This window comes from Musca vetustissima, unplaced genomic scaffold (genome assembly GCF_032173495.1).
Source record: "Musca vetustissima isolate MV318-11 ecotype Yass unplaced genomic scaffold, APGP_CSIRO_Mvet_v1 utg13361, whole genome shotgun sequence".
NCBI lineage: Eukaryota > Metazoa > Arthropoda > Insecta > Diptera > Muscidae > Musca > Musca vetustissima.
In genome coordinates this window covers 7,036-67,983 of record NW_026875649.1, presented here as the reverse complement: position 1 = coordinate 67,983, position 60,948 = coordinate 7,036, and the positions used below count along the sequence as shown (strand labels likewise).

General features: G+C 35.7%; 4 protein-coding genes across 5 annotated transcripts in view; 2 read left to right on the top strand and 2 right to left on the bottom strand.

Annotated features, from left to right (window-relative positions):
• Positions 1–9,236: 9,236 nt before the first annotated feature.
• LOC133338166 (uncharacterized) lies at positions 9,237–12,987 on the bottom strand. The gene is made up of 3 exons (XM_061546348.1): positions 12,765–12,987; positions 9,445–9,577; positions 9,237–9,363 (listed from the first exon to the last, which is right to left on the bottom strand). The coding sequence occupies exons 1-3, from the start codon at positions 12,985–12,987 to the stop codon at positions 9,255–9,257; spliced, it is 465 nt and encodes a 154-aa protein (XP_061402332.1). The 3' UTR covers positions 9,237–9,254.
• Positions 12,988–39,778: 26,791 nt separating this feature from the next.
• Positions 39,779–41,455, top strand: LOC133338172 (uncharacterized protein CG1552). 2 transcript variants are annotated; one of them, XM_061546355.1, is made up of 3 exons: positions 39,779–39,900; positions 39,969–40,083; positions 41,231–41,455. In XM_061546355.1, the coding sequence occupies exons 1-3, from the start codon at positions 39,843–39,845 to the stop codon at positions 41,451–41,453; spliced, it is 396 nt and encodes a 131-aa protein (XP_061402339.1). In that variant the 5' UTR covers positions 39,779–39,842; the 3' UTR covers positions 41,454–41,455. The 2 variants fall into 2 exon arrangements, with proteins under 2 accessions (XP_061402339.1, XP_061402338.1); XM_061546354.1 differs by having other exon boundaries at positions 39,969–40,122.
• A 2,958-nt stretch (positions 41,456–44,413) lies between these two features.
• Positions 44,414–47,466, bottom strand: LOC133338165 (uncharacterized). Its single transcript, XM_061546347.1, has 3 exons — positions 47,355–47,466; positions 47,084–47,198; positions 44,414–44,588 (listed from the first exon to the last, which is right to left on the bottom strand). The coding sequence occupies exons 1-3, from the start codon at positions 47,464–47,466 to the stop codon at positions 44,414–44,416; spliced, it is 402 nt and encodes a 133-aa protein (XP_061402331.1).
• A 10,018-nt stretch (positions 47,467–57,484) lies between these two features.
• Positions 57,485–60,948, top strand: part of LOC133338164 (tenascin) — a 5,531-nt gene continuing 2,067 nt past the window's right edge. The window contains exons 1-5 of the mRNA XM_061546346.1: positions 57,485–57,595; positions 57,722–57,860; positions 60,315–60,473; positions 60,561–60,752; positions 60,831–60,891. Coding sequence (XP_061402330.1) covers positions 57,485–57,595; positions 57,722–57,860; positions 60,315–60,473; positions 60,561–60,752; positions 60,831–60,891 — 662 coding nt within the window. The remainder of the gene's footprint in view (positions 57,596–57,721; positions 57,861–60,314; positions 60,474–60,560; positions 60,753–60,830; positions 60,892–60,948) is intronic.

Sequence of the window (60,948 nt, the reverse complement as noted above, 5' to 3'; positions counted from 1 at the left end):
ATCTAAATCTGGACCGATTTTCTCCAAACTTGGCAGACATCACTCTAGGCTTAATTCAGTACGTTATGCCAAATTTCGTGCAAATCAAAAGATATATAGGGACTTTGGGGCACCATTTACATGAAATCGTACGAAACTATATATGGGAGCTATATCTAAATCTGGACCGATTTTCTCGAAACTTGGTAGACATCATTCCAGGCTCAATTCAGTACGTTATGCCAAATTTCGTGCAAATCGAAAGTTATATAGGGACTTTGAGGCACCATTTACATGAAATCGGACGAAACTATATATGGGAGCTATATCTAAATTTGGACCGATTTTCTCCAAACTTGGCAGACATCACTCTAGGCTTAATTCAGTACGTTATGCCAAATTTCGTGCAAATCGAAAGTTATATAGGGACTTTGAGGCACCATTTACATGAAATCGGACGAAACTATATATGGGAGCTATATCTAAATCTGGACCGATTTTCTCCAAACTTGGCAGACATCACTCTAGGCTTGATTCAGTACGTTATGCCAAATTTCGTGCAAATCAAAAGATATATACGGACTTTGGGGCACCATTTACATGAAATCGTACGAAACTATATATTGGAGCTAAATCTAAATCTGGACCGATTTTCTCCAAACTTGTTAGACATCATTCTAAGCTCAATTCAGTACGTTATGCCAAATTTCGCGCAAATCGAAAGATATATAGGGACTTTGGGGCACCTTTTACATGAAATCGGACGAAACTATATATGGGAGCTATATCTAAATCTGGACCGATTTTCTCCAAACTTGGCAGACATCACTCTAGGCTTAATTCAGTACGTTATACCAAATTTCGTGCAAATCAAAAGATATATAGGAACTTTGGGGCACCATATACATGAAATCGGACGAAACTATATATGGGAGCTATATCTAAATCTGGACCGATTTTCACGAAACTTGGCAGACATCATTCTAGACCTAAATGATTAAGCTGTACCAAATTTCGTGCAAATCGAAAGATATATAGGGGCCGTTTACATTAAATCGGTTAAATATATATATGGGAGCTATATCTAAATCTGAACCGATTTTTCCCAATTTCAATAGGGTTCGTCCTTGGGCCGAATAAGTGACCTATGCCAAATTTCATTCAATTCGGATCATAAATGCGACCTGTACTTTGTTTACAATTTAACATGGACAGACAGACAGACAGACAGACAGACAGACGGACAGACGGACGGACGGACGGACATGCATAAATCGACTTAGAAAGTGATTCTATGCATATTCTCAAAAGGAACCATGTGTCTATCTCGTTTCCTTTTGCCTGTTACAAACATATGCACAAAGACATAATACCCTGTACCACAGTGTGGTGAAGGGTATAAAAAATATTATAAAATATTACTCAGTAAATAAAATTAATTTTAAAAATTCCACGCCTACAGATATACTCGAAAAATGTACTTTAAAAATTCCACGCCTACAGATATACTCGAAAAATGTACTTTAAAAATTCCACGCCTACAGATATACCCGAAAAATGTATTTTAAAAATCCACGCCTAAAGATATACCCGAAAAATAAATTAAAAAAAATCCACGCCTACAGATATACCCGAAAAATGTATTTTAAAAATCCACGCCTAAAGATATACCCGAAAAATAAATTTAAAAAAATCCACGCCTAAACATATACCCGAAAAATGAATTTTAAAAAATCCACGCCTAAAGGTATACCCGAAAATTGAATTTTAAAAAAATCCACGCCTAAAGATATGCCCGAAAAATCAAAAAAATCGAAAAAAATCCAAGCCAAAGGTATACCGGAAGAATGAATTTAAAAAAAATCCACGCCTAAAGATATACCCGAAAAATGAATTTTTAAAAAATCCACGCCTAAAGATATACCCGAAAAATGAATTTTAAAAAATCCACGCCTAAAGATATACCCGAAAAATGAATTTTTAAAAAATCCACGCCTAAAGATATACCCGAAAAATGAATTTTAAAAAATCCACGCCTAAACAAATACCCGAAAAATGAATTTTAAAAAATCCACGCCTAAAGATATACCCGAAAAATGAATTTTAAAAAATCCACGCCTAAAGATATACCCGAAAAATGAATTTTAAAAAATCCACGCCTAAAGATATACCCGAAAAATGAATTTTAAAAAATCCACGCCTAAAGATATACCCGAAAAAATAATTTTTAAAAAATCCACGCCTTAAGATATACCCGAAAAATGAATTTTAAAAAATCTACGCCTAAAGATATACCCGAAAAATGAATTTTAAAAAATCCACGCCTAAAGATATACCCGAAAAATGAATTTTAAAAAATCCACGCCTAAAGATATACCCGAAAAAATAATTTTTAAAAAATCCACGCCTTAAGATATACCCGAAAAATGAATTTTAAAAAATCCACGCCTAAAGATATACCCGAAAAATGAATTTTAAAAAATCCACGCCTAAAGATATACCCGAAAAAATAATTTTTAAAAAATCCACGCCTTAAGATATACCCGAAAAATGAATTTTAAAAAATCCACGCCTAAAGATATACCCGAAAAATGAATTTTAAAAAATCCACGCCTAAAGATATACCCGAAAAATGAATTTTAAAAAATCCACGCCTAAAGATATACCCGAAAAAATAATTTTTAAAAAATCCACGCCTTAAGATATACCCGAAAAATGAATTTTAAAAAATCCACGCCTAAAGATATACCCGAAAAATGAATTTTAAAAAATCCACGCCTAAAGATATACCCGAAAAATGAATTTAAAAAAAACACGCCTAAACATATACCCGAAAAATGAATTTTAAAAAATCCACGCTTAAACATATACCCGAGAAATGAATCTTAAAAAATCCATGCCTAAAGATATACCCGAGAAATGAATTTTAAAAAATCCACGCCTAAAGATATACCCGAAAAAATGAATTGCAAAAAATCCACGCCTAAAGATATACCCGAAAAATTAATTTTAAAAAATCCACGCCAAAAGATATACCTGAAAAATGAATTTTAAAAAATCCACGCCTAAAGATATACTCGAAAAATGAATTTTAAAAAATCCACGCCTCAAGATATACCCGAAAAATGAATTTTAAAAAATCCACGCCTAAAGATATACCCGAAAATGATTTTTAAAAAATCCACGACTAAAGATATACCCGACAAAATGAATTTTAAAAAAATCCACGCCTAAAGATGTACCCGAAAAATGAATTAAAAAAAAACCACGCCTAAACATATACCCGAAAAATGAATTTTAAAAAATCCACGCTTAAACATATACCCGAGAAATGAATCTTAAAAAATCCACGCCTAAAGGTATAAACGAAAAATGAATTTAAAAAAATCCACGCCTAAAGATATGCCCGAAAAATTAATTTAAAAAAATCCACGCCTCAAGATATACCCGAAAAATGAATTTTAAAAAATCCACGCATTAGGTTAGGGGTGTACGGTTGTTAATAAGAACCGTCCACTCGGAGACTAGGTCCATTGTGATCATCCTTTTATTTTACCTGCAAAGCAAAGATAGAGTGGAGGAGCAAGGAGAAGAGATATCGAGAGAAGAAGAGCGGAAGAAAGGTTATTTTAGCCATGTCAAATTTTTGACCAAGCCTCAAATTCATATCTTCCAAACTGTTTATGTCTTCTGCTTCTGTTCAATTGTTTCTAGTTCTTCTTCGTCCTCACATAGACGACAGTAATCCACTCGACTGGAGTCCTACTTCGAAGTGAGAGATCTAATCTTGCAGTGACCTGTTATGATCCCCACAACGATTTTGATCTCCCTTTTATTGTGTGTCAGCAGCGAAGACGTTCTTTTACGAGATAATTCAGGCCAGATAGATTTCGAGATTCTGCAAGCAGGTTCTCTTAGCCATCTGTCGTCGACTACCTCGAATTAGAACGTACGTATTCTGCCATTGAAATAGCTGATGGGAGGTTTCACAGATCTCTCAATCGGAAGATTGGACGACTGTGAGCCCCAAGCTCTTCGGCTATCTCATTTCCTTCAATGTCGCTATGTCCTGGAACCCAACATTAACTAACTATCTGTTGTATATCATACAGAGCGGACTTGTAATCATGAACTGCTTTTGAGTTTATAGTATGCGACTTCACCGCTTTAAGAGCCGCCTGACCATCGACATATATAGTCACCGGTCCCGTAATGTCGGCAGTAAATGATTTTACTATCTCGGACGCTTTCGTGATTGCAAGAATTTCTGCTTGGAAAAAGCTACAAAGATTGTTGAGTTTATATGTTTCTAATTCCCTACAGTAAACGCCTGCACCAGTGCCTTTCTACATCTTTGACCCGTCTGTAAAGAATGACAGACCTGGCAGAGGTAAGGAGCCACTAGTCCTGGATTCCCTACTAGGAAACTTTACATTAATGTCATTAAAGTCCCTGTGAGAGGGAACATAGTCACTAATATTACTATTCCCCCTAAAGAGGTAACAACCTGGCGTTATGTTTAGGATGCTAGCATGACCATAGTTCAGCGATTTCAAGTCATTCGTTTCCCGGAGCATCAGGGCACACCTGGCCGCCTGGAGTTTAATCAGAATGTCCAAAGGTTGGAGATTCAAAATTGTGTTCAAGGCTGCAAGGCTTCTTAACGCTGCGGTGATCAGGATTAAGGCCGATCGCTGTACTAAGCTCAATTTTGTCAGCAGCATCATTTTGTTAACCCTCTGCCACCAAACAAGGCAACCATAAGTAAGAATGGGTATGACGATCATCATATACAGCCAGTGTATAATTTCGGGTCTTAATCCCCAGCTCTTACCTGGGGAATTCTTACATAAGTAGAGTGCCAGCAGTCCCTTTTTAGAGCGTTCCTCAACATTCCTATTCCACGTTAGTTTGCGGTCAAGGATGCTGCCAAGGTATTTTGCTTCTTCAGAAAGGGTTAAAGTCACTCCTCCCAGTGATGGCAGACGGAAACTAGGAATCTAACGTTTCCTAGTGAAGAGCACCTATTCTATCTTAGTGGGGTTTACACCAAGACCTTTGGCGCAAGGCCAGTTAGACAGGGTTGAAAGGGCACCCTCCAGGATGTCTGCGATTGTCATTGACATCATCGGCAACCTTTATCTGAAATGATTGAATTTCATAAGTATCTCATTTATTACCAGAAGCCACAAAAGGGGGGATAGTACTCCTCCCTGTGGTGTGCCTATGTTGACAGATTTCCTCACGGAACTCTCTCTCTCTCTCTCTCCTAAGGATAAGTTGATAATTCTACTTTCCAGCATTCTATCAATCCATTCCGTAAGGAGTGAGGGGATTCCAGTACTTACGAGAGCGGAATGGATGGCTTCCAGCTTCACATTGTTGAAAGCTCCCTCAATGTCGAGGAATGCTGCCAAAGTGTAGCCAGAGGACTCCATATACTTCTCGATGCACCCAACCACCGCATGCAGGGCTTTATCGACTGATCTGGCTTTGATGTATGCATGCTGGGGGTTGCTAAGTTTACTATGGCCAATAGTGTTTCTAATTTCTGAGTCTAGTAAACTTTCTAGAGTCTGGAGTGGAAAGAAAGATAAGCTAATCGGTCTATAGTCTTTTGGTAGCGTATGACTCGGCTTCCCGGCTTCGGGATGAAGGTCACTGTTACATCTTTCCATAGACTTGGTATATACGACAGAAGTAAACAAGCCCTAAAGAAACCGCTCTAGTCAGGTTTCTTCCTCGACGCTACGACCGACGCAAACGAAGCAGAGCTTTGTACAGTCGACGACTGCGTGGGTCTCTTTGCACCAGGTTGTTGTACCTCCGAGGACCTCATTCTTTTGACAGGCGTGGGCTGTGGCGGATATTTGGCACCTGGGGTTGCAACCGCTGCAGAGATATGCCCAGCGCATCCACTAGCAACTGCCCAATTGTCACAGCATTGGGTATCGGCTTGGGCAATTCGACAGATTGTGGATTGACAGAGGGTGGTTGTGTCTCATCGGTCTTCTTGGAGGCCTTTTACGGGCTCTCCTTCGGGCCGACTTCTACAGTCCCCTACCGTCCGTCTTTGGGGATGCTGGTGTCAGGTACGTCTCAGGACTCAGTTTACCCTTGGGGGGTACTGAAGGTTTAGAAGTCTCAGGCATCAACTTCCTGGATGTACAAGGGCCACAAACAGGTTTCTCCTTCTTTGAAGGGACTACCGTGGTGGTCTTAGTACAGGGTAGGGGGATCCTATCAATCAAGAAGTCTCTCACACAATACCATCAGGATAGTTCCTGGAGAACTTCCGGATAAATTTGAAGTTTCTCTTGATTAAAAGGAACTCCTTTCCAGTGATGGAGTTGCTGTCCCGTCCAGCGTATCGGTTACAGTAGTTAACTGCTCTCCGGTACATCTTCTTGGCAGCGATCGACTTGCCTAGCAAATACTGGTACTGATGAATCATCCATCTTATCGACGGGGTTATCATCAGTGCCAGTATTCGTTTCGACAGCCAATTGCCTGAGTAGTCTCGCGACATCACTACAGGCCGTGGATATTGAGTGCAGATCTTCAACCTCGCCAGGGTTTATTTCCCTAGTCAGCAACAGGGAGGACTCTCCTTGCTTCGGAGGAGACGATCTCCTTGGTATCGACTTGCCTAGCAGATACTGATACTGATGAATCATCCATCTTATCGACGGGTTTCTCATCAGTGCCAGTATCCATTTCGACAGCCAATTGCCTGAGTAGTCTCACGACATCACTACAGGCCGTGGATATTGAGTGCAGATCTTCAACCTCGCCAGGGTTTATTTCCCTAGTCAGCAACAGGGAGGACTCTCCTTGCTTCGAGGGGAGACGCCATGGTCGCTACTGTGTTTATCACTGTAGTGCTATTCACCGTAGTTTCCATGATGTCTTTCTCGTCCGACAAGGGCGAGTCATCCCAGACCTGATTCGGGATGCTCTCCTGGCTAAGGCGGAAGGAGCCGGTTTACTCTAGAATGTTGAGGAGAAGATCCGAGGCAAGGTTGAGGAGTAGATCCGAGGCAGATCCAGGCAGGTTAGACTATAACCAGTAAGGAAAGTAGTAAAGTCGGACGGGGCCGACTATATGATACCCTTCACCACTATGGGTATATTAAACAGGACTATTAGCATGAAATTGGATGAAATAAAATATGTGGTATTTATCTAAATGTGAATCTACCTAGATCTATCCATAAAGTATGTAAATCGACTTCAAACAAATATAAATAGGTCATCCGTTGGGCTATATCTGTAATTCTAGAAAACGCAACTACGTTATTCTATGCTCAATTTTGTACGATGTGCAAAATTTGATGTCAATCTGACTAACATGAGGAGTTTGATGTCCAATTTACTTGAAATCGGGCGGAAATATATATTTGGAAGCTCTAACCAAATATTAAGCGATTTCAAACAAACTTGTCACAGGTTAGGTTATACTAATTTCAGAACGTTTTGTTCCTATTGGTTCTTTGGTGCGTCAATTACTTAAAATCAATCTATAATAAAAGGGAGCTATATCTAAATCTGGACCGATTTTCACAAAACAAGGCAGACATCACTCTAGGCTCAAGTCAGTACGTTATGCGAAATTTCGTGCAAATCGAAAGACATATAGGCACTTTGGTGCACCATTTACATGAAATCGGACGAAACAATCGAAAGATATATAGGGACTTTGGAGCACCATTTACAAGAAATCGGACGAAACTATATATGAGAGCTATATCTAAATCTGGACCGATTCTCACGAAATTTGGCAGACATCATTCTAGACCTAAATAATTAGGCTGTACCAAATTTCGTGCAAATCGGAAGATATATAGGGACTTTGGGCACCATTTACATAAAATCGGACGAAACTATATATGGGAGATATATCTACATCAGGACCGATTTTCATGAAACTTGGCAGACATCATTCTAGGCTAAATTAAGTACGTTATGCCAAATTTCGTGCAAATCGAAAGATATATAGAGACTTTGGTGCACCATTTACATGAAATCGGACGAAACTATATATGGGAGCTATATCTAAATCTGGACCGATTTTCACGAAACTTGACAGACATCATTCTAGGCTCAATTCAGTACGATTTCTTGCGATTTGCACGAAATTTGGCATATTTCGTGCAAATCGAAGGTATATAGGGACCTTGGGGCACCATTTACATGAAATCGGACGAAACTATATATGGGAGCTATGTCTAAATTTGGACCGATTTTCTCGAAAGTTGGCAAACATCATTCTAGGCTCAATTCAGTACGTTATGCCAAATTTCGTGCAAATCGAAGGATATATAGGGACTTTGGGGCACCATTTACATGAAATCCGACGAAACTATATATGGGAGCTATATCTAAATTTGGGCCGATTTTCTCGAAAGTTGGCAGACATTATTCTAGGCTCAATTCAGTACGTTGTGCCAAATTTCGTGCAAATCGAAAGATATATAGGGACTTTGGGGCACAATTTACATGAAATCGGACGAAACTATATATGGGAGCTATATCTAAATCTGGACCGATTTTCACGAAACTTGGCAGACATCATTCTAGACCTAAATGATTAGGCTGTACCAAATTTCGTCCAAATCGAAAGATATAACATGGACAGACAGACAGACGGACGGACGGACATGCATAAATCGACTTAGAAAGTGATTCTATGCATATTCTCAAAAGGAACCATGGGTCTATCTCGATTATTTTTGCCTGTTACAAACATATGCACAAAGACATAATACCCTGTACCACAGTGTGGTGAAGGGTATAAAAATAATTTTTAAAAAATCCACGCCCAGGGATAGACCCTAAAAATAGTTTTCAAAAAATCCATTTCTTAATTATCCAAATTAATTAAAAAACACACTAAAAATAATTTTTATAATTATTGTTAAACTTAAATTTATTTACAAATAATTAAAACCTAAAAAAATAAATAATAAATTAATTAATTAAATTTTTAAAGTATTTATATAATAACGGGATTAAATTTTTAGAATTAAAAAACATATATATTTTATTACAATGGAATAATTTTTAATCCACATCCATTAGCTTAAAATAATTTAATTAAATACGAACTGGAAGAGGAGATTAAAAATTTTGTTTTTGTCGAATTTATTTATTTTTACCTATTTTAGTTAAATTATTTTTGTCGTTGTTTTTGTTTTGTTATTTTTTTTATTATTATTACTATGGTAACTAATGATGAGTTTGCTGTTTGTTTTTTGTGTTGTTTGAAATTATTTTTATGTAAAATAATTGAGCAGCGTACATTTGACAGTTGTACAATCCGGCAGTGAGGTGAATAAGTAGCATGACAATTTATAATCATAGATAAATTCACACGTGGGGAAACTATGGAAAAAAACACAAACACACATACGGACACACAAAATTAAAAATAGTATACAGTGAGCGCCGTAATTGACTACCTACCTTATTGTAAAAAACCAAGTACACTTGAAGTTGCACAGAATGCCATAGGGCTTTTTCAGTTGTTCCTTTTTATTGACAATGGTATTTTGGAGATTATAGCCATCGTAGCGACGCCAGCAGTGATTTAAATCACCTAAAGAAACCAAAAAAACAAAACAAAATCAATAAAAACCAGTGAGCGGAGCAGTATAGTCGGACGGGGCCGACCATATGATACCCTACACAACTACCACGAAAAGCATACTTTCGGCGGTTCTATATTCTGAGCCTGAGCAATATTTCGTGATATTTGCACCCTTTTTATCGATTATAGGTCAACAACTCGTCTTTCTAAGTCTTACATATTTTCCAAAATGTTTTTTCTTGAAGTGAATTTTTACGCCGTACAATAAAAAATTGGTCACTTTAGGTTTTGGTTGATTTGACACTCGGAAAATTTACCGATCATCAGCTAAACAGCCGCTCTAAGTATTTGGTCAGATCCCCTTCACCTTGTAAAATATGTGATGTTCTGTATATAAAAATTGCCTCTAGAGCGACTAGAAAATCTAACAAAATTAACGTTTTCGGTTCATTGCACCCCCTGAATGAAATCTAAACTTCACCGAAAACTATAAGCGTCGTCCTTGACCATAATCAGAACTTCATGTACAATTTCAAAGCGATCAGCACGACACATTGTCACCTTTACTTAATTACGTATAACTCCCGCATCGAAATACATACAGCCATATAATTGGTATCAATTTGAAGGTCAACAACTCATCTTGGACATATTATCACCATCTGTAGCATATGTCCTTCAGGAGCAAGTATATACGCCCCAGAATAAAAATTTTATAATTTTTCACACAAAATGGACCCTGACCATTTGACCCGCTAAACATTGACCGACCTTTATCAAAACACGCATGCTTATTCTTAGGCCCGATCCCCTTCTCCATGTAAAATTTCACGATGTTCGGACCATAACTGCGGACTCTGGAGCGATCAGAAAAACCGACAAAAATTTTGTATTTGGTCCATTTCATCCCCTAAATATAAACCGATCTTTATCAAAAACAATAGGGGTATTCATTGGCCAGAACCCATCCTACATGCCAAATTTCGTGAAGATTGGTCCATAACTGTGGCCTGTATCGTGTTTACAAATTATAATGGACAGGCGGACGGACGGACGGACACACATGTCTAGATCGACTCAGCTAGTCGAGATATAACGATCGGTATACTTAAAGGTGGGTCTAGGACCAATATTTCGCGGCGTTACAAACTCTTGGGGCTGCACAAAGCTATAATACCCTGACAACATAGTTGTGTAGGGTATAACCAGTGAGGAAAGTAGTAAAATCGGGCGAAAACATATATGGGTGCTATATCTAAATCTGAATCGATTTTCTCGAAACTTGGCAGACATCACTCTAGGCTCAATTCAGTACATTATGCCAAATTTCGTGCAAATCGAAAGATATATAGGGACGTTGGTTTACCATTGACCTAAAATCGGACAAAAATATATATGGGAGCTACATCTAAATCTGAACCGATTTTCACGAAACTTGACAGACATCACTCTATCCTCGATTCATTATGCTGTGCCAAATTTCGCGCAAATCGAAGGATATATAGGGACTTTGGTGCACTATATACCTAAAATCGGACGAAAAAATATATGGGAGCTATATCTAAATCTGAACCGATTTTCACGAAACTAGGCAGACATCACTTTAGGCTCAATTCAGTACGCTATACCGAATTTCGTGCAAATCGAAAGATATATAGAGACTTTGGTGCACCTTTTACCTTAAATCGGACGAAAATATATATGGGAGCTATATCTAAATCTGTACCGATTTTCACGAAACTTAACACACATCATCACTATTTACCTAAAATCGGACGAAAATATATATGGGAGCTATATCTAAATTTGAACAAATTTTCCCGAAACTTAGCACACACCATTCTAGGTTTAATTTAGTACGCCATGCCAAATTTCGTGCAAATCGAAGCATATATAGGGACTTTGGTGCACCATTTACATAAAATCGGACGAAACTATATGTGAGCTATATCTAAATCTGAACCGATTTTCCCGCAACTTGCCACTCATAATTCTAGACTAAATTCATTATGCTATGCCAAATTTCGCGCAAATCGAAATATATATAGGGACTTTGGTGCCCCGTTTACCTTAAATCGGACGAAAATATATATGGGAGCTATATCTAAATCTGCACCGATTTTCATAAAACTTAACACACTTCACTTTAGTCCCAATTTATTACACTATGCCAAATTTCGTGAAAATCGAAAGATATATAGGGTCTTTGGTGCTTCATTTACCTAAAATCGGACGAAAATATATATGGGAGCTATATCTAAATCTGAACCGATTTTCACGAAATGTAACACACATCGTTGTAGACCGAGTTTAGTACTCTACGACAAATTTTGTGAAAATCGAAAAATATATAGAGACTTTGGTGCACTATTTACCCAAAATCGGGCGAAGATATATATGGGAGCCATATCTAAATCGGAACCGATTTGTCCCAATTTCAATTGTGTTCGTGCTTGGGCCATATAAGTGACGTGAGCCAAATTTCATCCACATCGGATCAAAAATGCGGCGTGTACTTTGTTTACATTTTAACATCTACAGACGGACGGACAGACGGACATGCATAAATCGACTCAGAAGGTGATTCTATGCATATTCTCAAAAGGAACTATGGGTCTATCGCGTTTCTTTTTGCCTGTTCCAATTATATGCACAAAGACAAAATACCCTGTACCACAGTTTGGTGATGGGTATAAAAATCCACGCTGTGGGATAGGCACCAAAAACATTTAAAAAAAAAAATCCACGCCTTTGGATAGACCCTAAAAATAATTTTTTAAAGATCCACGCCTTGGTTTAGACCCTAAAAAATAATTTTTAAAAACTACACGCCTATATATTTTTTTTTAAATCCACCCCTGAGAATTGTGTTTAAGAAATACATTTTAAAAATCCACGCCTGAGGATAGTCTTTGAAAAATTAATTTTTAAAAATCCACGCCTGAGGATAGTCTTTGAAAAATACATTTTTAAAAAATCCACGACTGAGGATAGTCTTTGAAAAATATTTTTTAAAAATCCACGCCTGAGGATAGTCTTTGAAAAATATATTTTAAAAAATCCACACCTGAGGATACTGTTTAAAAAATAAGTTTTAAAAAATCCACGCCTGATGATATGCCCAGAAAATTAATTAAAAAAATTCCGCCTTTGTCTTTGAGCTGAGGTCTGTTTTGAGAAAAATTCCAAAACTCACGTTTTATATGTCCGCCACGTTCACTGTGATGATAATCCCGACCCTCCAGCGGGCTACCATGTCCATTTGTGGCCTCAACACCAAAACTGCTGCCGCTGCTGCTGCCCACACCTCCTGGACTGTTGCGGGAACCTAACAGGCGGCCAATTCCACCACCATAGAACAGGAAATACCATAGAATTGCCGAGCTTACAACAAAAATTAGTGTCATTAATCTCGCCATTATAAATTTTAGCTATGCAGAAATAATCCCAATAATTTTTCACAGACACACACACTCAGACCCAGAGAGTGGTTCGCGTTAGGTGGTAAATTGCTTTCAAGAGGCTTTTCCTTCTTTAAGTCTATCGAAGCTGGCTTCTTCGTTTCACTTCACGATTTAAAACAAAAAATTACGCGATTTTCTAAATAATGTCGTGAGCAGATAGTGTTTAAGCCCAACGATAGATGTCCCCGAACTGAAAACCTGATCATGATGGTTGGGAAAAAAAAATTCATCCATGTGCAGCAGATCATCACAGCAATAAAAACGGCGACGAAAGAGAGCGAGAGTGAGCATTTGGGTGATGCTGTTGATGTCGATTTAAATATCGGATACCCAACAGCCTAGTTGGTGTTCGTCATCGTGTTGGTGATGCTGCCGTTGCGACTAACATTTCATTTGGTCACAGGGGTTGTTGTAACCCAAACGAGATTTTATGAATGGGTTGGCTGGTTGGATGGCTGGCTGTCTGTTATGAATGAATGTTTGTCGCTGTTGACAGGCCGATCATAAGCCTCAGCGTTGATGATGATAAATATTAAACTTGATTTTGTATTTCATCATTTGTTTCAATTGTAGTGGAAAAAGGGAAAATAGAATTGGGGTGCGAACAGTGGGTTTCAGAGGCTCTCAAAATAATGTTTAAAAAATCCACGCCTTAGGTTAGACCCTAAAAAATCCACGCCTTAGGTTAGACCCTAAAAAATAATATTTAAAAAATCCACGCCTTAGGTTAGACCCTAAAAAATAATATTTAAAAAATCCACGCCTTAATAAATAAAGTTTAAAAAATAAAGTTTAAAAATTCCACGCCTTAGGTTAGACCTTAAAAAGTAATGTTTAAAAAATCCACGCCTTAGGTTAGACCCTAAAAAATAATGTTTAAAAAATCCACGCTTTAGGTTAGACCCTAAAAATAATGTTTTAAAAATCCACGCCTTAGGTTAGACCTTAAAAAATAATGTTTAAAAAATTCACGCCTGAAGATATGCTCCAAAAAATAAAATGCTTCAAAATTTTACATTTTTGCTCTACAATGCAAACATATTTTATTTGTTTCATTGTTTTAAGAGCAGGGAGGTGGGGTGAAGAAGGGGGGGGGGATCAGCTGACACCCCCACCATTTGCCACTGAACCAAAAATAACCAAAAAAAAAAAAAAAGAGTAACCAAATGAAATTATGCGAATGTCAGTTATTTGTTTGATTAACTTTAATTAAATAAAAATGTTCACACACACATACAACCTAACGCACACACATATACACACACTCTCTCATACATTCACAATTTTTTTTTTGCCATCGTTTATGTTGATGCGGTGCTAATGTTAGTTTTCAGCTTTTCATCATCAGCATCGTCATCAGCACCTCCAGAATATCTGCTGCTGCAGTAGCAGAATTTCGTCCTATCTGGGTGAGGGTCGTACACATTTGTTGTGTTTATTGTTGTAGTCTCAATATTTTTGTTTTTCGTATTTTTTTGCTGCCCATTTTAAATCCATTATTGCGGATTTTTATTTTTAGGATTCCATGCGAAAAAAGTTCGTTGTGGTTTTTTCTCAATCTGCCATTCAAGTGCAAGAGATTAAATACAAAACTGAACATGATGAGTAGTCGAAATTAATAATCGAAAAATACAACAAATGGGAAAGTGGTTTAACACTTGGAAAAACCTGGAGACACAGAAAACAAATATTTTGGATTATATCCAAAAAAATAAATAAATAAGTCTACCCTAAGGCGTGAATTTTTGAAAAAATATATTTTTTAAAGTCTACCCTGAAGCGTGGATTTTCTAATTTTTTTTAAGTCTACCCTGAGGCGTGGATCTTTTAATAATCTTTTTTGAAATCTAACGTGGATTTTTTAAAAATTATTTTTTAGGGTCTACTCCAAGGCGTGGCTATTCTAAACATTTTTTTTGAATTCTATACCAAGGCGTGGATTTCTTAAAAATAGTTTTTGATTTTTTTTATTAAAAAATATTATTTTCTGGCATATTTCAAGGCGTAGACTTTTTACAATTATTTTTCTTGCATATCTCAAGGCGTGAATTTTTAAAAATATTTTTTCCTACATATCTCAAGGCGTGGATTTTTTAAAATATTTTTTCCTACATATTTCAAGGCGTGGATTTTTAAAAAAATATTTTTTCCTATATATCTCAAGGCGTGTATTTTTCAAAATATTTTTCCTACATATCTCAAGGCGTAGACTTTTTACAATTATTTTTCTTGCATACCTCAAGGCGTGGATTTTTCAAAATATTTTTTCCTACATATCTAAAGGCGTGGATTTTTCAAAATATTTTTTCCTACATATCTCAAGGCGTGGATTTTTCAAAATATTTTTTCCTACATATCTCAAGGCGTGGATTTTTCAACATATTTTTTCTTACATATCTCAAGGCGTGGATTTTTCAAAATATTTTTTCCTACATATCTCAAGGCGTGGATTTTTCAAAATATGTTTTCCTGCATATCCCAAGGCGTGGATTTTTCAAAATATGTTTTCCTGCATATCCCAAGGCGTGGATATTTAAAATATTTTTTGTGGAATTTTTAAAATTAAGTTTTCGTTGCCTATCCTCAGGCGTGGATTTTTTAAAATTAATTTTTTAATGCCTATCCTCAGGCGTGGATTTTTTAAAATTAATTTTTTAATGCCTATCCTCAGGCGTGGATTTTTAAAATTAATTTTTCAATTTTTAATGCCTATCCTCAGGCGTGGATTTTTTAAAATTATTTTTTTTCAATTTTTTAATGCCTACCCTCAGGCGTGGATTTTTTAAAATTATTTTTTTTTTCAATTTTTTAATGCCTATCCTCAGGCATGTCCGTCCGTCTGTAGATGTTAAATTGTAAACAAAGTACAGGTCGCATTTATGATCCGAATTGGATGAAATTTGGCACAAGCCACTTATTTGGCCCAAGGACGAACCCTATTGAAATTGAAAAGAAAAACGGATCAGATTTAGATACAGTTTCCGTATATATTTTCGTCCGATATAGGCACCAAAGTCCATATATATCCTTCGATTTGCACGAAATTTGGCATAGTGTATTGAATTAAGTCTAGAAATATGTGTGCTAAGTTTCATGAAAATCGGTTCAGATTTAGATATAGCTCTCATATATAGTTTCGCCCGATTTAAAGTAAATGGTGCACCAATATATATATCTTTCGATTTGCACGAAATTTGGCATAACGTACTGAATTGAGCTTAGAATTATGTCTGCCAAGTTTCGAGAAAATCGATCCAGATTTAGATATAGCTCCCATATATAGTTTCTTCCGATTTCATGTAAATGGTTCGCCAAAGTTCTCTTGATTTGCACAAAATTTGACATAGCGCACTGAATTAAGTCTAGAATGGTGTATTCTAAGTTTCATAAAAATCGGTTTAGATTTAGATATAGCTCCCATATATATTTTCGTCCGATTTAAAGTAAATGGTGCACCAAAGTCCCTATATATCTTTCGATTTGCACGAAATTTGGCATAACGTACTGAATTGAGCCTAGAATTATGTCTGCCAAGTTTCGAGAAAATCGATCCAGATTTAGATATAGCTCCCATATATAGTTTCGTCCGATTTCATGTAAATGGTTCGCCAAAGTTCCTATATATCTTTCGATTTGCACGAAATTTGGCATAGAGTACTAAATTAGGTCCAGAGTGCTGTGTGTTAAGTTTTGTGCAAATCGGTTCAAATTTAGATATAGCTCACATATTTAGTTTCGTCCGATTTAAGATACATAGTGCACTAAAGTCCCTATATATCTTCAATTTCCACAAAATTTTGCACAGGGCACTGAATTCAGTCTATAGTGATGTGTGTTAAGTTTCGTGAAACACGGTTCAGAATTACATATAGCTCCCATATATAGTTTCGTCCGATTTAAGGTAAACGGCATAGCGTACTGAATTGAGCCTAGAGTGACATCTGTTAAGTTTTGTGAAAATCGGTCCAGACTTAGGTATAGGTTCCATATGTATTTTCGTCCGATTTAAGGTAAATGGTGCACCAAAGTCCCTATATATCCTTCGATTTGCACGAAATTTGTCATAGCGTACTGAATTAAGCCTAGAACTATGTGTGTTAAATTTCGTGAAAATAGATTCAGATTTCGATATAGCTCCCATATATATTTTCGTCCGATTTTATATTTCTATATTTCTTTCGATTTGCACGTACGGAATTAAGTCTAGAATTATGTGTGTTTAGTTTCGTGAAAATCGGTTCATATTTAGATATACCTCCCATATATAGTTTCGTCCGATTTTAGGTAAATGGTGCACCAAAGTCCCTATATATATTTCAATTTGCACGAAATTTGGCATAGCGTACTGAATTGAGTCTAGAATAACGTGTGTTAAGTTTCGTGAAAATCGGTTCAGATTTAGATATAGCTCCCATATATACTTTTTGAAAATATTTTTTTGTCAATATTCCTCATTCATTCTCATTCCCATCATAAATTGCAATTTCCACACCAAATGACATTGTTCCCCTCAAGGCCATTTTGGGTAAAGTTCAAAACTCGCTGATTTGTATGTGACTGATTGAACCAGGTCATTAGCACGTGAGAATTGGAATAAATGCATGCATGACTGTTTTATTTCAAATTACAGTGTATGGGTGTGTGTGCACCAAGGGACCCCAAAATGAATTTTTGTTGTTTGGAAATTTGTTTTTTTATTTATTTAACAAATATTCATATAAACAATTGGCTTATAAACTTAAAATAATAACAAAAATAAAATAGTCATTTTTAATTTATAAATATTTTATAAAAAAAAACACTTTGCCGAATATAATTGACCATTATCCAGTATTGAAAAAACTGAAAGTCTCATTGCAATGAACCTCATAGCAATCTGGCAAAACTGTAAAATGGCGGGATAAACGTAAATCGAATATAAACTCACAATAGGGAAATCTGAAAAAAATAAACGAAAAAAAATGATGATAAGAGGTCTTTAGGGTTCTTCAATAAAAATGGTAAAACAAAATCGCCGGAAGCCAGAAAAAAATTTGTATGAAAAAATAATAATCTCCCTCCAATGGCGCCCAATTTTTTTTGCAATAAAAATCAACCCAAAAAATATTTTTTGGTATTAATAACTTACACTGGATGAAACCACAGAAAACATTGATATGTGCAGAGAATGCCAAAGGGCCGTTTAAATTCACCATCAGGCGTTTGAATTGAACCGGAATTATGCCTTTTCCAACACTGGGAAGTCCATCCTGCGGCCATAATTCGTGATTGGATTGCAAGGGGTAATGGTGTGTGTGTGTGTATGGGTGTGTCCATCCATTCATGTGTGTGTGTGGTAATTGGTGTGGTCCAATTGAAATGGATTTCAGCAAACGAAGCAGTCATTCAAAGGATCACAGGGATTAAGAGCGGCGTGGAAATTATTAGCAGCGCAATCAAGCCAAGAATTGTTTTTGTTGTTGTAGTTGTTCGAAGTTTCATGTAAAAAAAAAAATAAAAAATATAAAAAATTTAAATTAAAAAAAAATAAAAAATATGGTTTTTTTCAATGTCTACAAATATTCGAGGATTTTTAAAATTAATTTTTCAAAGACTATCCTTAGGCGTGGATTTTTAAAATACATTTTTTATAGACTATCCTTAAGCAAGGAGTTTTAAAATACATATCCTTAGGCGTGGATTTTTAAAATACATTTTTATAGACTGGATTTTTAAAATAATTTTTTTATAGACTATCCTTAGGCGTGGATTTTTAAAATAATTTTTTTATAGACTATCCACAGGAGTGGATTTTTAAAATAAATTTTTTTATAGACTATCCTTAGGCGTGGATTTTTAAAATACATTTTGTATAGACTATCCATAGGCGTGGATTTTTAAAATACATTTTTTATAGACTATCCATAGGCGTGGATTTTTAAAATAAATTTTTTATAGACTAACCTCAGGCGTGGATTTTTAAAATACATTTTTTATAGACTATCCTTAGGCGTCGGTTTTTAAAATACATTTTTTATAGACTATCCTCAGGCGTGGATTTTTAAAATAATTTTTTTATAGACTATCCTTAGGCGTGGATTTTTAAAATACATTTTTTATAGACTATCCTTAGGCGTGGATTTTTAAAATACATTTTTTATAGACTCTCCTTAGGCGTGGATTTTTAAAATAATTTTTTTATAGACTCTCCTTAGGCGTGGATTTTTAAAATAATTTTTTTATAGACTCTCCTTAGGCGTGGATTTTTAAAATAATTTTTTTCGTGGACTGTATATAAGGCGTGGATTTTTAAAATAATTTTTTTATAGACTCTCCTTAGGCGTGGATTTTTAAAATAATTTTTTTATAGACTATCCTTAGGCGTGGATTTTTAAAATAATTTTTTTATAGACTCTCCTTAGGCGTGGATTTTTAAAATAATTTTTTTATAGACTCTCCTTAGGCGTTGATTTTTAAAATACATTTTTTATAGACTCTCCTTAGGCGTGGATTTTTAAAATAATTTTTTTTATAGACTCTCTTTAGGCGTGGATTTTTAAAATAATTTTTTATAGACTCTCCTTAGGCGTGGATTTTTAAAATTATTTTTTTATAGACTCTCCTTAGGCGTGGATTTTTAAAATACATTTTTTATAGACTCTCCTTAGGCGTGGATTTTTAAAATACATTTTTTATAGACTCTCCTTAGGCGTGGATTTTTAAAATACATTTTTTATAGACTCTCCTTAGGCGTGGATTTTTAAAATAATTTTTTTTTATAGACTCTCCTTAGGCGTGGATTTTTAAAATAATTTTTTTATAGACTCTCCTTAGGCGTGGATTTTTAAAATACATTTTTTATAGACTATCCTTAGGCGTGGATTTTTAAAATACATTTTTTATAGACTATCCTTAGGCGTGGATTTTTTAAAATACATTTTTTATAGACTATCCTTAGGCGTGGATTTTTAAAATAATTTTTTTTATAGACTATCCTTTGGCATGGATTTTTAAAATACATTTTTTATAGACTCTCCTTAGGCGTGGATTTTTAAAATAATTTTTTTTCATAGACTCTCCTTAGGCGTGGATTTTTAAAATAATTTTTTTTATAGACTCTCTTTAGGCGTGGATTTTTAAAATAATTTTTTATAGACTCTCCTTAGGCGTGGATTTTTAAAATTATTTTTTTATAGACTCTCCTTAGGCGTGGATTTTTAAAATACATTTTTTATAGACTCTCCTTAGGCGTGGATTTTTAAAATACATTTTTTATAGACTCTCCTTAGGCGTGGATTTTTAAAATACATTTTTTATAGACTCTCCTTAGGCGTGGATTTTTAAAATACATTTTTTATAGACTCTCCTTAGGCGTGGATTTTTAAAATAATTTTTTTTTTATAGACTCTCCTTAGGCGTGGATTTTTAAAATTATTTTTTTATAGAATCTCATTAGGCGTGGATTTTTAAAATACATTTTTTATAGACTATCCTTAGGCGTGGATTTTTAAAATACATTTTTTATAGACTATCCTTAGGCGTGGATTTTTTAAAATACATTTTTTATAGACTATCCTTAGGCGTGGATTTTTAAAATAATTTTTTTTATAGACTATCCTTTGGCATGGATTTTTAAAATACATTTTTTATAGACTCTCCTTAGGCGTGGATTTTTAAAATAATTTTTTTTTTATAGACTCTCCTTAGGCGTGGATTTTTAAAATAATTTTTTTATAGACTCTCCTTAGGCGTGGATTTTTAAAATACATTTTTTATAGACTATCCTTAGGCGTGGATTTTTAAAATACATTTTTTATAGACTATCCTTAGGCGTGGATTTTTTAAAATACATTTTTTATAGACTATCCTTAGGCGTGGATTTTTAAAATAATTTTTTTTATAGACTATCCTTTGGCATGGATTTTTAAAATACATTTTTTATAGACTCTCCTTAGGCGTGGATTTTTAAAATAATTTTTTTATAGACTCTCCTTAGGCGTGGATTTTTAAAATAATTTTTTATAGACTCTCCTTAGGCGTAAAGGATGATAGATACCAAGCAACGGCTCTGATTGGCTTTAACATGGTGAAGTCCAGGTCTATCTTGGTCCCTCTTTCATGTCAATTGTGGACACTGACCTCTCCGCAGTGTCACCTGGGGAAACTATTTTCATTACCCGTTGAAATAGTGAGCTAATATGTGCCGCAAGTTCACCCATAAGAACTAAAAAAAATGGGTTGAGGCGTCGGGTTAGTTGCCCACACTCGGAAAACCGAACCTACTATGAAAAAGCAAAGAAAACGAAAACCAAACCCCCCTAATGTTGACGATCCCCGCAAACGTATAAAGGACCACGATCTGCGAATCTGAACTTGGAATGTGCGCACCTTGTACGAGACAGGAGCAGTTCTCGCTTTGGCGGATGTACTCAAGAAGTACAAAGCCGATATTATTGCCTTACAGGAAATGCGATCTAATGAGACTGGCGTAAGTAAATCAGATGACTACGTCCTGTATTATAGCTGCCATGAAACGAGACATGAATTTGGTTGCGGATTTATGGTTAACAGTGGAATAAAAGACCTGGTCTCCAGATTCACTCCAGTAGATAAGCGAATTGCTATAATCCGCATAAAAGCGAAGTTCTTCTACATCAGTCTTATATGCGCCCATGCTTCGACCGAAGATAAAAATGAGCAGACCGAAAATATATTTTACGAGCGCCTAGAAACAGCATATGATGATCGCTGTACTGGCCATGACATTAAAATTCTGCTAGGAGATTTGAATGCAAAAATCGGAAGGGAAAATATCTTTGGCCCCACTGTCGGAAAATTCAGCCTTCATTAAGAAACATCCGACAACGGCATGATGTTGATTGACTTCGCGACAGCAAAAAACAGCAGCACCAGATTCAAGCATCTAGATATACACAAGGCCACCTGGATTTCTCCTGACCAAGCAAGGAGGAATCAAATTGATCATGTTGTGATAGATGGAAGGCATTCATCCAGTATTTAGACTTTCGATCGATCCGAGGAGCGAATATCGATTCGGACCACTACCTTGTAGCAGCCAAGGTTCGCACTCGTCTTAATGTAGCAGCAAAGGTGAGATCTAACACAACACGGAAATTTGACGTCGAAAAGCTGCAAACACAACAGGTAGCAGAGGCCTAATCCGCTCAACTTACCCAACTGCTTGACGAAAGCACCCCTTGTCCCGATAATAGTATAGAAGCACAATTGAAATCCCTACAAACTCCAACAAAAGCAACACTTGCGTACCAAAAACTACCACCTAGAAACCCATGGTACGATCAGGAGTGTCGTAATGCTACTGATATGAAAAACGCAGGTCATAAAAACAATTAATCGTCTCAAGAACAATAAAGCAGCAGGAGCCGATGGTTTACCAGCCGAACTATTCAAGACTGGTGGTCAGATGCTGGCCAGGAACATGCACCAGCTGATTAGTACAATTTGGCTAGAGGAATGCATGCCCAATGATTGGAACCTCAGCATCCTGTGTCCCTTGCACAAAAAAGGAGACAAGACGATATGTGCCAACTATAGAGGAATTAGCCTTCTTCCCATCGCATATAAAGTGCTATACAGTGTGCTGTGTGAGCGACTGAAGCCAATGGTCAATGACATCATTGGACCATTGCAATGCGGCTACAGACCAGGAAAATCAATCATTGACCACATTTTCATTCTGCGCCAAATCCTGGAAAAAACCCACGAAAAACACATCGACACATACCACCTATTCGTCGACTATGAAGCCGCATTGAGCAGCCCTATCCGTTCAGAGGTGTTTAAAGCCATGTCTACGTTCGGCATTCCTGCAAAATTAATACGGCTATGCAGGATAACTTTAAATGGCACAAGATCAACAGTTAAAGTCGGAAAGGACCTATCGGAGCCCGTTTAATACCGAACGAGGATTCAGACAACGTGACAGTTTGTCGTGTGATATTTTTAACATCCTGCTGGAAAAGGTCAGACGAGACGCAAAGGTGAACAGAAATGGTACACCAAACAACAGATGTTACTCGCCTACGCCGATGACATCGATATAATAGGTCGAACATTTCGAGCGGCAACAGCCACCTTTGAAAAAATTGAGAAGTAGTCTGCCAAAGTGAGTCTGGTAGTAAACGACGAGAAGACCAAGCCAAGATGGTATCAACGCGCAAGACGTCCAGTAGACTCGGACCAACTGTGGAACTTGAGAACTACAGCTTCGAGGTAGTTAAAGATTTAATATACCTTGGTAGCGCCATAAATAAAACGAATGACACCAGTTGTGAAATTCGGAGAAGGATTGTGATGGCCAACAGATGCTACTATAGTCTGAGCAAACAACTCAAAAGCCAAAAGCCACCTCCCGCCAGACCGAACCCACACTCTACAAGACGCTGATACTACCCGTGCTGTTGTATGGATCTGAAGCATGGCTACTTGCGCAAGCAGATGAGGCAGCTCTTGGGGTGTTTGAAAGAAAAATTCTCCGAAAGATCTACAGGCCGATCTCAGTGTCGACGGTGGATATCGGCGTCGAATGAACCATGAATTGCACCAGCTATTCTCGGACATCGACATTGTTAGACGTATTAAGCTGCAGCGACTACGTTGGCTAGGTCATGTTGTGAGAATGGATGAAGAGGCCTCAGCCTCTAAAAGCGAACCTACTGATGGTTCCCGTAGAAGGGGAAGGCCAAGAATACGATGGAAAGATCAAGTCGAAGACAACATTACCGCAAATGGTCTTTCAAATTGGAAAAACTGCGCAAAAGACCGACGCGTCTGGAAATCTTTTTTAACGAAAGTTCTGTCACAAGCAAGCTAAGTAAGTAAATCCGCACCTATTTTTGCTACTTGAAAAAATATTTTTAAAAAATCTACGCCTCATTTGCTACAGGAAAAATATTTTGAAAAAAATCACTCTTGGATGGGCTATTTAAAACTTAATTTTAAAAATATTCACGCCAAAATGTAGGCAATGAATAATAAGTAACCCTAGGGGTCTCCTGAGCGTATGAGCAGCGCCGTTACTTATACGCCACCCCAATGTAATTAACTTAAATCCCTGATATCCTTGCTTATAGGCAAGGAAACTTATAATTTTTTGTTGTTTTTAATTTTCTCTCATTCTCCGCTCTTTTTCCTCCTTTCTATACATACCCGCCTCCGTAAAATTGTCCATTAATAGCGGCGCAAAAACAAAACAAATTATAAACAATTTCCACATATATTTTTTATGCAGTCCTGCCATTTTCGCACTGGCAATCGATATATGAAATTCATATCACGACAGCGACCACCGTGAACACACACTATAACCGATCATTTGATTTGTCAATCTGTCACTATGGCGATGACTGTGGTGGGAAAACGATATGGCGACAAAAATTGATTTAATTTTTTTTCCTGAATTTTCCGAATTTCCGCGAACCAAACTGCCAAATGTCGTTATGCGTAGCAGGGTCTGGATTGAACTACATGATAATGGCGGGACTGGCACTGTGTAAGTGTATCATCGTCATTCACATTCAAGTGGATGGATGGATAGACGGATGAATGGCTGGCGCTGGACAGATGTCGGTATAAATGGCAGCTTGCTGATAGCAGATCTGATGGCATATTTTGATATTTGCCTTTACACTTCTGTCCATCATTGCTTTTATTTGTTTGTGTATTTATTTACGTATTCGGTTCTGTGATTTTTTCTATTTTCGTTTCTGCGTCTTTTCTGCCTTGTCAGGCTAATGAAATAAAAAGAAAACAAGATTTGTGGCACATACTTGACACACACTCCGACGCACATGGGAGATTTCATCAGGCTGGGAGATTGGGTAGCTCTTATGCGACAGCATAAATTGTCTCCAATTGATTGTAATTGTCGGGCTTAATGTGATTATCGTGATCTTTTGTTGTTCTGCACCAATGTACGAATCTTTCCAGATGTGGCTGGAGGGAATTCCATGGTGAGTGCGGGAATCCACAAGGTGGATACCCTACACATTTGGAAAATTAAATTAAAAAAAACCATGCCTAAGGGTTGGCTTTGAAAAAAAAATCTTAAAAAATCCATGCCTAAAGGTAGGCTTTGAAAAAGTTATTTTAAAAAATCCATGCCTAAGGATAGGCTTTGAAAAATTAATTTTAAAAAATCCCTGCCTAAAGGTAGGCTTAAAAAAATTAATTTTAAAAAATCCATGCCTAAGTGTAGGCTTTAAAAAATTAATTTTAAAAATCCATGCCTAAGTGTAGGCTTTGAAAATTTAATTTTAAAAAATTCATGCCTAAGGGTAGGCTTTGAAAAATTAATTTTAAAAAATCCATGCCTAAGGATAGGCTTTGAAAAATTAATTTTAAAAAATCCATGCCTAAGGGTAGCTTTGAAAATTTGAAATTTTTTTAAAAATCATGCCAAAGGGTAGGCTTTGAAAAATTAATTTTAAAAAATCCACGCCTTAGGGTAGGCTTTGAAAAATTAATTTTCAAAAATTCATGCCTAAGGGTAGGCTTTGAAAAATTAATTTTTGCGGCAAAAAATCCTCGCCTATAAAACCAAGGATTTAGCCCCTAAAAGATTCAAATATATTTCTGCACACTCCGAAAATTAAATATCCAAGCCTATATTGAGCTGTTCGTAAATAGGACTCCATTTGGATAACATTTTAGTTTCGTTTTGTTGGAGCATTCGTCAAACTTCTTATCGGGTGTTCCACGATTAGTCAGTGGATTAACTTATAAAAGTCATCCGTCTAACCACTCCTTGTTGTTTTCTTCAAATTTGTGGCGGCTTCTATGGTCGAATTTCCATTTCTCAGCCAATTTTGCTACAAATTTTCTATTTTTTTTTTGTTTATTAGAAGATCTTTATTAGCATTGCACATGTTGATATTAATAATATTATTAAATATATGAGTTTCAATGACAGAAATTTTTTTAGTACACACAGGCTCGTTGCGCCATAGTAAATAAACTTCTCGTCTGAGCATCGACATTTTTCCTAAAAAAATGCAATATCTTGTAAAGTTGCAGGTGGCTGCAGATCATTTGGGCATTTTATAATCACAAGATGACGTAGTAATTTAAAAAAACACATTCTAGCGCGAATACACACGAATATCAGAAGTTCCGGTCTATGGAAGTCTTACTTTGGATTTTTTTCAAGCAGATGAGTGGTATAGTACACTTGAACTATATTTTTTCTACAACACTTAAGCACAGGTCACAAACAAATTTTTTTTTTAGTTAATACATACCTCTAATAATAAATAAATCAACTTTTCATTCACTTAATTGAGACAAATGCTACTTTAGAGAAAATTTGGCTATGCAAAGAAAACACGTGTTGAAGCTTAGTCATACATAGGCTGAAACATATGTTGTGTTTGACAGCTCACAGCTATTCAACTAGATCATATCAATCAGAATAGAATCGATATATCAGATCAGTGGGATAGTAGTAATCGATAGAGACACAATTTTGGCCCAATTAAACACTTTGAAAATTGAATTAAACGACGCTAGATCGTCCATTTCGCCCACAGTGCGTCCGTCCGTCTGTCCATTCTAAATTGTAAACAAAGTATAGGTCGCATTTATGATCCGAATTGGATGAAATATGGCACAGCTCATTTGTTTGGCCCAAGGACGAACCCTATCGAAATTCAAGAAAATCGGGTCAGATTTAGATATAGCTCCCATATATATTTTCGTTCGATTTAATGTAATTGGTGCACCAAGGACCCTATATATCTTTCCATTTGCACGAAATTTGGCATAGCGTACTGAATTAAGTCTAGAATGATGTGTGTTAAGTTTCGTGAAAATCGGTTCAGATTTAGGTATAGGTTCCTTATATAATTTCGCCCGATTTTAGGTAAATAGTCCACTAAAGTCCCTAAATATCTTTCGATTTGCACGAAATTTGGCACATCGTAATGAATATGGTCTAGAGTGATGTGTGTTAAGTTTCGTGATAATCGGTTCAGATTTAGATATAGCTCCCATATATACGTTCGTCCGATTAAAGGTAAATTGTGTACCAAAGTCCCTATATATCATTCGATTTTCACGAAATTTGGCATAGAGTACTGAATTAAGTCTAGAATAATGTTTGCAAATTTTCGTGAAAATCGGTTCTGATTTATATATAGCTCCCATATATATTTTCATCCGATTTTATGTAAATAGTGCACCAAAGTCCCTATATATCTTTCGATTTGCACGGAATTTGGCATAGGGGACTGAATTAGGTCCAGAATGATGTGTGTAAAGTTTCGTGAAAATCGTTTCAGATTTAGATATAGCTCCCATAGATATTTTCGTCCGATTTAAGGTAAATGGTGTCTCAAAGCCCCTATATATCTTTCGATTTGCAAGAAATTTGGCAAAGCGTACTGAATTAAGTCTAGAATGATGTGTGCAAAGTTTCATGAAAATCGGTTCAGATTTAGATATAGCTCCCATATATATTTTCATCCGATTTTATGTAAATAGTGCACTTTTTTCTTTCGATTTGCACGAAATTTGGCATAGCGTACTGAATTAATTAAGTTTCATGAAAATCGGCTCAGATTTAGATATAGCTCCCATATATAGTTTCGCCCGATTTAAGGAAATTGGTGCACCAAAGACCCTATATATCTTTCGATTTGCACGAAATTTGGCATAGCGTACTGAATTGAGTCTATAAAAATGTGTGCTAAGTTTCGTGAAAATCGGTTCAGATTTAGATATAGCTCCTATATAGTTTCGCCCGATTTTAGGTAAATGGTGCACCAAAGGCTATATATATCTTACGATTTACAAGAAATTTGGCATATCGTACTGAATTAAGTCCGGAATGATGTGTGCCAAGTTCCGAGAAAATCGGTTCAGATTTAGATATAGCTCCGATATACATTTTCATCCGATGTAAGGTAATTGGTGCACCAAAGACCCTATATATCTTTCGATTTGCACGAAATTTAGCATAGAGTACTGAATTAAGTCTAGAATGATGTGTGCAAAGTTTCGTGAAAATCGGTTCAGATTTAGATATAGCTCCTATATATATTTTCATCCGATTTTAGGTAATTGGTGTACCAAAGTCTCTGAAAATCATTCGATTTGCACGAAATTTGTCATAGCTATGCCGATTGCCACAACATACTGAAGTAATATTAATTAGTCTCTGGCAAGTTTCCCTGAAATCGGTTCAGATATAGGTATATAAAAAAACTCGACGTCTCTTATGATACATATGTAGAATATACCCAAAGTGGTGAAGGGTATCATATAGTCGGCCCAGTCCGACTTTACAACTTTCCTTACTGTTCTTATTTCTTTATTTTCCGTAGTTTGATTTTTTTTTTCTTTTATTACCCCTTGGTTTTCCTTTTGTCTGACACATTTCATTATGACAACAGTTCAAGTTGTTATTTTCATGTCAGTCACTGGGTCGTCGTCAGCGTAATGTAAATCTCAATATTTTTTATCATGATTATTCACAATTGTTCAAGTGTAGCTCAACACCTTTGATGGGTGCAAAAAATTCTTTTGTTAAACGGTTGATTCGTTGTCATTCCATACAATTCCAGAAATAAAAATTTGTTTGTAATGAAACCAAAAAAAGATGAAGAAGAAGAAAGAGGGAGAAAACACAATAAATTGCGTCTCAATCATGAAATGGCTTAAAAGTATGAAAGATGGATGGTTGGGAAGGCAGTGAGCTTCAATGGCGATTTTTTTAGAGGTTAATGTATAAACAGGGTTTTTTTTTTATTAAAATTTTTGAAATGTAAATATTACCCTACAAGATTCCAATGAATATTTTCTAAATTATGCTCTTTCGTTGAAATGCATTAAGCCTATGCGAAGTTATGACCTTTAGAAGAGAATACAAGAAATTTGAAATTTTTATCGGAAATTTTGGTATATGGATTCAGATGCTCATAACTACCTATTTTTTAAACATACCAAGAATATCGGAAGTTATGGCCTCAAGAAACTCATTACGGAAAAAATCGCATGAAGTTGCAAATTTGGGTAATTGTGTTCACATGGTCATATTTTGTAGAGTTCGGGAGATATAACCACAAAATTTACTCTAGTACAGAGGTAAGGCATTCAGCTTTTAAAAAATCGAAAATTGCTATAAATTTGGGTAATTGTGTTTACTGGGTCATATCTTGTAAAGTTCCAGAGATACGACCACAAATTTAATCCAGTATAGAGAGAAGGTATTCAGTTTTCAAAATTATATCGTTTCAATTAAATACATTCAATACTTTCGATGTTATTTATGACCTTAAGAGTCCCATTGCTGAAAAATAGTAAATAATTTGCAATATTTGAGTATTAGTGTTCCCTGCTTCATATCTCAGATAGTTTTCGAGATATATCGATAAATCTATACCAGTACAGATATAAGCGGTCGTAGATAACTCAATCGTTTTATCAAAATCTTCCGAACCGTTCGGTGTTATGCCCTCAAGAAGTCCATTATGCAAAAATACTAAATATTTTGCAAATTCGGGTTTTCATGTTCGCTGGGTGATATCACGGGCAGTTTTCGAGATATATGGGGAAATTTACACCTGTATGAAGGTATGCGTTTCTAAATTAAGATACTGGTTATTTCAATAAAATACTTCCAACCCATACGAAGTTATGGCCTCAAAAAACTAATTACGAAAAAATCAAATATTTTGGAAATTTTGGTATTCATGTTCACTGGTTCATATCTCGGATAGTTAGTGGGATACATCTACAAATCTATACTAGTGTAGATATATGAGGTTGTAGATTTAAAATCTTTGCGGTTCATTACCACGTACCACGAACACCTTCGAAGTTATGACCTCTCAAACCCCATTACGGAAAAATACAAAATTGTTGTTTCATTTGGGTACTCATGTTCACTGGCTCATATCTCAGATAGTTTGTGGGATACATAGACAAGTCAACACAACTGTAGAGATAAAAGGCGGTAGATTCAGAACCTATTCGTTTCATATATGTACCACAAACCCCTTCGAAGTTATGGCCTCTAGAGATCCATTACGAAAAAATACCAAATACTTAGGAAATTGAAGTATTCATGTTCAGTGGTTTACATCTCGGATAGTTAGTGGGATACATCGACAAGTCCGTACCAGTATAGAGATATGAGGTCATGGAACCAGAATCAGATTATTTCATTAAAATACTCAGAACCCGTCCGATGTTATGGCCTCTCAAACCCCATTACGCAAAAATATTTTGTAAATGTGAGTATTCATGTTCAATGGTTCATATCTTGGATATTTTCTGTTATATACATATTGACAAATCTAAAACAGTTTAGAGATATGAGATCGTAGATTCAGAATCTGATTGCTTCATTACTGTACTACGAACCTCTTCGAAGTTTTTACCTCTCAAACCCCATTACGCAAAAATCTTCGATCTTGGATATTTCCTGATATATATATATATATATATATATATATGGTCGATAGAAACCCATTGCGCAAAAATACCAACTATTTTGTAAATTTGGGTATTCATATTCATTGGGTTATATCTCAGATAGTTCGGGGATACATCGAAAAATCTATACCAGAGCAAAGATATGATTTTGTGAATTCATAATCTGGTCGTTCCATTAATATACTCAAAGCCCGCCTGAAGTTATGGCCTCTCGAAACCCATTACGGAAAAATACCAAATATTTTGTAAATTTGGGTATACATGTTCTCTGGGCCATGTCTCTGCTACCAAGAAAAAGTTGTATGTGTATAAAGGTAAATTAATGTACTTTCAAAATCAAACCACTTTTTTTAGATACTCCGAAAATATCTGATGTTATGGTCCCGAGAAACAAAGTGCAGAGGAATATTAAATATTCCACAAAATTTGGTATTATAATTCGATGGGTCATATTTCTGGTATTTTTTGACATATATGAAAAAATTTTACATCAGTGAGTATATATAATCTTCCGCTTTAATATTCATGCAGGTTCATAAAGATATACAGAATATTATATTATATTATATTTTTTCGAAAGATAGGATAACCTACGTTCATAAATAAGTCATTTCATCAAGATCCACCGATCCAGTATGAAGTTATGGCCTCCAGATTAGCATAACACAAAACTGCTTAGATCTTCAAAAATGTGGGTAATTGGCTTCAGTTCTCCATATCTCGATTAGTCCGTGAGATATATCAAAAAGACTTTACACTATTGAAAAGAGGAGATAATATGCGTTCATAATCAGGTCCTTTCATGAAGATCAAACGATCCGGAACGAAGTTTTACCTATTAGAAACACATAACGCAAAAATATTAAAAATTTTATAAATTTGGGTAATTAGCATCAGTTCTTAACATCTCGGTTAGTTTGGGAGATATACCAAAAAACATTCGTTTATTTAGAAGGGATAATCTACGTTCAAAATCAAGTCATTTTATCAAGATCAACCGGTTAGCCATGAAGTTATGACCTCCAGAATACCATTACACAAAAATACTTAAAACTTTATACATTTTGAGTAATTGGCTTCCGTTGTCTATAGCTCGGGTAGTTCGTGAGATAAATCAAAAAAATATTACTTTATTGGGAAATGGGAAAATCTACTTTTGGAATCAAGTCGTTTTATCAATACATTCCGAACACATACGAAGTTATGCCGCCCGAAAGGTCTGTGCGCAAGAATAGCAAAAAATATGCAAATTTCGGTACATGTTTTTACTGGGCCATATTTTGGTTATTTGATGAGGTACATTCAAATGCCGTATATCAGGGTAAAGAGGGAAGCATCGTCTTTCAAATTATATTACATTTTTTCAAGATCCATCTATCCGGTATGAAGTTATGACCTCCAGAATACCATTACGCAAAAATACTTAAAATTTTACAAAATTTTGTAATAGGCTTCCGTTCTCCATTGCTCGGGTAGTTAGTGTGATATATACAAAATATTACTTTTTTGGGAAGATAGAGTAATTTACGTTAATAATCAGGTCGTTTCATCGAAATACTCCGATTACATACGAAGTTATGCCGCCCGAAATGACTGTACGCAAAAATAGCAAAAAATATGAATATTTTGAATGAATATGAATATTCACTGGATCATATCTTGGGTATGTGATGAGGTACATTAAAGTACTGTATATCGGAGTAAAGAGAGCAGTCTTGTCTTTCAATTTATATTACATTTTATCAAGCTCCACTTATCCGGTACGAAGTTATGACCTCCAGAATACCATTACGCAAAAATACTTACAATTTTATAAATTTTTGTAATTGGCTTCCGTTCTCCATTGCTCGGGTAGTTAGAGCGATATATACAAAATATTAATTTTTTTGGAAAGATAGAGTAATTTACGTTCATAATCAGGTCGTTTCATCGAAATACTCCGATTACATACGAAGTTATGCCGCCCGAAATGACTGTACGCAAAAATAGCAAAAAATATGAAAATTTTGGTACGTGTATTAACTGGATCATATCTTGGGTATTTGATGAGGTACATTAAAGTACTGCATATCGGAGTAAAGAGAGCAGTCTTGTCTTTCAATTTATATTACATTTTATCAAGCTCCACTTATCCGGTATGAAGTTATGACCTACAGAATACCATTACGCAAAATTACTTAAAATTTTCTAAATTTTTGTAAATGGCTTTCGTTGTCTATAGCTCGGGTAGTTAGATAGATATTTAAAAATATATTACTTCTTTGGAAAGAGAGGATTATCTACATTTATAATCAAATCGTTTCATCAAAATACAGCGGTTACATACGAAGTTATGCTGCCCGGAAACACAGTGCGCAAGAATAGCAAAAAATATGCAAAGTTCGGTACATGTATTTACTGGGCCATATCTTGGGTATTTGATAAGGTACATTAAAGTACCGTATATCGATGTAAAGAAGAATGTCTAGTCTTTCAATTTTTGTTACATTTTATCAAAATCCACTTATCCGATATGAAGTTATGACCTCCAGAATACCATCACGCAAAATACTAAAAAGGTTATACATTTTTGTAATTGGCTTCCGTTCTCCATAGCTCGGGTAGTTCGTGAGATATATGAAAAATACATTACTTTATTGGAGAGAGGAGATAATCTGTGTTCTTAATCTAATCGTTTTATCAATATGTTCCGATTACATACGAAGTTATGCCGCCCGAAAAGACTGTGCGCAAAAAATAGCAAAATATATGCAAATTTCGGTACATGTATTCACTGGGCCACATCTTGACTATTTGGTAATGTACTTTAAGGACCGTGTATCGGAGTAAAGAGGAAAGTCTCGTCTATCAAAATATAGTACACATTATCATGATCCACATATACGATATGTAGTTCTGACCTCCAGAATACCATTAGGCAAAAATACTTAAAATTATATAAATTTGGGTAATTGGCTTCCGTTCTCCATAGCTCGGGTAGTTGGTAAGATATATCAAAAAATGTTACTTTACTGCGAAGATATGACAATCTACTTTCGGAATCAAGTCGTTTTATTAATACATTCCGAACACATACGAAGTTATGCCGCCCGAATAGACTGTGCGCAAGAATAGCAAAAAATATGCAAAGTTCGGTACATGTTTTTACTGGACCATATCTTGGTTATTTGATGAAGTACATTCAAGTGCCGTATATCGATGTAAAGAAGAATGTCTCGTCTTTCAATTTATGTAACATTTTATCAAGATCCACCCATCAGGTATGAAGTTATGACCTCCAGAATATCATTACGCAAAAATACTAAAAATGTTATAAATTTTTGTAATAGGCTTCCGTTCTCCATAGCTCGGGTAGTTAGTGAGATATTTACAAAATATTACTTTTTTTGGGAAGATAGAGTAATCTACGTTCATATTCAAGTCGTTTCATCGAAATACACCGATTACACACGAAGTTATGCCACCCGAAAGACCTGTACTCCAGAATAGCAAAAAATATGCACATTATGGTATGTGTGTTTATTAGGTCATATCTTGGGTATTTGATGGGGTACATTAAAGTACCATATATCAAAATAAAGGGGAAAGTCTCCCCTATCAAAATATGTTACATATTATTTTGCATCCCTTTTAACTTTTCGAGGTGTGGCCTCATGAAATTGAACTTTCCCCATATATATATTTTAAGAGCTTGTTATAAAAATATATAGAACGATTTTATTATCATAATAAATATTTATTGCAAATAGCCAGCATACATTCCCCTTCTACTACTGAGCTAATATAACAACTTTCCCTTTTTATAGCATCCCTTCCAGCTATCCCCTTCCCCTCTATAGTTAGGACAACAAGGCTTTTAAAAATAGTTTATCTGCATGATTTCCCTTTGAATATATATTTTTTATGATTGACCGCATAAACTTTTACTGCGGTATTTATAAATTACTACATATAACCGAACTCACACACATACACACACATTCGCATACAATGCAATTAATTTCTACATACACGCTCACATATGTATAGCCCTTGGCAATACAAGAATACATTCATGGTCGAATTTTAATCAACATAAAATCGATTTTCATAACTATGCAAAATAGTTAAGCCCGGGGCGAAACAATTACAACAACAACTACAATTAGAACCCAAACTGCAGCGAGTAATAGAGTTTTTGGAATTCAGTTTGTGGCTATAATTTACATGGTAATTGGATAGCAGCAGCAATTCTTTGGATAAATGGATGGATGATGATTGGAAAGGGTTTATTGTGGTTACCACTACAATTTTTCTTTGAGTGTAGTTTAAATATTTATTTTTTTTTTTGTTTGTTTAACAAACAATTACACTATTGTTTTTTTCTCTCAAATCTTTGATTAGGCTAAATTACAAAGCATCTGAACTCACACATAAATTGTGAGCAAAATCTGAAAAATGATAGCAGAATTCTAATAGCAGCACCCAAGTGCAGCGAATTTGTACCCAAAAGACCTTTGGAAATAGAATAGAGTGTTCGAGGCATTGAAAAAATAATTTTAAAAAATCCACGCCTCAGGATAGTCTTTGAAAATTTTATTTTAAAAAATCCACGCCTGAGGATAGTCTTTGAAAATTTTATTTTAAAAAATCCACGCCTGAGGATAGTCTTTGAAAATTTTATTTTAAAAAATCCACGCCTTTCTAATAGTCTTTGAAAATTTTATTTTAAAAAATCCACGCCTGAGGATAGTCTTTGAAAATTTTATTTTAAAAAATCCACGCCTGAGGATAGTCTTTGAAAATTTTATTTTAAAAAATCCACGCCTGAGGCATTTTGAAAATTTTATTTTAAAAAATCCACGCCTGAGGAAAGTCCTTTGAAAATTTTATTTTAAAAAATCCACGAAAGATAGTCTAAAATGTTATTTTAAAAAATCCACGCCTGAGGATAGTCTTTGAAAATGTTATTTTAAAAAATCCACGCCTGAGGATAGTCTTTGAAAATTTTATTTTAAAAAATCCACGCCTGAGGATAGTCTTTGAAAATTTTATTTTAAAAAATCCACGCCTGAGGATAGTCTTTGAAAATTTTATTTTAAAAAATCCACGCCTGAGGATAGTCTTTGAAAATTTTATTTTAAAAAATCCACGCCTTGGGATAGTCTTTGAAAATTTTATTTTAAAAAATCCACGCCTGGGCATCTTGTTACAGAACGGTTGTTCAATAAGCCGAGCTTAAAAAAGATTTCCAAGTCGGTCTTGTGCGCATTTCCGCCAATTGGAAAGACCACGTTCCAAGATGTTATTTTCTATTTGGTCTTTCCATCTGATTCGTGGCCTTCCCCTTCTACGGGAACCATCAGTAGGCTCGCTTTTATATGTCTTTTGAGCTTTTTATGGCCTAGCCATCGTAGTCGCTGCAGCTCAATACGACTGACTATGTCAATGTCCGCGTATAAATTGTAAAGCTCGTGGTTCATTCGACGCCGATATTCAACGTCGACGCAGATCGGGCCGTAGAGAATTTTTCTTTCAAACACCCCAAAAGCTGCCTCATCTGCTTGCGCAAGTACTCATGCTTCAGATCCATATACCAGCACGGGTAGTATCAGCGTCTTGTAAAGTGTGAGTTTGGTCTGGCGGGAGGTGGCCTTGTCTCTAAACTGGTTGCTTAGAACATAGTAGCATCTATTGGCCATCACAATCCAATACGATTGACTATGTCGATATCCGCATATAAATTGTAAAGCTCGTGGTTCATTCGAGATCGGCCCGTATATCTTTCGCTCATTTTTTCTTTCAAACACCCCAAGAGCTGCCTCATCTGCTTGCGCAAGTACTCATGCTTCAGATCCATATGACAGCACGGGTAGTATCAGCGCCTTGTAAAGTGTGAGTTTGGTCTGGCGAAAGGTGGCCTTGTTTCTAAACTGCTTACTTAGATCATAGTAGCATCTGTTGGCCAACACAATCCATCTCCGTACTTCGAAACTGATGTAATTCGTCTTGCGCGTTGATACCATCTTGGTCTTCTCGCCGTTTACTACCAGACTGGCAGACTCCTTCTCAATTTGTTCAAAGGTGACTGTTACCGCTCGCAATGTTCGACCCATTATATCGATGTCATCGGCGTAGACGATTAACATGCCTTGTTTGGTGTACAGAGTGACATTTCTGTTCACCTATGTGTCGCGTATGGCCTTTTCCAGCAGGATGTTAAAAAGATCACACGACAATCCTTCACCTTGTCTGAATCCTCGTTCGGTATTAACGGGCTCCGATAGGTCCTTTCCGACTTTAACTGCTGCCTTTGTGCCACTTAAAGTTATCCTGCATAGCCGTCTAAATTTTGCAGGAATGCCGAACGTAGACATGGCTTTAAACACCTCTGAACGGATTGGGCTGTCAAATGCGGCTTTATAGTCTACGAATAGATGGTATGTGTCGATGTGTTTTTCGTGGGTCTTTTCCAGGATTTGGTGCAGAGTGAAAATCTGGTCAATGGTGGATTTGCCAGGTCTGAAGCCACATTGGTATGGTCCGATGATGTCATTGACCATTGGCTTCAATCGTTCACACAGCACACTGGATAGCACTTTATATGCGATGGGAAGGAGACTTATTCCTCTATAGTCGGCACATATCTCTCTGTCTTGTCTCCTTTTTTGTGCACGGGACACAGTATGCTGAGGTTCCAATCATTGGGCATGCATTCCTCTAGCCAAATTGTACTAATCAGCTGGTGCATGTTCCTGACCAGCATCTGACCACCAGTCTTGAATAGTTCAGCTGGTAACCCATCGGCTCCAGCTGCTTTATTGTCCTTGAGTCGATTAATTGGTTTTATGACCTCATCTTGGCTAGGTGGTATACACTCTATACCATCATCTCTTATTGGTTCTGGGGTATCTTCTTCAACGCCACTATTTGATACCAGAATATTTTAAAAATGCTCCTTCCAGATCCTCAACACGCTGTCTGTATCTGTCACCAGGTTTCCTTCTTCATCTCTACAGGTGGATGTGCCTGCACCAAAGCCTTCGGTTTGGTATTTTAACCGTTGGTAAAATTTCCGGACTTCATTCAGACTCCTGTACACCTCGATTTGCTCACGCTCAAGTTTTTCTTATTCATTCTTCTTTTTTCTGAAAATACGTTTCTCCTCTCTCCTTTTCTCCCGATAATTCTCCATCGCATTACGTGTTGCTACTGTCTGCAGGGTTGCCCTATACGCAGGGTTTTTCAGATCAGCATTACGACACTCCTTATCATACCATGGGTTCCTTGGTGGTGGTTTTTGGTACCCAAGTGTTACTTTTGCTGCAGTTTGTAGGGAGTGGGCAATTCTCTGCCATTGTGCATCTATATTATTATCGGGACAAGGGGTGCTTTCGTCAAGCAGTTGGGTAAGTTGAGCGGTGTAGGCCTCGGCTACCTGTTGTGTTTGCAGCTTTTCGACGTCGAGTTTCCGTGTTGTATTAGATCGCACCTTTGCTGCTACATTAAGACGAGTGCGAACCTTGGCTGCCACAAGGTAATGGTCCGAATCGATATTCGCTCCTCGAATCGATCGAACATCTAAAACACTGTACGAATGCCTTCCGTCTATCACGGCATGATCTATTTGATTTCTCGTTGTTTGATCAGGAGAAATCCAGGTGGCCTTGTGTATATCGAGATGCTTGAATCTGGTGCTGCTAACTACCATGTTTTTTTGCTGCCGCGAAGTCAAGCAACCTCATGCCATTATCGGATGTTTCTTCATGAAGGCTGAATTTTCCGACGGTAGGGCCAAAGATATTTTCACTTCCGCTATTCGCATTAAAATCTCCTAGCAGAATTTTAATGTCATGGTCAGGACAGCGATCAACATATGCTGGTTCTAGGCGCTCATAAAATATGGACGCAAATAAGACTGATGTAGAAGAACTTCGCTTCTATGCGGATTATAGCAATTCGCTTATCTACTGGAGCGGAATCTGGAGACGAGGTCTTTTATTCTCCTGTTAACCATAAATCCGCAGTCAAATTCATGTCTCGTTTCATGGCAGCTATAATACAGTGCGTAATCATCTGATTTCCTTACGCCCTAGTCCCTTTCCATCGCATTTCCTGTAGAAGCAATAATATCGGCTTTGTACTTCTTGAGTACATCCGCCAAAGCGAACACCGAGCCTGTTCTGTACAACGTGCGCACATTCCAAGTGCAGATACGCAGATCGTGGTCCTATATACATTTGCGGGGGTCGTCAACATTGGGGGTTTGGTTTTCGTTTTCTTTGCTTTTTCATAGTAGGTTGGGTTTTCCGAGTGTTAGCAACTAACCCGACGCCTCAGCCCATTTTTTATAGTTCTTATGGGTGAACTTGCGGCTCATATCAGCTCACTATTTTATCGGGTGATGAAAATAGCTACCCCAGGTGGTACCACGGGGAGGTCAGTGTCCACAATTGAGATGAAAGCGGGACCAAGTGAAGCCTGGACTTCGCCATGTTAAAGCCAATCAGAGCCGTGGCTTGGTATCTATCATCCCCAACGCTACGCAAAGGCTATGCATTAAAAAAGAATAAAAAAAATCCACACATTTTGCATACCACCCTATTAAATAATTTACACCTTTGCCGTTCTGAGAAATATTTCAAGAGTGCTCGGACAATTTCTTGGAATTTTGTGATTTGTTTATGGTCGGAATTTTTTGTGCTTCTCATGATTGTGATTTATTTGTTTACAAATTAATGAGCATGTAAATGAGAGCAGACCTTTCAAGGTCATATCAAATTTTCTAACCATGGACTTGGGTGCGTATGACTAGTGTCAGCATGTATACGCACCCAGTATTTGACAATTATTTATACAGGTTGCTTGTAATATTTTCAATTTTTTCGAAGTAAAATCGTTTCTCCCCTCTTCTTTTCTCCCGATAATTCTCCATCACGTGTTGCTACTCTCTGCAGGGTTGCCCTATATGCTGAGTTTTTCACATCAGTAGCACTACGACACTCCTGATCGTACCATGGCTTTCTTGGTGGTGGTTTTTGGTACTCGTGCAATTTTTTTCCTCGAGTGTAACCTGTCACATTGTAAATTGTGTGAATGAATGTCAGTCACTCGCACACACACACACACACACACACACACTGAGAAAGCGTTGAAGCACCCAAACCCACTTGAATTTCTATGTGGTTTATTCGAAAAATATTTGTTCGCTAGTTAGTGAGTGGCCTCATAAACACTAAGCGGAATAACTGGCTATTGTTTCAAAGTTCTGTTTTTTGATCGTGCGGAATTTTTTTAAATATCGTGGAAAAATGTTAAAACATCTATTCCTCTTAAGCGTGATCATAGCCTATTGTTATGGTTTCGGACAATTTCACATGAAAAAATATACGCCACCTGTGGATTCGGATGAAGAAGCCACAAATAGTGTGCTAAGTAAGGCAGAGAGATTTCTGGAATCGTGGACTAAGTCCTGGAATTATTTGTTGCCCTATTTTTTGTAGGAACCTATCGCCGCTGCCTGTGGGAACAATCGAAATCATTGCCACGGCGCTTGGTGCTGCTGAGTTTGTGCCAAAATTTATTTTGTGAAAATAATCATGTTGTAGCCAGATCCAGGTCTCTTTTTGTAGTCGAAAAGATGGCTAGACCCAACGAGTAGATATAGTTTCCAATTTAAAAAACAAAAAACCAAAACAAAATTCAAGTAGTTGCATGAAAAAAAATATTCGATGTCGAAGTTGGAAAAATTGGGATTGGAAATGTGAGAAAAAAATCGTAAAAAATTTTCGTGGTACTCCCATGCGTATGAGTGGTGACAACACGTATACAACAAGGAGGTCTGATTGAAGAATTCATCTTTTAAAGGCTAAGCTCAGGCGTGGATTTTTTCAAATTAATTTTTCAATACCCCAACCCAGGTCTGGATTTGTTAAAATTTCGTTTCAATAACCCAACCAAGGTGTGAATTTTTCAAAATTAATTTTTAAGGTCCCAACCAAGGCGTGGATTTTTTTGAATTCATTTTTAAGGTCCCAACCAAGGCGTGGATTTTTTGAAATTCATTTTTAAGGTCCCAACCAAGGCGTGGATTTTTTGAAATTAATTTTTAAGGTCCCAACCAAGGCGTGGATTTTTTTAAATTAATTTTTAAGGTCCCAAACAAGGTGTGGATTTTTTGAAATTCATTTTTAAGGACCCAAACAAGGTGTGGATTTTTTGAAATTCATTTTTAAGGACCCAACCAAGGCGTGGATTTTTTGAAATTCATTTCTAAGGTCCCAACCAAGGCGTGGATTTCTTGAAATTCACTTTTAAGGTCCCAACCAAGGCGTGGATTTTTTGAAATTCATTTTTAAGGTCCCAACCAAGGCGTGGATTTTTTAAAATTAATTTTTCAATACCCCAACCAAGGCGTGGATTTTTTAAAATTAATTTTTCAATACCCCAACCAAGGCGTGGATTTTTTAAAATTAATTTTTCAATACCCCAACCAAGGCGTGGATTTTTTGAAGAATATTTTTTCAATACCCCAACCAAGGCGTGGATTTTTAAAATTAATTTTTCAATACCCCAACCAAGGCGTGGATTTTTTGAAATTCATTTTTAAGGTCCCAACCAATGCGTCAAAGACTATCCTTAAGAGTGGATTTTTTAAAATTAATTTTCCAACTTCGTCATCGGAAAATTTGCCAATTTCCAGAATTTTTTATTAATCCATTTTTTTTATTATTTTTTTTGTTGGCTTAAAAAAAATTCCGCACAGCTGCTTGGATATTTTACCCGATCAATGTGAACAGGGCGATGAGGAGGAGTTAATGTATAAACCCTTCCCGGATTGCTGCCCCGTCTACTGCAACCTGAAGCGCCGCATGCAACGTTTGAAGACCATGCACTTCCGACATCGCCTGCTATTGGATCTACAGCGTCAGCAGGCGGCAGGAGGAACCAACCTACTGCTAAATGAATATGGCTTGGATAGTATATAGAATGGCTTCCGAGCAACTTATTTATTCAAAAACTGCAATATAAAGGACATCCTTAAGTTGTTTTCCTTCTTTTTCCAATAAAATGCAACTTCACATTCGATTAGCGTAAATGTCATATAAGGATCGTAGCACGTATCCTTTGTATTCCTTTCGCTTGCACAGCGTGTACCTCAATAAAGTTTGTCGTGTTGCTTTTGTTGTATTTATACACTGATTGCTATTAAATGCGTTTTTCATTTATCCAAGGCAAAAGGGAAGGGAAAGGATAAAAACGACTATCAAGTGTCGGGTTAAAGGTAAGCTGTGTAAGTTCTTTACTTTCGCATATCCTTTTTATGCATTTTTAACTGAAGACATACACCCACCTGCATGCTTGAGTTTTACTGCACTTGGCGGTAGGTTGCTGGCAAAGTCATCGAGCTCAAACAAGGAGCGTAGCTAGGGGGAGGTATAGAAATTGGGACCATAAAAAATTAATTTTAAGCCAGTAAGGAAAGTAGTAAAGTCGGACGGGGCCGACTATATGATACCCTTCACCACTATGGGTATATTAAACAGGATTATTGTGATATTTATATAAATGTGAATCGACTTAGATAAATCTATAATCGACTTAGATCAATCTATTCGGGACTTTGGTGCACCATTTACCTTAAATCGGACGAAAATATATATGAGAGCAATATCTAAATCTGGACCGATTTTGACGAAACCTGGAAGACATCATTCCTGACTCAGTTCAGCACTCTGTGCCAAATTTCATGCAAATCGAAGGATATATAGGGTCTCTGGTGCACCATTTACATTAAATCGGACGAACATATATATGGGAGCTATATCTAAATCTGCACCGATTTTCACGAAACTTAGCACACATTATTCTACCTATAATTCAGTACGCTGTGTCAAATTTCGTGCAAATCGAAAGATATGTAGGTACTTTGGTGCACCATTTACCTTAAATCGGACGAAACTATATATAGGAGCTATATCTAAATCTGAACCGATCTTCTCGAAACTTAACACACCTTATTCTATCCTTAATTCAATATGCTGTGCTAAATTTCGTGCTAATCGAAGGATACATACGGACTTTGGTGCACCATTTACCTTAAATCGGACGAAAATATATATGGGAGCTATATCTAAATCTGACCCGATTTTCACGAAACTTGACACACATCACTCTAGCCTAAATTCAGAACCTTATGCCAAATTTCGTGCAAATCGAAGAATACATAGGGTCTTTGGTGTCCCTTTTACATTAAATCGGACGAAAATATATATGGGAGCTATATCTAAATCTGAACCGATTTTCACGAAACGTAGCACACTTCATCCTAGTCCTAATACAGTACGCTATGCCAAATTTCGTGCAAATCGAAACATATATAGGGTCTTTGGTGCACCATTTACATGAAATCGGACGGAAATGTATATGGCAGCTCTATATAAATGTGAACCGATTTTCACGAAACGTGGTACACATAACTCCAGGCTCAATTCAGTACGCTGTGCAAAATTTCGTGCAAATCGAAGTTTATACAGGGTATTTGGTGCACCATATACATCAAATCGGATAAAAATATATATATCGGAATAAAATATATATACCTAAATCTGAACTGATTTTCTCGAAACTTCGCATACTTCATTCCAGACTCAATTCAGTACGCTGTGTCAAATTTCGTGCAAATCGAAAGATATATGGGAACTTCGGTGCACCATTTACCATAAATCGGACGAAAATATATATGGGAGCTATATCTAAATCTGAACCGATTTTCACGAAACTTAGCACACATCATTTTTGACTCAATTCAGTACTCTTTGCCAAATTTCGTGCAAATCGAAGAATATGTAGGGACTTTGGTGCACCATTTGCATTAAATCGGACGAACATATATATGGGAGCTATATCTAAATGTGGACCGATTTACTTCAATTTTGATAGGTTTCGTCCAAGTGTGTTGTGCCAAATTTCATCCAAATCGGATCATAAATGCGACCTGTACTTTGTTGGCAATTTAAGATCTACAGGCGGACGGACATGCATAAATCGACTCAGCAAGGGATTCTATGCATATTCTCAAAAGGAACCATGTGTCTATCTCGTTTCCTTTTGCCTGTTACAAACATATGCACAAAGACATAATACCCTGTACCACAATGTGGTGAAGGGTAAAAAAATCTATGCCTTGGCTGGATTTCAAAAAATTTCCACGTCCCTGGTATATCCTTTGGAAAACTATTTTTTCTCCTCCTTCCCCCTATTTGCTTTTTATCACATTTTAATAAGAGCAACAACAAACATGAATATTTTTAAGGAAGGATAACAACATTTACCCACTCATCTTTTGATTGTTATTTAAGTGGAATGTTCGCTGTGTGCAGAACACTTCTACAAAAGTTGCCTTGCAACTAAATGGAAAGAAAATCGTTTTGTAGAGGTGAAAGGTAAAGCTGTCATCTGTCGGTTGCCTTTTACCGGGGATATAAGTTGATCGATTTAAATATTCTCCAAAAGAGGATATTAACTTTAATTTTGCCTTTTTACCATGATTATAAGATTCTATTTTACCATGGAAGAAAACGATTCTCCGGCTTCTAAAGGAGGGAGGGATCACGGTAAAGCAATCAGTTGCCATTTATTTTCCTCTCATCTCGAATTAAGTGGTTTTGTTTAAGGGAGCGTATACATAATGACGTTATGTATACGCCATTAAATTGCCACCGTGGCGTATACTTGGTATCATTACTTATCCTCGAAAAAATTATATTATAATTTGATTTCAAACATCTTATTTTTACATTCAATATTTATTTGAAAATATACAATATCTCTTTTAATAAATAAAAAATATTAAAACATAAAACCTACTACATTTTTTACAACATAATTACAAACTAATGGAGTTTCTGTTTTTTTTGCTTCTTCTTCTTAGGGTGGCCTAGGGAAACTATGTTGAATTTTCACTTTTCACATTATTGCCCTCAAGGGCATCCTTTTCAATGTAGTATGAAGAGCCATCGGGATTTTTACATTTGTATACCAATTTACAGCACTCTGGGTAGGGCTTTTCGGGATTGATGCGTTCGCCACGATTGCAGTTTTGGATCCATAATTTGCCGCAGCTAGAAGAAGGAAAAAAGGAAAATACATTTTTAATTATTATTGGAAAGGGATTTTTTTTATTAATTTTTCAATGCCTACAAATAGGCGTGGATTTTTATACCCTTCACCACACTGTGGTACAGGGTATTATGTCTTTGCGCATATGTTCGTAACAGGCAAAAGGAAACGAGATAGACACATGGTTCCTTTTGAGAATATGCATAGAATCACCTTCTGAGTCGATTTATGCATGCCCGTCAGTACGCCCGTCCGTCTGTCCCTTTGTAGATGTTAAATTGTAAACAAGGTACAGGTCGCATTTATGATCCGATTTAGATGAAATTTGGCACAAGTCACTTATTTGACCCAAGGACGAACCCCGTTGAAATTCAAGAAAATTGCTTCAGATTTAGGTACAGCTCTCATATACATGTTCGTCCGATTTAAGGTAAATGGGGCACCAAAGTCTCTATATCTCTATATATCTTTCGATTTGCACGAAATATGGCATAGCGTACTGAAATAAGTCTAGAATGATGTGTGCCAAGTTTCGAGAAAATCGGTTCAGATTTTGATATAGCTCCCATATATATTTTCGTCCGATTTGAGGTAAATGGGACACCAAAGTCCCTAACTATCTTTCGATATGCACGAAATTTGGCATAGCGCACTAAATTAAGCCTAGAAGGATTTGTGTTAAATTTCGTGAAAATCGGTTCAAATTTAGATATAGCTCCCACATATATTTTCGTTCGATTTAAGGTAAATGGTGCACCAAAGTCCCTGGAAATTTTTCCATTTGCACGAATTTTGGCATAGCATACTGAATTAGGTCTAGAATGATGTGTGCAAAGTTTCGTGAAAATCGGTTCAGATTTCGATAAAGCTCCCATATAGAGTGTCGTCCGATTTTAGGTAATTGGTGCACCAAAGTCCCTAAATATCTTTCGATTTGCACGAAATTTCGCACAGCGTACTAAATTAGGTGTAGAATGATGTGTGTCAAGTTTCCTGAAAATCGGTCCAGATTTAGATATAGCTCCCATATATATATATATATATATATATATATTCATCCGATTTAATGTAAATGGTGCACCAAAGACCGAATATATTCTATGAATTGCACGAAATTTGACATAGCGTACTGAATTGAGTTTAGAATGATGTGTGCTAAGATTCGTGAAAATCGGTTCTGATTTAGATATAGCTCCCATATATAGTTTCGTCCGATTTAAGGTAAATGGTGCACCAAAGGTCCTATATATCTTTCAATTTGCACGAAAATTGGGACAGATGTGCGCTAAGTTTCGTGAAAATCGGATCAGATTTAGATATAGCTCCCATATAGATGTTCGTCCGATTTAAGGTAAATGGTAAACCAAAGTGCCTAAATATCATTCGATTAGCACGAAATTTTGCACAGTGTCTGAATTAAGCCTAGAATAATGTGCGCTAAGTTTCGTGAAAATCGGTTCAGATATAGATATAGCTCGAATATATTTTCGTCCGATTTAAGGTAATTGGTGAATCAAGGGCCCTAAATATCTTCCGATATGCACGAAATTTGGCACAGCGCACTAGATTGAGCCTAGAAAGATATGTGCTAAGTTTCGTCAAAATCGGTTCAGATTTAGATGTACCCCCACACATATTTTCGTCCGATTTTAATCGGTTCAGATTTAGATATAGCTCCCGTATATAGGTTCTTCCGATTCAAGGTAAATGGGGCTCCAAAGCCCCTATATATCTTTCGATTTGCACCAAATTTGGCATAGAGTACTGAATTAGGTCCAGAATGACGTGTTGCAAGTTTCGAGAAAATCGGGTCAGCTTTATATATAGCTCCCATGTATATTTTTGTCCGATCGTAGGTAAATGGTGCACCAAAGTCCCTATATAATGCATCGAAATATATATTTTCTTCATAATTTGACACTTATTTTGAGCTTAACATGCAGTATAACAGTTTTCTGAAACTGTTATACTCGCAAAAAGTGCAAGAAAATTTGTGGGATATTCGATTTTCAACTTAATACTATCAAAATACGAATTTTGGGTGCAGTATAACAGTTTTCTAAAACTGTTATACTCGAGAAATACTCCAAAAATGTCATTATTCTTTCGATTATTTTTGTAAATTGATCAAAATACAACTTTTGGCTGCCGTATAACAGTTTTGTCAAACTGTTATACTCGAAAATTTTCGATTTTTTTTTGCAAATTTTTGACTCATTTCTTCGTCATAAAATTAGCATAACAATAAATTGTAAATAATATTGTGTTTTTGTTGTTTCAAACTGAAAAAAACGCTACACCATATCAGCCAGCATTCTTCGAAATAAGTTCAATTCTTATCAGTAGTCTGCAAAGTGCATTCGAATGTACATGTATTGAAAATAAAAATAATTTCAAAATTATAAAAAGAAACAGGGGATTTTTTAGTCAGCCTCAATTTTTTTTAAATATTTTTTGTTTTAATTTCCTTTTTCCCATTTGACCCCTACAAACTTACCCTTCCACCAGCACCGAACCATCCTCGTTGCATGTCAAACGCTGACATGGCACCGGACCAGGCTGTTGTCCTAATTCCAGTTTATCGCCACGATATGTACAATTGCCATCCTCGCCTGTAAATTCCAATCCGCAAAAAATTCCAGAAACAAGAAAAACAAAACAAACAAATTCGTTAGCATTTTTCCTCTTCTTCTTCTTTTTTTCCAAAATTCTAGAAAATTGTTTTTTGCTGAATTTTCCAAAGCACACACACACACACAAACAAATACCTGGTGGTATCAGCATCTGATAGGCTTCCGTCTCAATGCTGATTAGGGAAAATATAACGGCATATGTGACAAGCAGACACAAATAGCTTGAAATTTGTTTTTCCACAGACATGTTTTTCTTAATTTTCCACCGAAATAGAATGAGACACGCGAAGGAGACACACAAAAGAGGAGGGGTAGGCGAAAAAATATTTTTTTGAATAATTTTTCCTTTAGCGAAATGGGGGAAGACACAGAAAACAAAAGACTTTTCACAGCGAATATTAGAAATGCACTGAAATCAAAAGATTTTAGCGGCAAGATTTTGACCAACGGCGGACCGGCTAGTTGGATGACAGAAAAAGTGGGCAGGGTTGCCGAACCGCAATAAATTACGACATCCATAGATAAATCGTTTTTTATAATTTTTTAACATTTTTTAACTTGTATAACAGTTTCGACAAACTGTTATACTGCACAAACTATGCTGGAAAATGTTAAGTTTTTCAAATATATCATAAATAATGAAAAAATATAAATTTCAGCTGCAGTATAACAGTTTTCGTTAACTGTTATACTAGCCACAATGATTAAAAAATTTAAAATTAGGATTATTTTATGAAGAATTATCAAAAATCAATCATTTTATGACATTTGGTTATAGTATAACAGTTTTCTGCAAACTGTTATACTAGCCAAAACGTTCCGAAAATGTATATTTATGTTTATTCTATGAAGAATTAGCAAAAGTCAAGCATTTTACGGCATTTGGTTGTAGTATAACAGTTATTTGCAAACTGTTATACTCGCCAAAATGTTCCACAAAAGTATATTTATGATTATTTTATGACGAATTAGCACAAATCAAGCATTTTATGTCATTTGGTTGCGGTATAACAGTTATCTGCAAACTGTTATACTAGCCAAAAATGGATTTATGATTATTATGAGAAATGTTCCGAAAATGTATATTTATGATTATTTTATGACGAATTAGCACAAATCAGCCATTTTATGTCATTTGGTTGCGGTATAACAGTTATCTGCAAACTGTTATACTCGCCAAAATCATCCGAAAATGTATATTTCTAATTATTTTATGAAGAATTAGCAAAAATCAAGCATTTTATGGCATTTGATTGTAGTATAACAGTTTTCACTAAGTGTTATACTAGTCAAAATGATTCGAAGATATATATTTATGATTATTTCACGAGAATTTAGCAAAAATCAAGCATTTTATGGAATTTGTGTGCAGTACAACAGTTATCTGCAAACTGTTATACTAGTCAAAATGACCCGAAAATGTATATTTCTGATTATTTTATGAAGAATTACCAAAAATAAAGCATTTTATGGTATTTGGTTGTAGTATAACAGTTTTCTGCAAACTGTTATACTAGCCAAATTGATGCGATAATGTATATTTATGATTATTGTATGAAGAACTAGAAAAACTAACGCATGTTTTGGCATTTGGTAGCAGTATAACAGTTTCCACTAACTGTTATACTAGTAAAAATGTTCCGAAAATGTATATTTATGATTATTTTATGAAGAATTAGCAAAAAATTAAGCACTTTATCACATTCGATTGCAGTATAACAGTTTTCTGCAAACTGTTATATTAGCCAAAATGAGCCGAAAATGTATATTTATGATTATTTTATGAGAATTTAGCAAAAATCAAGCATTTAATGTCATTTGGTTGCAGTATAACAGTTATCTGCAAACTGTTATACTAACCAACAGTGATGGAAATAGTTTGTAAAGTGTTGGTGGACTGTTATATTTGAAAAAGAACGAGGGAGTGGTGTTTTTTATAGTATAACAGTTTCTTTTAAACTGTTATACACAAAAAAATGGCCTGTATAACAGTTGTTATTGTCGATTATATTATAAAAAATGTTAGAAAATTGTTATTCCGAAGAAAATATTACATAACCCATATAACGAAATTAAGATTTTTGTATAACAGTTTGTTGGTTAACTGTTATACTCCAAAATTTGTGCATATTACCTCATAACTACTTGCAAAGTACTAGTATACGTTAAAAAAATGTTTCACAGTAAAAATTTAATCAAATTTTAATATTGTATGGCCTTACATTGCAGTATAACAGTTTTCTCAAAACTGTTATACGTGGAAAAATTTAAGGAAAATTAAAAATTTTATAAAATTGATCACAAATAAAACAAAAACTAACATAACAATGTGAACAAATGCAGTATAACAGTTTACTTGAAACTGTTATACTCCCAAAAGTTGAAGAAAAATTTGAAAATTTTCCAAATTTCTTAAAAATATGACAAATTTTAGGACGTGAAATGTAGATTTAACAGTTTATGGCACTAAATTGCAGTATAACAATTTTCTCAAAACTGTTATACGTGAAAAAATTTAAGAAAAATTTAAAATTTGATAATACTGATCACAAATAAAACAAAAACAAACATAATACCGTGAAAAAGTGCAGTATAACAGTTAACTTCAAACTGTTATACTCCCAAAAAAATAAAGAAAAATGTTTTCCAAATTTCTTCCAAATATGACAAATTATAAGACGTGAAATGTAGATTTATCATTTTATAACACTAAATTGCAATATAACAGTTTTCTTAAAACTGTTATATGCCACAAAAATTAAACAAATTTTTAAATGGTCAATATTTATCACAAATAAAATAAAACATAATATAATAATGTGAAAAAATGCTGTATAACAGTTTACATTAAACTGTTATACTCACACAAATTTATGAAAAAATGAGTACATTTTAAAAAGTACACGGAAATATTACATAATAGAGCTTAAAATTGATGTATAACACTATTCTTCAAACTGTTATACTAACACAAATTGAAGAAAAAATCGTGAATTTAAAAAAAAGAAATACACATAATATTACATAATAAAGTTTGAGAATGATGTATAACAGTTTTCTCCAAATTGTTATATATAGAACAATTTTGTTTTTTTTTTGAATTTTTTATGAACGTAATTAAATACAAAGTATTTTTTATTTACTTTCCCCTTCAATAGCTTTTTAAATTAATTGAAATACAGCAACCCTATTGTTCTCCCCCCTCCCCTCCTCTCTTCAGACGTTAAACACCACACACGCTGAGCATAAATGAGATGAGAACAAAATATCATCATTTGAATGAAAAGAAACACCGACCCAGCGACACACTCACTCAACTCAAGAGGGAGGCCGCAATGAGAGAATTAAATGCATGTCGTGCGAGTTCGTTTGTACGTGAGTGTATGTGTGTCTATGTGTGTGAGTACGTGCTGTTGTTGTTGCCGCTGCTTTCGTTTAACAGGCCTCCCATTGATCTTTTGACCTACAACAAGTGTTGAATACTGATTACCATTCAATTGGTTGTTGTTTTAATTTTTTCTTGTTCTTGTTGTTGTTGTTCTTGCAATTGTTGTTATTATAGGGGGGTCATTTAATGGTTTGTTTACAAACAAAACATTTCTTTTAGTTTATTTTAATTATTTGTCGTTTTTTGAGTGGAGGGTTTTTTATTTTAGTTCTTGGTTTGCTGGTGTTGTTGTTTTTCCCCATTGAAATGAAATTTCTTCGATTTTCTATTTTAAGTTCAATGTTAATTTAATTATAAAAATAAATTTATATATTTGGAATTGATATATTGATGGGGTTTATTTTGAGGGGGTTTTCGAAATTTTTATGTGATCTTTTTGTGAATGGAAAAAAGTGTGGCTGGCTAAAAAATTTTTAAGAAGAAAAAAATAAATAAAAAATAGAAAAAAATACAAATAGAAAAAATTAGAAATTAAGAAAAAATAAAAATTTTAAAGAAAATTATAAATTTTTTAAAAAATGTATATTTTTTTAAATTATAAATTTTTAAAAACTTGGAAATTAAAAAAATAACATAAATTAAAATTAAACAAAATTTAAAAAAAATATATATTTAAAAATAAAAATTACATAAATAAAAATTTAAAAATACTACAATAAAAAATTAAAAAATATAAGCAAAATATTTAAATAAAAAAAATTAAAAATTTAGAAAAAAATTATTTAAAAAAAAACTATTTAAAAAAAAAACGAAAAAAATCCAATTTCGAAAAAAGCTGCCTGCAATCGATTATTTGAATTTTTTTAAGCTCCGGCCATTGACCCCTAGACATTATTGTAAGCACACACAAACTTAATTAACCACTATTCACATTGACCCAATAGCTGTTGTTAATGTTGTAGTTGTTGTTCTTGTATTTTTAATACTACATTACGCGATGATTACCCATAAGCATAGAGAAGCATAAATGACATTGTCACGAACAAACAATTGGTACGCAAACGTACCAATGAAGCGGCAAAGACACATGACTCACCAAGAAAGTGGCAGGGATGGGAAATTGAAAGGCATGGATTTTTTGAAATTTCAGGCTTGGATTTTTATACCCTACACAACAATGTTGTCAGGGTATTATAGCTTTGTGCAGTCCCAAGAATTTGTAACTCCGCGAAATATTGATCCTAGACCCACCTTTAAGTATACCAATCGTCATATCTTGACTAGCTGAGTCGATCTAGACATGTGTGACCGTCCGTCCGTCTGTCCATTACACTTTGTAAACACGATACTGGCCACAGTTATGGACCAATCTTCACAAAATTTTGCATGTAGAATGGGTTCTGGCCAATGAAGACCCCTATTGTTGTTGATAAAGATCGGTTAATATTTAGGGGATGAATTGGACCACAAACTTTATTTTTGCCTGATTTTCTGGTGGCTCCAGAGGCCGCAATTATGGCCCAAACATCGCGAATTTTTACAAGGAGATGGGGATCGGGCCAACGAATAAGCATGCCTGTTTTGATAAAGATTGGTCAACATTTAGCGGGTCAAATGGACCCTGACTTTTGTGTGAAAAATTACAAAATTTGTATTCTAGGGCATATATATTTTCCCCTGAAGAACAAAGCCCCGAGAAGTTGATAGCATATCCAAAAGGAGTGATTGACCTATAATTTGATATCCAATTATATTGTCGTATGTACTCGGATGTGGGAGTTGTACTTAAATATATGCAGGTGCTTACGTATTCAAATATTTTTTAGTAACCCATTACCACACTAGAGGGCGAAAATATAGTGCTGATCGCATTGAAATTTTCCATGATGATCCAGGTATGGTCAAGGACAACGCCTATAATTTTCGGTGATGATCAGATAAAAATTTTGGGATGAAGTGGGCCGAAAACGAAATTTTTTGTGTTTTTTTTTTTCGAGTTGATCTATAGGCCACAATTGAACGCCGAACATCACAACCCAAAACACAGTGAAGGGAATGTGGAAAAGTAATTAGAAGGGCTGTACTGTAATATTTGTTGACCTCTAGTTGGTCAAAAGCTACAAATATCGCGAAATACTGCCCAAGCTCAGAATACAGAACCACATAAAGTTTTATTTTCGTGGAAGTTGTGTAGGGTATCATATGGTCGGCCCCGTCCGACTATACTGCTCCGTTCACTGGTTTAAAAGTATTTTTTAAGACATCAATATAGGCGTAAGTTTTTTCAATACCAAAAAAGGCGTGGATTTTTTAAAAATGTTTTTGAGGCACCACAAATAGGCGTGAATTTTTATACCCTTTACCATACCATGGTACAGGGTACTATGTCTTTGTGCATATGTTTGTAACAGGCAAAAGGAACCGAGATAGACCCATGGTTCCTTTTGAGAATATGCATAGAATCACTTTCTGAGTCGATTTATGCATGTCCGTCAGTCCGTCCGTCCGTCCGTCTGTAGATGTTAAATTGTAAACAAATACAGGTCGCATTTTTGATTCGAATGGGATGAAATTTGGCACAGGTCACTCTTTTGGCCCAAGAACAAACCCTATTGAAATTGGGAAAAATCGGTTCAGATTCAGATATAGCTCCCATATATATTTTCGTCCGATTTAAGGTAAATGGGGCACCAATGTCCCTATATATGTTTGGATTTGCACGAAATTTGGCATAGCGTATTGAATTAAGCCTAGAACAATGTGTGTTAAGTTTTGTGAAAATCGGTTCAGATTTATTTTTTCTTCCGATTTTAGGTAATTGGTGCACCTATATATTTTTCGATTTGCACGAAATTTGGCATAGCGTACTAAATTAAGTCTAGAAAGATGTGAGTTAAATTTCGTGACAATCGGTTTAGATTTAGATATAGCCCTCATGTATATTTTCGTCCGATTTAAGGTAAATGGTGCAGCAAAGACTTTATAAAACTTTCGATTTGCACGAAGTTTGGCATAGGGTACTGAATTAAGTCTAGAATGATGTGTGCTAAGTTTCGTGAAAATCTGTTTAGATTTAGATATAGCTCCCATATACATTTTCGTCCGATTTAAGATAAATGGGGCACCAAAGTTAATATATATCTTTCGATTTGCCCGAAATATGGCATAGTGTACTGAATTGAGTCTAGAATGATGTGTGCAAAGTTTCGTGAAAATCGGTTCAGATTTAGATATAGTATATACGGGAGCTATCCGTCCGATTTAAGGTAAATGTGGCACCAAATTTCCTATATATCTTTCGGTTTGCATGAAATTTGGGATAGCGTACTGAATTAAGTCTGGAAAGATGTGTGTTAAATTTCGTGAAAATCAGTTCAGATTCAGATATAGCTCCCTTATATATTTTCGTCCGATTTAAATTAAATGGTGCACCAAAGTCCCTATATATGCATGGATTTGCACACAATTTTGCATAGCGTACCTAATTATTTCTAGAACAATATGTGTTAAATTTCGTAAAAATCGGTTCAGATTTAGATATAGCTTCCATATATATTTCCTTCCAATTTAAGGTAAATGGTGTACCAAAGTCCCTAAATATCTTTAGATGTGCCCGAAATTTGGCACAGCGTACAGAATTAAGTCTAGAATGATGTGTGCAAAGTTTCGTAAAAAACGGTTCGGATTTAGATATAGCTCCCATATATATTTTCGTCCGATTTTATGTAAATAGGGCACCAAAGTTCCTATAGTCCTTCGATTTGCGCGAAATTTGTGTTATTTGTGTGTGTTAAGTTTCCGGAAAATCGGATCAGATTTAGATATAGCTCCCGTATATACTTTCCTCCGATTTTATGTAAATGGCGCAGCAAGGTCCCTATATATACTTGGACTTGCATGAAATGTGGCATAGCGTACTAAATTGAGTCTAGAATGCTGTGTATTACGTTTCGGGAAAATTTGTAAGGATAGATATGAACAATATACCCATAGTGGTAAAGGGTATCATATAGTCGGTTCAGTCCGACTTTACTACTTTCCTTACTGGTTTAAAATTAATTTTGCAATACCGCAATCAAGGCATGGATTTTTTTAAATTAATTGTTCAATATCTCAGTAATTACACTTTTCCATCTCTGACCATTTCTTTGGCTTACTCTTCAATGAATTTCTTTCTTCTAGGTTTTTCTTGTCTTTACCAAAAGCCGTTTGGCCCACATTTGGCCAAAATTGGCCACCACCACGACATTGGCTTTGTTTCTCTTAGACTCTCTGTTGCTCTCTTGGGCTCTCCCTCTCTTTTGAACAATGGCTTACCTTGGCTTACCATTTAGTAAGCCATAACGTGTACCATTTCTTTTTTTTTTTCTCTTGTGAAAGCCAAGTCAAGCCAAAACGGCGACTTTAGTTTCGTTAAGACCGGCTTTAAGTCAAGTTCATGGTAGCGGGGAAAAAGTGATTCGCCCGAAAGAAAGTCATATCGAATTAAGCGGTTAAATTGTGTTTTTCTATTATTGGTGTTGTTGTTGCATTTCTTTGAAAGTCCATAGTGGAACAGCAAAAAAAGTAAAAGGTTGTGATTTGTTTATTTATTGGAAATAAAAACAAAAAAATACTGAAATCGAATGAAAAAAAAATTAAATATTCCACTAACGTAACAGTCGTTCAACAACAAAAATAGTGGTCTTTTGTGACAAAAAACAACAAAAACAATAATAGCTGTAAAAAATCGAAAAAAACAGAGACCATAAAAAACAATATAAAGTGAAATTGTTTGTGGTGACAATAAAGGCCATTGAGTCTACAAGGGGTCTGAGTTTTTTCTCAGAAGAAAAAAAAATCCCATAACCCGGCATCTTGGGGAAAAAGTAATTTTAAAAAATCGATGCCTTGGCTGGGGTATTGAAAAATTAATTTTAAAAGATCGATGCCTTGGCTGGGGTATTGAAAAATTAATTTTAAAAAATCCACGCCATGGCTTGGACCCCAAAAATTAATTTTAAACCCGTAAGGAAAATAGTAAAGTCGGACTGGGCCGACTATGTGATACTCTTCACCACTCTGGGTATATTCTACATATGTATCCTAGTAGACGTCGCCTCTACGTACGTCAATCGGCCTAGCTATGGGTCTTTAACACACAATTTATAAATATATATAGGAGCTATAACTAAATCTGAACCGATTATATTTCGTGCAAATTGAAAGATATATCTTTGGTGCACAATTTTTCTAAAATCGGTCGAAAATATATATGGGAGCTATATCGAAATCTGAACCGATTTTCACGAAACTTAGCACTCATCATTCTATACTTAATTCAGTAAGCTTGGCCAACTTTCGTGCGAATCGACGGATATATAGGGACTTTGGTGCACCATTGACCTTTAATCGGACCAAAATATATATGGTAGCTATATCTAAATCTAGACCGATTTTCACGAAACTTAGCACACATAATTCTAGGCTCAATTCAGTACGCTGTGCAAAGTTTCGTGCACATCGAAGGATATATAGGAGGTTTGGTGCACTATTTCCCTAAAATCTGTCGAAAATATATATGGGAGCTATATCGAAATCTGAGCCGATTTTCCCGAAACCCAGCACTCAACATTCTAGACTCAATTCAGTAAGACATGTCAAATTTCGTGCAAATCGAAGGACATACAGAAACTTTGGTGCCCTATTTTCCTAAAGTCTGACGAAAACGTATATGGGAGCTATATTTAAATCTGAACCGATTTTCAGGAAACTTACCACACATCACTCCAGACTTAATTTAGTACGCTATGCCTAATTTCGTGCAAAGCGAAAGATATATAGGTACTTTGGTGCACCATTTACATAAAATCGGACAAAACTATATATGGAAGCTATATCTAAATCTGAACCGATTTTCTCGAAACTTGACACACATCATTCTAGAGTTAATTCAGTGCGCTGTGTCGAATTTCGTGCTAATCGAAATATATATATATATATGGTGTTTGGTGCACCATTTCCGTAAAATCGGACGAAAATATATATAGGAGCTATATCTAAATCTAAACCGATTTTCCCGAAAGTCACCACTCATCATTCTAGTCTCAATTCAGTACTCTATGCCAAATTTCGTGCAAATCGAAAGATATATAGGGACTTTGGTGCACTATTTACCTAAAATCCTACGAAAATATATATGGGAGCTATATCGAAATCTGAACCGATTTTCACGAAATTTAACACACATCGTTCTAGGCTTAATTTAGTGCGCTATGCCAAATTTCGTGCAAATCGAAAGATATTTAGGGACTTTGGTGCAGCATTTACCTTAAATCGGACATAAATATATATGGGAGCTACATCGAAATCTGAACCGATTTTCCCGAAACTCAGCACTCATCATTCTAGAATCAAATTAGTACGACATGCCAAATTGCCAATCGAAGCATATATATGGACTTTGGTGCACCGTTTACTGAAAATCGGACGAAACTATATATGGGAGCTATTTCTAAATCTAAACCGATTTTTCGCAATTTCAATAGCGTTCGTCGTTGGGCCAAGTGAATGAACTCTGCCAAATTTCATCTAATCTATAAATGCGACCTGTACTTTGTTTACAATTTAACATGGACAGACAAACTGACGGACTGACGGGATGCATACATCGACTCAGAAAGTGATTCTATGCATATTCTCAAAAGGAACCATGTGTCTATCTCGTTTCCTTTGGCCTGTTACAAACATATGCACAAAGACATAATACCCTGTATTACAGTGTGGTGAAGGGTATAAAAATCCAAGCCTATTGTTAAGCAAATATTTTTTTCTCCTCCCTTTAGCAATAAATGCAGTGAAAAATAACTTCCATTAACAAACCCCAGAGCCATAAAAAATGTCTCCCACAAATCTATTGTTAATCGGCATATTGGCAATTCTCTTGCCAATAGTCCATAATTATGACACCAAATATACCAAAGCAGCAGTTCCATTATGGAAACAAAGGGTAAGTCAGGAAAAGAAAAAAGTCCCTTAAAAATTATTATCGCATTAGGTTATCGCCCTTCTTCCCCATAATGACCTAACCTAACCTATGTCAACTTATTTTTTGTGTGTCTCTTTTCCTTCCTAGGCTTGTGAAAAGGCCCAAAAGCAAAAAGCCAATTCTCATTATATCTGTGATGATAAGGGCGATGTTAAATGCCTGCCAGGATGGCAGGGCGATTTATGTCAAGTGCCGATGTGTCGCAAAGGTTGTGATCCCATGAACGGTAAGTGCCAAATAACAATAGCCACAGGCACAACAGCAACAACAACAATGGAGAATGGATAACACATTTCCATAGCCACTAACTAACAGGTCCATAGTTCTTTCCTTCGATGGCATCTATGTATCCGATAAGGAGGCAACAAACCTTCAATGCAGTTCAGTGCATAGAGAAATACATAATTAAACGTTCGACAGAGCTGCAGGTTTGGAAAAAATTGCCAAGAAAGGAATTTGGAAGGCATTACTGGGACGACAGATAAAAGGGCAGAGCTGGAAAGGAATGAAATCGTAGCGAAAACTAATTAAAAAAATCCACGCATAAGGATAGTCTTTGAAGAATTCATTTTAAACCAGTAAGGAAAGTCGTAGATCTAGATCTCAACCGATTTTCACGAAACTTGGTAGACATCATTCCAGGCTCAATTCAGTACACTATGCCAAATTTCCTACAAATCGAAAGTTATATAGGGACACTAAATCGGACGAAAATATATATGGTAGCTATATCTAAATCTGGGCCGATTTCTTCGAAACTTAACACACATCATTCTGGACCTAAGTCATTACGCTGTGCCAAATTTCGAGCAAATCGAAAGATATATAGGAACTTTGGTGCACCATTTACCTTAAATCGGACGAAAATATATATGGGAGCTAAATCTAACTCCGAACCGATTTTCACGAAACTTAACACACATCATACTAGATTCGATTCATTACGCTATGCCAAATTTCTTGCAAATCGAATGATATATAAGGACTTTGGTGTACCATTTTCATAAAATCGGACAAAAATATATATGGGAGCTATATCTAAATCTGAACCGATTTTCATGAAACTTTACACACATCGTTCTGGACGAAAATATATATGGTAGCTATATCTAAATCTAGACCGATCATCACGAAACTTGGCAGACATCATTCATTCTATATAGAGGGACCTTGGTACACCATTTACATTAAATCGGACGAAATTATATATTGGAGCTATATCTAAATCTGGACCGATTTTCACGAAACTTGGCAGACACCATTCTGGACCCAATTCATTACGCTGTGCTAAATTTCGAGTCAATTGAAAGATATGTAGGAACTTTGGTGCCCCATTTACCTCAAATCGGACGAATGTATATATGGGAGCTATATCTAAATCTGAACCGATTTTCACGAAACTTAACACACATCATTCTGGACCTACTTCAGTACCCTATGCCAAATTTCGTGCATATCGAAAGAAATATAGGGATTTTTGAACTCCATTTACGTTAAATCGGACGAAACTATATATGGTAGCTATATGTTAATCTGGACCGATTATCACGAAACTTGGCACACATCACTCTAGGCTCAATTCAGTAAGTTATGCCAAATTTCGAGCAAATCGAAAGATATATAGGGACTTGGGTACACTATTTACATTAAATCGGACGAAAATATATATGGGAGCTATATCTAAATCTGAACCGATTTTCAGGAAACTTAGCGCACATCAATTTAGACGTAATTCAATAATTTGTGTAAAATTTCGCGCAAATCGAAAGATTTACATAAAATCGGACGAAAATATATATGGGAGCTATATCTAAATCTGAACCTACTTTCAGGAAACTTAACACACATCATTCTAGACCTAATTCAGTACCCTATTCCAAATTTCGTGCAAATCGAAAGATATATAGGGACATTGATGCCCCATTTACTTTTAATCGGACGAAAACCTATATGGGAGCTATATCTAAATCTTAATCGATTTTCACTAAACTTAACACACGTCATTCTAGCCTTAATTCAGTACGCTATGCCAAATTTCGAGCAAATCGAAAGATATATAGGGGCTTTGGTACACCATTTACATTAAATCGGACGAAAACATATATGGAAGCTATATCTAAATCGGAACCGATTTTCACGAAATTTGACACACATTGTTCTAGACATAATTCAGTACCCTGTGCCAAATTTCGTGCAAATCGAAAGATATATAGGGTCTTTGGCGCACCATTTACCTTAAATCGGACGAAAATATATATGGGAGCTATATCTAAATCTGAACCAATTTTCGGGAAACTTAACACACATCATTCTAGACTTAATACATTAATCTATGCTAAATTTCGTGCAAATCGAATGATATATAGGTACTTTGGTAAACCATTTACCTTAAATCGAACGAAAATATATATGGGAGCTATATCTAAATCTGAACCGATTTTCTTGAATCAGGGTTCGTCCTTGATCCAAATAAGTGATCTAAATATTATTTGTAAAAATTGTTGCCTACTTTTAGGTACATTTTTTTAAAACCCCAATTGATTTCATAGGGTTTCCTCTCTGACATTCTCCATGTTTCAAATTGATGCTTATCTGGAAAACAGCATACCTCAATCTTCAGTTTCTTCTTCTTGGTCTCATTTTCATTCTTGTTGTTGTTGTTCGTTTTTTTCATTCCCAGGCTATTGTCAACGTCCGGGCGAGTGCCGTTGCCGCATTGGCTACACTGGAGAATTATGCGATAAATGCATTCCATTGCCCGGCTGTCAGCACGGTGACTGCACCAAACCATTCGAATGCATTTGTCGTCCTGGCTGGGATGGACTCTTCTGTACTGAACGTAGGTATTTTTCGCACATCGAATCGACGACCATCAAATGGAATGTTAATTATTTTACACTTTGGTCATTCCAATTTCTCATTTTAGCCTCATGCCGTGAGGGTTGCCACAATACACGCGGCTATTGTGAAGCACCGAACGAATGTCGGTGTCGCATTGGCTGGGCCGGGCGTAATTGCAGTGATTGTGCCGTGTTGCCTGGCTGTCAGCATGGTACTTGCAACAAGCCGCTGGAGTGCAATTGTCTGCCGGGATATACGGGTCTGTTGTGTCAATTGCGTAAGTTTTTGTTGTTGTTATTGTTGGTCTTGTTGTCTGGACAGAAAATTTAACGAAAAATTAAAATTCTTTAAATAGCCATTTGTGCTGCGGACTGCCATAAACAACATGGTTATTGCAAGAAGCCAGGAGAGTGTCGGTAGGTTGGGAAATCGATTTTTCTCGGGGGTGGGAAATTTAAAATTAATTGAAAATT

Coding starts and splice junctions, on each gene's coding strand:
- LOC133338166 (XM_061546348.1), bottom strand. CDS start 12,987: ATGGCGAGATTAATGACACTAATTTTTGTTGTAAGCTCGGCAATTCTA. Junction 9,578..12,764: donor ACGTGGCGGACATATAAAAC/GTGAGTTTTGGA, acceptor TGGTTTCTTTAG/GTGATTTAAATCACTGCTGG. Junction 9,364..9,444: donor ACTTGGTTTTTTACAATAAG/GTAGGTAGTCAA, acceptor TTTTTTCCATAG/TTTCCCCACGTGTGAATTTA.
- LOC133338172 (XM_061546354.1), top strand. CDS start 39,843: ATGAAAAAATATACGCCACCTGTGGATTCGGATGAAGAAGCCACAAAT. Junction 39,901..39,968: donor AGCCACAAATAGTGTGCTAA/GTAAGGCAGAGA, acceptor TATTTTTTGTAG/GAACCTATCGCCGCTGCCTG. Junction 40,123..41,230: donor AAGATGGCTAGACCCAACGA/GTAGATATAGTT, acceptor AATTCCGCACAG/CTGCTTGGATATTTTACCCG.
- LOC133338165 (XM_061546347.1), bottom strand. CDS start 47,466: ATGTCTGTGGAAAAACAAATTTCAAGCTATTTGTGTCTGCTTGTCACA. Junction 47,199..47,354: donor TCAGATGCTGATACCACCAG/GTATTTGTTTGT, acceptor TGGAATTTACAG/GCGAGGATGGCAATTGTACA. Junction 44,589..47,083: donor GGTTCGGTGCTGGTGGAAGG/GTAAGTTTGTAG, acceptor TCCTTCTTCTAG/CTGCGGCAAATTATGGATCC.